General features: G+C 41.4%; 1 protein-coding gene and 2 long non-coding RNA genes across 4 annotated transcripts; 1 reads left to right on the plus strand and 2 right to left on the minus strand.

Moving 5' to 3' along the window:
* The first annotated feature begins 272 nt into the window (after positions 1–272).
* On the plus strand, positions 273–19,810 carry ZNF365 (zinc finger protein 365). The gene is made up of 5 exons (XM_004583410.2): positions 273–492; positions 2,144–2,896; positions 13,276–13,456; positions 18,624–18,661; positions 19,323–19,810. Exons 2-5 carry the CDS (start codon positions 2,157–2,159, stop codon positions 19,582–19,584), a joined length of 1,221 nt encoding a protein of 406 aa, XP_004583467.2. The 5' UTR covers positions 273–492; positions 2,144–2,156; the 3' UTR covers positions 19,585–19,810.
* LOC131481686 (uncharacterized) lies at positions 13,423–20,695 on the minus strand. Of its 2 annotated transcripts, none has more exons than XR_009246507.1 (3): positions 20,566–20,695; positions 15,958–16,046; positions 13,423–13,499 (listed from the first exon to the last, which is right to left on the minus strand). It is a non-coding gene; the product is annotated as an uncharacterized LOC131481686 (long non-coding RNA). The 2 variants fall into 2 exon arrangements; XR_009246508.1 differs by lacking the exon at positions 13,423–13,499 and adding an exon at positions 15,002–15,405.
* A 24,002-nt stretch (positions 20,696–44,697) lies between these two features.
* On the minus strand, positions 44,698–47,767 carry LOC131481704 (uncharacterized). Its single transcript, XR_009246525.1, has 3 exons — positions 47,464–47,767; positions 45,921–46,063; positions 44,698–44,836 (listed from the first exon to the last, which is right to left on the minus strand). It is a non-coding gene; the product is annotated as an uncharacterized LOC131481704 (long non-coding RNA).
* Positions 47,768–72,089: the final 24,322 nt, after the last annotated feature.

Consider the following 72,089-nt stretch of genomic DNA (forward strand, 5'->3'; position numbering starts at 1 on the left):
GCTGAGAGATCGTATGGATGCTCCGTCCTCCCACACCTACCACCACCCCCACCGAGGACCCCAATAACTGTTGGTGTGCAAGAAGCTACCGGAGCGCGCAGCGCCTGCGAGGCTGGCACGAGTCTCCCCATCCCTCCCCAGGGAGCGCTCCCAGCGTCTTCCCCTGTGATGTCAGCGGAATCCTGAGCCCGATCCCGCTCCCCTGCCTGCCGCCGGGGCCGACCGCGGCTGTCACCGTCGGCGCAGCGCCGCAACAGCTCCCGAGTTCGGACGCGCAGTGCCCCGGGGGCGGCCTCGAGCACCGCCCCCCGCCGGCTGCCCACGCCGCACTCCGCCCTGGACGCCGCCGGTCCCGGCGCAGGGGTGCGGCGGCGGGGAGGGTGCGAGCGGGCCCGGCTCAGCCTGATTTACGGCTCTGCTGAAAACCGCTTTGCTCCCGCAGCATCAGCACCGGGGGCGGCAGCGGCGGCGGTGGCTGCAGCAACAAGTCGGGTAAGCGGTGGCCGCCGGGCTTCAGCGACCACGGCCGGGCCTTGGGGAGGCGGCACGCCGGGCGGCCAGGTTGGGGAGGGGTCGTGTCTCCGCGGCCTGGTAAGGAGTTGAAAGAGCAGGCTTCTTGGCCCCACCTGCGGGAACCTGGCGGCGCACGCGTCTGCTCTGGTACCAGAGAGCAGAGACCCCAACCGCCTGGCATCCCTGCTCTGCCAGAGCGAGGGCTTTCCCGGTAATACCACCCATCCCCTCACCACCACCACCGGGACTGGAGTTTCAGCTGGGCTCCCAAAAGCCTGCGTGCCCCAGAGTTAGTGATGACCCATTCCCATGCCCAGGGATTCCCCCACCCTTTCCTAATGCCCGCTAGATTTCGGAATTCCTTCGTTTATCTCTTGCCAGTAACTTAGGGCAGGCTGAGAGCCAGGATTTGCTTCTCATCTCCAGAAAACCCACGGTTAAACACACCCATGGGTAGCACAGGAAGAGGTTCCCCTCTGAGGGCCAGTGGAGCCTGGGAGCTTTGCCTGCCTCTGTGTCTAAGGATGGTTAGCACCTTGGTTGTTGAAGAGGTTGGGAACCTAATGAGGACACTTTTCACCCCAGAACTCCGGGTGGACGCCTTTATTTTGGGACCCCTTGCTTGTTTCATTTACGCAGAGGCCATTCCTAACGGAAATAAATGTGCAATACTTGCAAAATTGGGTTGCCAGGGTGAAGATTTAAAAGAAAAATTGCTGCAAAGATCCAATAACTTCTTATTAAAAGAGTTCCGTGGGTACCCACCTGGTTCGACACTGGCCAGCTGTAGAGCTTGTCATGTTTGCACAGTATCCTAGGCAACGGCCATCCAAGCAGACAGACACACAGTCACCTTGGCATACTGGTCAGGGCGCTCTTCATGTCCAATGATAACTTGGTATGTTGGGTCCCCAACACTCAGTAGAGCTGGAGTGCAGGGAGCCTTAGTGAAATGGTGGGACAGCTGAACATCATCACAGCAGTCATTCGAAGGGAGACATTAAAAGCAAGATTGCAGGCTGAAGCTTGGGCAGCTGATTGTGTGCCAGCTCTGGTAACACCTTTCCTTTAGTTAAAGATCACTGATTTTGTCCTCTTTGGGACTGACTTTGACAGTTCATGTGAATTTTTCCTCATGCTTAATCCAGATTCTGTCTGTGAAATAGGGTGCACTTTTGCATTTGCTGTGTGTGAAACCTAGGAGGGCAGGAAGCTGGAATCCCACTTCTGGATTCTGGAAACCCACTTGTCACTGGCGCTTGGTTTCTTTACCTCCTCACTCCTGTTTTCTCATCGGTAAGGAGGAGCTGTTAGCCACCTGTTTTTATCCTCTACTTGGTTACAAACTTGGTCTGTAAAGGCTAACTAATAGACACTTTCAATTTTGCAGACTGTCTAATCACTTTTGGTGAGGGTAGTGCATAAGCCACCAAGAGTTCAGAAATATCTGCCTGTAGCTGGGTTTGGCTAACAGAGCTTATAGTTCTCAACCTTAGATCAACAGGAAATAGTGTCAGCAAAAATAACTTGAAATCCAGAAGCCGCTGCCCTCACGGATGTGAGAGGAGTCATCTTGGTAGCATTTCCCCTCCCCCACAGATGGGTGAACTTCTTTTCCCCCCTTCCCCAGGACTTTCAGAGTAATGCAACAGAAGGCTTTGGAGGAAAGCAGATATCCTTGGCAGGAGTCCTTTGAGAATGTTGCTGTTTGCCTGCCATTCCGCTGCCCGAGGTGTGGAGACCACACCAGATTTAGAAGCTTGTCGTCGCTGAGGGCCCATCTGGAATTCAGTCACAGTTACGAAGAGAGAACCCTCCTGACAAAATGCAGCTTCTTCCCACCTCTCAAAGACACAGACCTAGTCACTGCAGAACTCCTGAAACCCGGGAAACTGCAGAGCAGCGGCCCGGGGGCAAAGCAGAGACCAGGCTATGTTAACTTGTACAGCATTTCGCACGAACACTCCAAGGACCGGAAGCCGTTTGAGGTGGCGGCTGAGAGGCCTGTGTCCTACGTGCAGACCTACACCGCGGTGGACCTACGCACTGACTCAGTGGATGGGCTGCGGTCGAGTCCCGGGCTCCCCACTTCCGACACCAAAGCTTCTTTTGAGGCACACGTCAGAGAAAAATTCAATCGGATGGTCGAGGCCGTGGACAGGACCATCGAGAAGAGAATCGATAAACTCACCAAAGAGGTGGCCCAGAAAACTGCTGAACTGCTGGAAGTTCGGGCAGCTTTCGTGCAGCTGACTCAGAAGAAGCAGGAAGTTCAAAGACGAGAGCGGGCCCTGAACAGACAGGTGGATGTGGCCGTGGAAATGATCGCTGCGCTGAGGCAACGCCTAACGGAATCTGAGGAGGAGCTTCTAAAGAAAGAGGAGTAAGTGGTGCTGAAACACAGGACGCCAACCCCATTGCTGCAGACTCTGCGACCCTTCCCCACCAGTCCCCAACACATACAGTCACAGTCACAAGTGAAAGTTAAGCAAGGTTTGGTTTTCCGTATTTACAGGTAACTTGGCTGCGTTTCCAAACTGTACCAACAGGAAAAGGGCATTAATGTTTTTAACCTCTTTATGTGTGGTCTATAACTCAGCAATATTAGAGTAAAAATATGTAGCTCCTTGACTCCTTAGGCGCTGGAAATTGCAGGCAGCGTTTTTAGAGAGGAGTAGTGCCATCTGTCTAAGGAGGGCACCAAGGGCATGCTGGGAGAACCATCCTTGTCTCCATGATGTAACGTCAGGAACAAGAGATGCTGTCACAGTCCATGCTGTCTTATTCAAATGTAAAAACAAGCTTAGCTCCATCTACAAATTGTTTTGACTTATTTGCTATTTTGAATTGCCCATTTCTGCTAATTAAATGTTGATCACTGAGCACCCACTTAATTACAATGTGTGTTCAGAAGAAGCAGACGTTAAGAAATCTGGAGACAAGACATTCAGATAGCGTTGTATTTCTGTGATGTAGGTTTGATCATTTTTCACATGAAATGATGGGTGTTGCAAGCGGTAAGTCCTGCCCATGTGCAAAGGGTTGACACTGGTTCTCACAACTAAGTATGATAATAGAAGCTATCACTCGCAAAGTCATCTTACTTGGAGAAGCATTTTGAATTTAACCCAGTTCATAACAATTTAGTGTATTGTGCAAACGCAGATGGTCAGATTTCCTTCTAAATGGTGGCTCAGAATTCATGGACTCAAATGACCCGAAAATTGATAGAATGAAACCTCATGGGCTAAAACATCCTGCACAGCATGGTTCCACATCATTCCTGACCTCTTATAGAAAAGGCTTTAATGTCATCTTTTCCTTATCAAACTCCCTGGGAAATCACTTGCTGTCAGAAATGCCTTCATTCTAGCTGGAAGGAAGCCTGCTGTACTCAGATGAGGCCTAAAATTATGTATTTCAGGTGGATTTAAATCAGCCATTGATTTACTTTTCTCACAGATAAATCATCTCTAATGAAAGAAGGCTCTCCTGTGGCTTCTGATGTCCCTGGTGGACAGTTAGTATCTTGGGCAATTCAGGTCACCAAGGTGACCTGTACTGCTGGAGTAGCAGAAGACTGCGCTTTGTGCAGAGGAAAGGCTAAAATTAAAGTTATTATCTTTCTGTTTGCTTCAAGAGCAGCAAGTTTAGAAGTCAATGGAGTTAGTGTGTTGCATTTATTTATTTGATTAGTTGTATTTATTTCTTTGAAGATTGATAATGAATGTGGAATTGAAGTGTTGAAGACAGACAGGTGAAGGAGAGGATCCCGTGGTTAGATATAGGTTATCCTCAACATCAACATTTGGGCATTTTGGGTAGTGGGATCAAAGGTGCTTCATTGTTTAAAATAACTGATTCACGGAACAAAAGTGAATCATGTGTGAGTCAATAATGATAATATGTTGCAGTTAGCCCAAGACTGTCATCTAAGCACCATATAGAAAGCAAATACATACTTACTTTAAAAATATTTAACAACATAGTCTGCCTTACCCTCTGCATCCAGGTCTTCCCTGTTTGTGCACACTTATGAATTATTTATACACGCAGAGTTACTGTGTTCTTCCAAATGCAATTATGACTTGGCGTGGGGTTGTTTTTGTTGTAACATTGTATGTCTTAGCCATCTTTTGTGCACCTAATACTGGATTTGACCATTCTTTCTAACTATTGCATCGTATTCCATGGTCTGGTAGGGACATATAATGACTGATTTAGCCAGTTTGCTATTGATGTCAGTTTGCTATTGAATACATAATTTTGTTTCATTTTCTTAGTATCAACAGTAGTGCTTCAGTTAATACCCTCATACATCTTGTTTACATATTTTTAATATACCCGAGGGCACATTGTAAGTTGATTTTTAGTAAATCATTTTTGGACTAAAAAAAATTAGCAGTAATTAAAAAACTACAACTTTTAATAAAAATAAAATGAAACTGCTTTAAATTTTAAAACATAAAGTGTTTATTTTTAAGCCTTCATTTGGGACTGCCCCATCAGATTCTGTATTCAGCCCCAAATAAACACTCTCTGTGTGCATAGAATGGAACTGAAAGAGGCTTGTTTCCAAGAGAGATCCTGGGGCTGCTGGATTGAGAGAGCAGCTGTGGACAGGGTCAGCAGTGTCCACAGGGTCCAGCCTGTTTCCCCACCCCCATCTGAATGGGGATATAGCTGTCCATCTACCATATCACTTATGATTGATTTGACAGGTCAGCCTGGCTGGGCTGGTTTTTCCCCTCTTCTCCTCTCCCTTAGAGCACTGTACCCTCTACCAAAGAGGTGGCCTTGGGAAGGCCCTGTTTGGCCAAGGTTCGTGCTGGGAGCCGTGGTCCCCCAAGAGAAGATTCTGCATGAACTTCTGAGGTGCATTTGTGATGGAAGTGAGTCATTCCCACCCCACTTGAAATTGACTTGAATGCTGAGAATGCTTTGACACGTAGATGGTAGACTTGGCTGAAAAAAAAATAAAAAACAGGAAATATCTAGTTGCTGACATTCATGCAAATGTGCTTTATTTTTAAAATTTACAAAGCTTTCTCTCGACTTTAAAAATCCTTTATTTAAAACTGAAAGGGAAGTCTGCAGGGCTACTTCTGCCCTGAGGCCTCTATAGACTGAATCAACTTGGTCCATAGAAAAATAAATATAACTACATATACAGACTGTAGCAGAGAACATTGTTTGAACTGGCAATATTTTTGTACTGGAAGTCCCATTAGAACTCTGTAGAAAGGTATCTGTGTGTTTTGGGAGTACAAATCCCAAAAAGAAGCTGCTCACTGTCTTATAAAGTCTGTACAACTTTTCAAATCCTGTTGAGATAGGTGTTTACTTATTGAAGAGCATTCGGAGCTGTGGGTAGGTAGCACTGCCTATAATCAGGTAAATCAATCTGAAAACCTTGCAGTAAAGTAATCCCTTAACGAGAAAGTTGGACTTGGTTGCTTATCTTCTGGGGTTTGGAGAATTTGATTACAACAGCAATAACCCCATATACTCTTGCTATATAAAAGGTTGCAAAGTCTTGAGTGAGCATATTTAATGTGCCCAATGTGGTGCTTGGTGTTGTGTGAGGAACATACAGTTCTTGTTTGGCATTTTTCTCTAAGAGGAATGTATGCTATACATGGGAAGAAATGCATACTCATGAGCATGCCCATGTATTTTTAACAGGTGCTTAAATACAAGCCACAGTTTCAGGTTGATAAAACATTAGAGAACCGATTGTCCCACATGGAGGGAAGTGACGCTGGAGGAGCAGTTGCAGGGCATACTGGAGGAGATAGCCCCTGAGTGGACTGAGTGGTTTTTAACTTGAGAACTGGAAGATATCATCTGTCTGTTTCAGGGTAACACATTTTATAGACACAGAAAACAGGGCCCAGAGTAGTGGCTTTAGTTGCAAAGTGAGGCTGGAACCCAATTTGCTGTTTGACTGCTTTTTCCATTTATTCTCTGTGTCCCAGCCAGACTTCTGAAAATGTGATGTTTGCCCAAAGCCTAAAAGACTTATGTAATAGCAAATGTGGCCCACTTTGGAATGGGCTTGCTATTTTGAGAGGGCTGCCAAGGTGACATCATTTATTTTTCTGATGTGATGGAAGAAATGCCAACTGGCATCAAAGGTGTTCAGGAAGCTGGAAAATGGCAGTGTCCTAAGCATGGCGATGATGTGAAGCTTCCAGAGCATTTTAGCCCAAGGTTTCTAACTTCCATTGGGGATTTTTGGCTCTGTGTCCAAGCCCAGTTACTGTGAGGCCTTGGATGACAATGAGAATCCAATGTGTGATTCCATCTCTAACTTCCATCCTGCTCCCTAGGGAGCTAACAGAGCTGAAACTCCCCTCTCCCTTCATCATGTGTCTCATGCTCAGATTGGGGCTAGGCAGGAGACCAGTCTTCATGGAGTCCCTGATCAGTGGTACTGCTCTAGGTTCTCATCACACAGGAGCAAGCTAAGGGAACGCAGCTCCTGCCTTCATGTGGCTCTTGGTGGAGAACTGAAAATGGACATTAGGGCATGCCATTAAAGACATACGGGGGCAGCTGAGTCGGATAACTCCCACTTAGGTTTCCATCCAAACGTGCTGTGAAATGTTGACCTTTCCAATGCACGTTTGACATAGTCATTTGCTTTGCGTAAGTTAGCCCTCTTGCCTATGAATTAAGCCTTTCCCACATTAGCAAAGGCAGTCAGTGAACAGACAACAGTGAGAAGGCCAAGGAACAACATATTAAGTACAGAGTTCAGGGGTTTGTTGGCTTCACATGACTGATTCACCTCAACAGATGGGGTCTTCTCCTTTTAGGCTGTGCACCCTATAGACTTAGAAACACAGACAGAATCAACCAGATATTCCACAATTTCTTTTTCTATTGGTCTCAAGTTTCTCTGCACCATTCCAGCTACCCCTTGCCCTTCTTTCTGGGCTCAAGGGTCTAAAATTATAGTATGGATCCACTTAGAGCTGTTAGAATACTGTAATTTTCTCATTTAAGGTATTTTAAAAATTCTTATGGAGAAGTGTACTGGTGTATTCAAAGAAGTTGAAAAACAAAGACAGCCAACAAGAATAGAGATGGACCAGATCTGCAGCTGGTGCAGATGTGGGCCTGTGAGGAGCAAGGAGCTGGCTTTGGGCTCTGGTTTGCAGCCAGCTCCTGGTACTTGGAGACAGTCAAAGCCTGCTTCACAATTGGCCTCATAGCTGACATTACCATCTGTTTCACGGGCTCTGTGATCAATAACTAGACTATTTTTAGTTGGAGGTATTTTTATCATGTCATATACCTCTGAAGAAGTTCATGAATCAGTAATGCACAATGAAACTTAAATAACTTGGTGGAGGTTTGCCTTTGGGAAGACAAGCCCGTGCTAAAGTTGTTTAAGAATAAGGAGCTGTGTCAGTTTTAGATCTCACTGCCACCCCGGAGGAGATACTGATAAGTTATTTATTGGCTTTATGCAACAGTACTTATCTGGAAAAAGGAAATCTTAGGATATTTCTACTGGTTAATGATTCTTCAATCAGGAATATAGTGGCAGCCTGCATATGTTGAGCAGAAATTTGTTAAACCCCTGTTTTTGAGTCCCTGGCCCTATGCCCACTTATTTCATGGGGTAAGTGGCACATTAGTTCTTTGTGATGTGCCTTGTGATGAAATTTTAGGTTCTTCAGGAGAAAACAGCATCATCTCGTCTATACCTGGGTGGTTCTTAGCCAGAGAATATGAAGGGAAGGTTTTGGGAAGGGCAGGGGCAGCAACTCAGAGGCAACAGTATGTCCAAATATATGAGTCTGGCCTAGTGCAAGGATGAAGGGACTCCAAGGAGATGCAGGGTATGTTTGTGGAGAGTAGAAGGTCAGTGTGATAGGAACAGTTGGTTGTACTTTGTTTCCATGGCCTGTTTAGAATGAACGAATATAATGTACACCCCAGCGTATTAACCCATGTTTCCATTCGTCTCTACCCATGCTTTTGGGGTGTGTGGTCCCATAATAGTGTATCTTTGACTTTTATGAATTCACCCGTCTTTAACCCACTTTAGAAGAAGCAATTAAGAGGGTTTTAATATGTAAAACATGAAATATTACTTTGTTTCAGACCTCATGGATATACTGTAGAATGAATGCATGACTGAATTAATATTTTTCCAAACCAAATTTTTGATCATACATAAAGAACTTTTTCAGTTGGTTTCCAGTACTGCTCCACTCCTCCCCCAATCCTTCATCCTCTGTCTCTCCTCTCTTTCTTTCTTTCTTTTTTTTTTTTTTAATTGCCTTTCAGCCATAGAGAGTTTCCACTCACTGGTTCACCACCCAGCTATAGACAGTGGGTGGAGCTGGGCCACACTGAAACCAAATCTGGGAAGTGAGTCCAGGTAGACTGAGTGTTAGTAGGAGCCCAGCATTAGCCAGGAAGCTGGAGTCAGAAGCTGGAGCTGGAACTCAGGCCCATATATGCCAACACAGCATGCAGGCATCTTAGTCAGCACCTTAACTGCTACACTAAGTTCCTGCCCACTGTACTGGTTTCTGAATGCCTGCGAATTGGGATAATTGAAATTTCTAGGTCTGCCAGTTATTCTGCATAATTATGCAAAGTTCTTAGGGTCTTTTTCTTGCTTTAAAGTTCAATATTTTTAAACTAAGAAATGTTTCTACTAACACTTAAAACTTTGGATTTAATCATATCTAGCCTTGTTTTTCTTTAAACAAATGGTAGTCAAACCTGGAATCAAGTAGTTTTAATTTCCCGGAAGCTGGTCTTTACCCATCCCTGACTGAATTTCTCTCAACTTTGACTTTGTCTTTTTCCATTTTCTGACAAGACAGGATTAAGACCCTTACAGAAAACCCGATAAGTCTGACTGTTCAGTCTGATGGCATCAAAATATTTATCTTCTTAAGTCACATTCAGCTCAACTCTGTAACAAACTTGTGTCAGTGTTTGCTTTTTTTTCAAATGTCTGCCTCTCTCACTTCTAGACCCACTGCACATTAATGTAATCAGTATGTTTTAATTAAAAATTTATTTTTCCCAAAAACACTTGGTGAAAAGAATGGTGTTTCCTTAAGAGTTTTGCACATATTCATAGAAGGGAACCTAGACTTGAGGAGTGCTCATTCAGTCTGTTGTAGATTTATTAGTTTGGCTGAAGAAGATGAAGCCAATCTCACACAGATATGTAGTAAGAAAATAGAGGGATATTTGAAAAGTTTTGCAGATAATGGTAAATATGTTTGCATTGATATTATGCCAAAACGTAACAATAATTTATTACAGATTAATCGCAGTGTGGCATCTGAAACTATATGGTTGACCATTCTGTTCTCTCACTCATTGAAGTCCATTAGCCTGACTTGCACTTTGAATGGACATTTTACTATCAGAGTATAATAACTAAAGGGAAACAAGCTCAATGTGGTTAAACCTCCATGTTTTCCATTCATAAAGTTTCCAAGATTTTTTGGGAAAATAAGAGGTGATTCTGGGTCTTATTCCCCCAGACTGAACAAATGTGAAGGAAGGATCTGAAATGTGCCCACCTGTGATTCCCCTGGCTCTCATCCTGTTTCCTTCTGATCAGGATACCTTAGGCTGCCTCAGTGTGGTGAATTTCTCAAGCCTCTGCCTTGTGTGTTTTAAGTTCTCTTTTAAAACAAAACTCCCCTAAACCATTAAAGTTATTTTAACTGTCTTTTCCTTCTTTTCTAGTTGGTGTTATATATCTACAAACTGAAATTGCATTACCCTGAGTGCCAAATTGATTGAAAAAATACAAAGGATATAACTTCTCAACTTTAGGGACCAAGAGAAGTAGATGAGGAAGGTTAGCAAAACTTTCTACAACAAGGAATGTTAATATTATTTTTTAAAAAGTTTTGTATGGCACCAGTAGCAAAACATTATGTAATTTAAAATTACAAACATAGTGATAAGCCATGTTGCATTCCAATTTGTTCTTCTGCTTTTGAGATGTTATCCTGGGAGACTAAATTATTAAATATTGCTGTCTTCTCATATGCTAAACTATGCATCCCGAAAAGCAGATAGAAATGAATATTCACAAAGTAAAAAGAATGGAAAAGATATGCCAGGATGCTGAAAACTTAGTTTTTAGTGGTTGGGCAATGGATAATTTTTAGTGTTTTCCTGACCTTTGCAAACATTACTTAGCAAAAGTATTTATAATAGTATGCATTTTCAGACATTATTTTTAGTAATGAATGGGCTTAGAGCAAAGTACAAAAAAAAAAAAAAAAACTGGATTCAGCCCTTGCTCAGGAGGGTCCCACAACAGGTCATTTTTCTATTTCCCACAATAAATGTGAAATATTTCTGTAATAGAATGAATATGGTAACTATTATAAATGAGAATGAGTTGAAAACAAATGACCAGCTTCTTTTGTTTTCTTCTTGGTTGTGTTCCCTGTAAGTATAATTTGGAGACTGTTGCCTGATTCACCCTGGTAACCTGGGTAAGGACATGACTCCCTGTGAATTGGAGCCTTAGCGCCGAAGCAGGAAACTGTTTTGTGTGTTCCTACTTCCCTTATAGAATCTAAGCCAAACCTAGGGACCAGGAAAGCCTGGGCTTGGCACCTGGGCAGACTCTCAGTTCTTTTGCTACTGTGTAAGTTCTGTGGCTCACCAACCTAGCCCAAGTGACTAACAGGAGAGCTTGGAAAGAGCTTCTGTCCACAGCCTGAATGACCAGGGCCTTGGAAAGTGGGAGTCTTCTGTTGAGTGCTCAAACAGAAAGAAACATCTGGAAACAAACTTGAAACTGAATGACACAAAAAAGTTCTTCTGCAAAGAATACTCTCATTTGTCTAATGGGAATCTTTTTTGGCTACTGAAGGATAGTGGAACTATTAAGATATTAAGGTTTATGTTTCATTCTTAAAACAGGAAAAGGGGAGGTGTCTGGTATCAGGAACATTTTTTCAGTGAATCATTGCTAGAGGTAATCTGTGTATGATTATAAAGTTTTTCAGAGCTGTGTGACTATACAAGGTGACAGAAAAGTTTCAGTCTGGCCAAGTGTGAAGTAAATATTTGTGAAATGAAAATTATGACTAGTTGCCAAAGTGGCGCTGACTTTATATGCTGACTGATAGTACAGAAGAAAGCAGCTGGAGGCCACTGCCATCTCTTTTGCAAAGATCTTACATAAAACCCTAACTTCTGGATCCAGATTTCCTTGGATTTCTACTCTTGAGACTGTAGGAAGTTTGGTAGAAAATACAGATCCTGTGGAAGTTGGGATGGGACAGAGAAGACAATAAATGTAAGTGCCTGTCTAGAATGACTGAGGTTAGGTATGAAAATGAGGATTCACTAATGTAAGTTGAAAGAGGCCATAGAGAAAGTGGTTGAAGTCTTTATAACAGAGTCTTTGAGTGAGTTGAGCATGGCCAAAACAATGAAGTGCCCTTCTTCCATGAGAGAGATTTTGAAGACACGTCAGGGAAATGCTGCAGCATAACTATGGGATTTGTCTGCCCCAGTGGGGATGACAGATTATTCATGGGATTGCCTGAAAGAATATTCCTGAGTTCTCATTCAGTGAGAGCACGAAGGTGAGGGGCACCGGGACAGTGTGCCTCGTTTGGTAGAGCTGGTCATCTGGCGCTCGGCCTGGAAAGGGAGAGTTGCAGTGGAGGTTAGTTAAAGGGTAAGGAGAAAAGCTGTGTGTGGTAAGTGGAGATTGAGGGGAGCTAGGGCAGTGTCTTCCAAAAGAGATGTTCATGAGCATGGCTGCCAAAATGTTCATGGAAGCAGTCTCAAAATAATGCAGTTTCAGGTGCTATTTCATCGTTTATAATGTTAATCTGTTGTTTGCAGATTTTTTAATAAAGTGCCTGTGTATTTTATAAATCAGAAAGATATCACTTTCATACTTCTACTAAGAATAGAAGGGATAAGGTGATAATTAGATTTTTGTAGAATTATGAATCTATATAGAACTAGGTAGATGAGAGTTGAAGGAGTATTATTTGAAATAATTTGCTCAGTTACATACCTACCAGTTGCTTCTCCTGTGTTGAGTGCTTGAATAGCTTTCCCAGTGGATCCTAGGTGGTGTCTAAGCTGTTTTTTCTTAGCTCAAAAATATACTATGGGCAGTGTATTTTATTCTTATTTCATTCTTTGCAATACTTTGATATGAATGTGGCCTCTTGCCTCCATACTTTCCCTGTCAGGATTTTTTTTTAAAGCCCTAGCAGCTAGACCTCTCAAGAACCTCCAGTGGTTTCTCATTTCATATGTAATCTGAACAGGAATATTCATAGTGACATCAGAAGGCCTCCCTTGGCTGCCTTCCCCATGCAGGACTTGTTGCTTTGTCTCAGACTCATCTGAATGTCCCTGGTTTGTTTAGCTTTTTCTCTGAAGTATCTGCTTATTCTTCAGGGCTTCTCTTGTTCAGAAGTTGTGCGTGACTTCGTTTCCTAAGATATCACCCCTTTTGCCCCCTTGTTCACTCTGTGCCCTGGTACCCACTTTCAATTTCCTTAGCACTTACCACCCCCTGACCTACATTTTTATAGCGACTATCTCTCTCTGCTAAAATATAACCTCCTCATATAAATAACCAAGGTATCATTTTATTTCTCACGTGGTTGACTTGGCTGTACTGCCCAGAATGATGACACACGGCCGACACCCAATAAGAACGTGTTGAATAAATGGATGTCTCATGGATTTGTCTTGTGTTCTGACATTTCTGCCTTGCAGAGAAGTTGTCACATTCAACCATTTCCTGGAAGCAGCAGCTGAGAAGGAGGTGCAAGGCAAGGCTCGCCTCCAGGACTTCATCGAGAATCTGTTGCAGCGAGTAGAACTGGCCGAGAAGCAGTTACAGTACTATCAAAGCCAGCAGGCCTCCGGCTTTGGCCGTGACATCAGTGAGCACCTGGTGAGTCCTGCTGGTCCAGCCACCAGCGTGAATTCCTCGTGCTCTGGGAGAGTGGGTGGAGCACCTGAATCAGATAATCTAAAGTTGAGTTGTATCTTAGCTCTTTCATTCAATGTATTTATGTAAAATTACATAAGTGCATATGTTGGTACACATGTATGCATTAAGACACATGATACAGATAAGAACATTCACAGAATATGGAATCAAATTATGTTCATTTTGGTGCAAGAATTGTTGAAAATCCATGCATGTTTTTCATAATTGGTATCTTCCAGGAAATATTGAAGATTCACAGTCAGCATGGATTAAAACAATTTTTGCACCAAAGTAAACTCATGATTTTATTATATCTGCCACAAACTTTTTGATGTACTATCATACACGCAATATATGCACATGCATACAAATAGGGTGGGAGAGTAATAAACATTTGTATTTATACTTTCTGTTTCCTAAACGTGATGTCCTCTACCTTCAACAGACTTGCTGTACCTAAAGAAGAATAGACTAATTAAAGTGAAATAAAATGTCGTTAAGGTTAAGGTTGCAGAAAGGAATTCAGAAACGAGAGCTATGTGTGGTTAGGGCATGACTGGGCTATAATGACTGTTGAGGGAGAACAGTGCCAACTCAAGGACAGATTAGCAGGTGTATGCTTTCCAGATGTGGTTTCCCCTTGTGTTCCCATACAGTCACTTTTGGATTATAACATGTGATGCCATGAGAAAGTTTGCCAATGCCATAGACCCTCTTCTCACCATAGGCCCTGTTACTTGGTATGTTTTCTTTAAGATGAGGCACCATGTCTTTAATATAGTCAGAGAGCTAAGTCTGGCCTCCCTGGGTACCTCCTGTGAGTACACACACACACACACACACACACACAATAACTGGTGCTTTTTAAAAGGGAAACTATTGACTCCTCTAGTAACCTATTTGCCCCGGTGTGCTGAAGGCATAGGACAGCCAGAAACACAAGCTTCTGGAACCTCGGCTCACAGTTCCTTGCCCTGTATCCCCAGCATGAGCGGAATGTTCTACCCAACTGCCTTCCCTGGATACACATCTGCTCTCCCTTCTCAGGAACTGGCAGGCCGCCATCTCCAGCCCTGCTCCTACTGTCTCCACTAGGCCCTGCTGCGCAAAGTAGGAGTTTCTTACTCTCTGTTCTCAAATCCACTTCAGTTCCTTCCTTCAACCTTTCTGCCCTCTAATCCACTTCAGTTCCTTCCTTCAACCTTTCTGCCCTCTGCCCTCTTTTATGCCACCTTCTCCAGAGAGCATGAAATTCTCAGGTTGATATGTAATGTCTTTTTAAGATGACTCTATCCTTCAATGCCGTGGAAAAATCACCTCCCCTTCCTGCCTTTTGGAAGTACTGTCTTGGCATTTGTGTCTTTTTGGAATCCCCTTGAGCATTTGTGTTCTTTTTCACCTAGCTGATTTCTAAAAATACAGTATGCTTACTCAGGTGTTTTATCTTTCTGCTCTGGAAAGTACTGTTGAAATAGACACAAAGTGACCTCATATCTCATCTGCCAAAATCACTCAGGGAGATGCTCGAAAGGAAGGTCATGAAACAGCTTGGATAATCTTATTTTAAGCATTGCGTTTATTTCCTGCAGGTTGCTAAATGAGAGCAAGCAGTAATTCACTTAGCACATGTTTATTGGGATCACAGCATTTACTGGGTGCTGAGGAAGCTACTGTGAGCAAGATGGACAAGGTTCTTGCTCTCAGTGAGGAGGAGGACACATTACACAAGTGACTGAATGAGGGCCATTTCACATCGTGATAACTACCTAAAGACAGAAAGTCCAAAAGATGATAAGCTTAAGGTGTCCAGGGTTGGGGGAGCCACTTTAGATACAGCTCATTCAGGAAAAGTGTTAAGAGGTGATGTTTGTACTGTGACCTGAACCAGGAAGAAGTCACTCTGTGGAAAGCTAGGAAAGGAATGTTTCAGAATTAGGCAGTGCAGATGCCTTGGGAGAGAGTAAGTTGGCAGCGCTGCCTGGCAGATAATGGAGAGAGCCAGGAAGGATCCAGGCATGGGGCCTTTCTGCTTACATAAGATGTTTGGATCCATTTCCCAGCGCACAGAGAAGCTGTTGGAAGGTTTGTAGCTGTTGGAAGGTTTGTCTACATTTCAGCAAAAACTCATTCAGACTGCTGTGTGGGGAATAACCTCAGGCATGTAAAAATGAGAGGCTCTTGGGAAAGGTGGTGAGGGATGTGGCGGGGGTTAAAAAGAAGGAAGGAAGGAATGGTCCAGGGTGTGCTCTAGGGAGTGACAAGATCAGCGGACCTTGTTGAAGGATGAGATTTAGTGAATGAAGAGAAAAAAAGCAATCAAGGAGGAAGCAAGGCTTTGGCCTAAGCAGTGAGTGTGTACTGTTGCCATTTATACAAAGGGTAGGTGGGAGAAGACCCCAGGGTCCAATTCCTCAAGGCCACAGCTGCTTCAACCACCGTGTTTGTGGTTTAGAAGTACTTACTTTGTTGTTCCGTGCACGGTTACGTATGTTTTTCATATATGGGACCTTGATCAAAGAGTCTTCATTGCTGGCTTAGCATCCTCTTGTCCCTAGACAAGAAGAAGACAGAATCATTGGGTGAGAGACAATGGAGGTAGGTAGATGGACTAAGTCAGAAAACCTTTTCCATCTGCCTGGGTTCATGGCAGCCTCTGTGTGTGCAAGGAGGAGAGGATGGAACATTCTGTAATGACTGTGACAGCAGGCTTGGCCTCTACCCTGTGGACTTAGAGGGCTTGGGAGAAATTTTCATCTAGCTGTTGATTCCACTGAATGTATTGTGTGCATGCTCCTTTGCTCTTACATTTGTACATATAACACATGCTTTGAGGAGCAGTACAGAGAGGAGGCTTGGAGTCGGACACCTTGAGTTTGAAGCCCAGTCTTGACCTGGTGCATTGAGACTTTGAACTAGTTATTTCTTTTGCTGCCTTATCAGTGAGCTGGGAACGATAATGCCTACTTCCTAGGGCTATTTTGAGGGTTCACTGTACTTAACAAATTGTTGCCATCACCCCAGCGTTTGATAGAAAAATGTGCACCATTATGGAACTTGGATAGCCCTACATACAGCTCAGATCCTTCTGTATCCATGCTTATTCATGTGTTTTCCTTCTTATAAGACATCGTCAATTGTTCACATTTCTTGAGGTCCAGCTAGATCTGAAGCTAGGCACTTCTTCCAGGCTCCCATTTGGGTGCAGGGCCCCAAGGCTTTGGGCCACCCCCCTCTGGCTTCTCAGGCTAAAAGGAGGAAGCTGGATGGGAAGTGGAGCAGCAAGGACATGAACCAGCACTCACATGAGATCCTGACACTCTAAGGAGGAGGATTAGCCAATTAAACCATTGTGCTGGGCCCAACCTTTCAGTTCTTAAAATATTGATGTTGTTGAAGTTGGGGAACTCTTGTAGAAGATTTGATAACACTGTTGCTTTTTCCCCAAAGAAGAAAGCTTGTATGTATATATTTCTATTTCTCTCTGTCTGAGTATGTGTGTGTTTCTGCTTTTCTCTCAATTCAGCATAAAACTTTAAAGGATATAATGTATACATATAAAAACAATCATCCGGCCAAAAATTACATGAATATGAGGGGTCTTCTAAAAGTTCAGAATAAGTGCGTATTATAAAACAGCTAAGCATAAATTTTGAGTATTTTTGCTTCAGCTTAAATGCTATCTTCATCTTCCCATAAAGTCTTTGAAATGCCCTCATACATACAGTAAAATGACTGCATTTTGTTATACTCCAGTAAGAATAAGAATGACAGGGAAAAGATTTAAAGGAAGAATAACCATTTTTTATGGTTCCACATCCATTAATGTGCATGCAGCCCAGGTGAGAAACCCTTAATGCTGGTGGCCACGGGAAGGATGCGGTGGGGACAGTGCTGATGTCCCTGGGGATCCCCAGAAGCCATCAATCTGGCCTTGGCCCAAGCCACCTGCCTCACTTCTGATTACTGCTTAACTTCAGGAGCCTCATGGCACAATAATGCCTAATGCCTCTTGTGTTTGGTTGTCGGGGTTTTTTTTTTGTTTTTTTTTTGTTTGTTTGTTTGTTTTTTTTGTCGGTTGGTTTTTAATTCACTAATTTTGAACAGGATCAGAAATACTGTTGACTTTCAACTGTGTCCCAAGACAAGTACCAGGATTGCCCTCCTGCCTCCCTGAGGGCATGGCCCTTACCAGCCTTTGGGTCAACATTTCCTTTTGGCTTGCTCCTGTTTAAACCTGAAGCCGCATACAGTAGAACTGGAGCCATGATCCTGTTATGCTGAGCTCGGTTTTCTGGATTCTTGTAGCGCGTAGCAGGGTCACATGTGCCGCTCCTCGGCAGCCCAAACATGAAAACAGCCCATTCTCCCCGCCCCTGCATTCTCTGTCATATGTGATGCGACATCACTTCACCCAGTTACATCAGAGTTATATGAGCAAGTTAGGAACCGAAGGCTTGGGAGTGCACCGGATTTGCCTGAACATTGGGTGGTGACATCTGGATCACAAGATGGTAGCTCTTGATTTCTCCTGAAAACACAGACATCCTGAGCCCAGCCACACAGGTGCAGGCAGATCAGTTACAGGAATGGGAAGTATTACCAAGGCTGGGCAGCTTCAGAGGCAACTGGCGCCTCTGGGATGGTCTTCAGTCGCTCTTATTTCAGAAACTGTGTATTTTAGGTAGTAAACATTTTATGCCAATTTACTCTTGACTAAGATATTGTAACCAATCAGAGCTGTTGTCACTTTGCTGGAGATGCAACCTGATCAATCCACAATTAATGGCACATCATGCCAGTTTGTAAACATGTTTCTTCAAGCCTTGTTCTTTTGGTGCAGGGTGGCAGAGGGTTGGGGGCCTTTGATTTTTTGAGATTTTTGAGATCTGCTGGTACAGAGTTCTTGGGACCCTCAGAACACACAGCTGCTAAGGTGCCCAGAATAAGCAGAGGCTGGGACATACTTCTTCACTAGTGTGATGCATGGTGCCACTGGCAATGCTACTTACTGTGAGCAGTTACCCAGTCCCTCCATGTGAATGCAGTTGCTTCAAAAGAAAGATTTGAAACACCAATTCCAACATTCAAGCAAAGTAATGTGTTTTCTTTCTTATTTGTTTTCCTTCAGCTTACAGATATCTCCTCAAATAAGAAACCCAAATGCCTGTATGTATATCTTTTTAAACTTAGACAATTTAATAATATTTGTGTTACATGTGTATCTGTTGAATGTTACATGAGTAAGTCTATTGTGTAAGTGGGTTTGGAGGTTTAGGTGACAAATGTACCTGTATGTGTTCCTCACAGTGTAAAATGTAGAGGTGACTTTCAGGTGCATACAAAGCTGTGATACTCCTAGAGCAATAATCCCACAGTATTTTACAATGAAACTTGACCTTACTGAAGTATGCTGTAGTCATAATAGCTACAGGACTCTTAGTGTAGTATGCATGCTACATTATCTTTTGTAAATTTATACTGTTAGTTGCATATTTTATACAGATTTGAGTCCCCTGATGGTCTTTGGGAGTCCAAAATTCCCATCTCTGTAGAACAGTTTTCATTGACATGTCCTTGTCTCAATCTTATGACTGATAAACAAGCCTACTAATCTTTTTCCTTGGATTTAGTCTCATTCAGTCATTTCCTGGAGATCATGGGAATTTGGGGGAGAAAATCCCAACATATACCATTTGTGTTGGTGATAACATTATCACCACTGACCACAAGGGAATGATTGTGCTATGATTAATTACTATTCTTTCACAGCTTTAAGAAATCTTTCTTTCTGCTTATCTCCTCCCCAACTCCACTTCACTTTCTGTAGCAGCCGTGGGCACTCACATTCAGTGTGTAACCACCCAGATCTCAAGCCCCATTTCCACCCGAAGGGAAGAAGCTACCTGAAGAAAGTTAAGGATGACAGAGCCAGCATGCAGCCTGCCAAGTCCATGCATGAGCAGGCCGAGTCCTCAAGGGAACTCTGCAGACTGCCCAAGAAAGGCGAGTGTCTAGGCTTCAGCCGGAAAGGCAACATCCGGCCCAAGATGGCTAAGAAAAAGCCAACAGCAATTGTGAACATCATCTAAAAGGGTGGAGAGCTTTGGGCTACCGTCACCCGGCTTTGGGGAATGTAAACCCAGGGCCACTCCTGATATGATTGGACACATGCCATGGTGAGACACTGGGAAAGCCAAGGGCATCACCCAGGGTTGCAGAATGTAACAGATGGGAATCCCAGTGAACCGGAATTGTGTCACAAGTCTCTTCTAGAAACAAGAGGTGCATTACAGAAGGAGTTCTTAAAAAAAAAAAGAATGAGACATACTTCTTCTGATCCAAAAGTATTAGTGAAACAAAAGTCCAGCTTCTAAGAAAACTGGCAGGGGCTCCAGGCCTCCTATGCAGTGGTTGTTAATCCTCAGAGCCACAGATGACACCAGGCACGGGGGAGAATGCTTCTGTGCCCATGGCTCTCTACATTGGGAGGCAGATGGAAAAGTTCTGTTTATGGCAGTGAAATAAAAATATTTGGGTGGATTTCTTTCTAACCTTCTCCTCAGTTAATTTTCAAGTCTGGTTCATGGAGATTTTAATCTTCAGGTGGCTTAAGGGGCTTGCTCAGTCTAACTTCAGTTCTGATTTCAAGGGACTGTTTTTTAGTTTGTTTGCTTGATGCAGGATTTTGTGTCCCTGGATGCATGTTTATTCAGATGCTGGTATACTCTGCTGTCATCTCTGACTGAGCCTTCCGCTGCTCGCTGCTGCTACTACTACAGCCACGCCGTCAGCCTCTGTATGGCTGTGGTCGGGAAGATAAGCTCCCGTAATCAGCACCGGTCTTTGGTGCCCTGTCAGAGCAGCTGGAATGGCAGCTGATGGCTGCTGGGGGCGACTGCAGTCTCACTCAGCCCTGGTCTAGGACCTGCTACAGGGGCATGTTCGCAGCTTGCCCTGTTAGCCGTGGCATCGCCTTCTCTTTGCGAGCTAACTTGCCCACCGAGCAGCTTGCTTCATTGCCTGTTGCATCTGTACCCGTTCACAGCAGCAGAAGCAGGGTGTGTCCTTACCTTTCAGCTACGTGCCCGGAGCGTACGCTGGGCACTGCATCCTGAAGTAATTCCTGGAATAAACAATGCATGCAGGATTCAGATTTGCACTGTGTCCACCCTCTGTATTTTTACATTCTCCTGCTTTATCGTTTTCTCCAAAAATGAATTCTTTTTTTTTTAAATTAGCAATATCATCAGGTCTCATACAAAGTTTATAGATTCTGACACCCTGGAAACAAGAATATATTTGTCCACAAATACACACACACACACACACACACACACACATATATATATAAGTAAAATATATGTTAAGTATATTAATAATTTATTTTTAAATACAGAGCAAATGTGCATTAGTGATGGGTGGTTTTAAACTATATATGTTCATGTAAACTGAATTCTCTTACTTTAAAGCTGTAACCTAATTAACATTAATGGAATTATGATTGTTAATGCAATAAGCGTTCAACTAGCAGTATGTTTAAAAATAGATAGTAATAAGCAGTTACTCAAAATGCCAATAAATTGAAAGTGTAACTTATATAAACATTTTGAACCTATTGTAGTTAAAAAATGCTGATTTTTTTTTACTTTTGGCCTATGGGTGTGGACCCATCATGTGACGTATAGAAGGAACTGAATATTGCTGTGAATATTACTATTTAGGCTAACATTGTAAAAATTATAATGTTATATTTATTTGGAGAATTAACCTCCTCTAAAGTTATTTATTACTGATGCTTATACGATGATTGCACTTTAGTCTTTTGCATACTAAACAAATCATAATAAGGTTTGTTGTGCTGCATGCTCTTTGTCCTGTAACACATACATAATGGCGACATCTTGTTCTTTAAGATGGGATAACTGGATTTTTTTTCTGTTTTACTTAAAGTAGCTCACATTTTTTATTTTCATGTGACATATGCAGGGGACACGCCAGCCCTCTCGGACAGTGGTACCCAGTGTTCTTCAGGAAGCACCAGCATGTCTTATCTTCTGTAAACACAGGATGGAAGGTTTGGGGACTCATTTGTTACAGTAAATATTTCTGTATAAGGTTACAACTGCATTCTGTCCCTTTGCAAGAAAATGTCTTAGATACATTGTGCTTCCTGTGAGGCATGCCTTTAGTGCTGAAATACTGGAGCTAACTCACTTGGGAGGATATTTCATGCCACATGGCTCACGCTGGGTGCAGTGTCACAAATATGTCTTATTTTTAAGCACTTGCTTTGTCCCCATGCTAGTTGACTTTAGGGTTAGAGCAGTTGGTTTTTTGAAGAAGTTACCAGAGTGGGAAAATACATTCAAGGTTAAACCAGAGAGTAGACCTAATCTCATGATTTGTTTTGTAGGGGAGAGGTCTTCATTTGGACTGTTTTCTTTTTCTCAAGCTAGGTTACAGATGATCTGCAAAGTTAAGGTTGCCTAGACACTGGTTTTCAGTATTCTGCAGGGTCGGTCAGTAGTACAGATGTTGGAATATTCTATTCCAGAATTGAAAAAGAAGTTTTTAGATTATGAAATATTATAATAATAAAGCTATATTTCTGACTAATGCGTTGGCATATTTTGTCTGTTGAAATGTTTTAGGGGAGCCAGTTATGTTGGCTTATAAGCAGAATGGTCCTCCATGAATAGGTTGTTCATTTTATATATGATCGTGGTTTTACACACCTGTAAGCTTTTCTCCAGACTTAGCTTGATCATTTTTGTTCATCCTAACATCTGTATCTGAAAGTCTCTTCTCATTTGTTCACACTGAGGCGTCCTCATTAAAAGCCCATGTGGCACTCCCCCCATCTTCCTCCACAACTATCAGTAATTTTTCCTACACTATTTTTAAAAAAAGATTCATTTTATTTTTATTAGAAAACCAGATACACAGAGAGGAGGAGAGACAGAAAGGAAGATTTACATCTGGCGGTTCACTCCCCTAAGCAGCTGCAACAGCTAGAGCTGAGCTGATCTGAAGCCAGAAGCCTTGAGCCTCTTCTGGATCTCCCACATGGGTGCAGGGTCCCAAAGCTTTTGGCCGTCCTCAACTGCCTTCCCAGGCCATAAGCAGGGAGCTGGATGGGAAGTGGGGTGGCTGGGATTAGAACCGGTGCCCTTATGGGATCCCGGCATGTGCAAGGCGAGGACTTTAGCAGCTAGGCTACCGCGCCGGGTCTTTCTACGCTATTTTTAAACAATGCTCAGTAAAAGCCATGAGCAGATCCCACAGTTTATACTCCAGCTTATATGTGCTGTACCTGCTAGTTATTACAGGGGGCAGAGTATGATCCACATAGATTTAAAAAAAAAAAAAAGAGTGTAAAATTGGTAGAGTGACTCAGTCATTGACCTAACCATGGAGTCAGGAAAGTTGGAGAACTCCATTTGTTCACAAGCAGGAAGAAAGAGGTTTGCACTGTGGCATAGTTGGTAAAGTCGCTGCCTGTGGCACTGTAACCCCATGTGGGTGCTGTTTCAGTCCTGACTGCTCTGTTTCCAATCCATCTTCCTGCGAATGCACTTGAAAAACAGGAGAGGATGGTCCAAGTACTTGGGGCCCTGCATCCTTGTGGGAGACGAAGAGGATGCTTCTGGCTCCTGGCTTCAACTATCTGGTTGCAGCTCCTTGGGGAAGTGAACCAGCAGATGGAAGATTCATTCATTTTATTTTACTGACATGGACTTTGTCAAGTGACCTATCACTTCTATCCTTCTCCCACCCCTTCGAGGCAGGTTGGGGTGAGGAGAGATCATTGTCTTCTTGGAGCATGTGGAGAAACAGCCGTTGCAGAATGAGAGGCGTGCGCCTGGTGTTACGGTCAGTGTGGTGTGCTTCTGGGATTGCAGGTATCTCCCTGAGTGTGGCTTCCATGTTTAAAACGGAGGAACGTTTTTGTTGCCACATGGCTCCTGAAGACAAGCCAGTAGCTTCATCTGGTGTTTGGTTGGATTGACAGCAGTTCTGCCCAATACTAGGGGAGAAATTGACAGTGCTGGGCTTTGCCGTGGTGTGTAGCACATCAGAATCCAATATTCTGCCATCCTCAGACACTTACTGGGTACTTCCAATTCACTTTGCCTTTTTAATGAAAATATTTGGGAAGATGGCTCCATATTATTTTACTGTAAGTATGATGGTATGAAAGAATTGTCCAGGGTCGAGAAGCCCCATGACAGGGCCAGGATCAGAACCAGAACACTGTCCTACATCTCTGCCTCCTCACTGGCACAAGCTCCAGAAAGTTATCTTAAGTGTACCTGTTGATTACACAAAAGTTCTGAATGTCTCACGATTCAGCTTAGTTGTTATCAACTATTGCACCTGCTTAATGCAACCCCTGTAGTGTTCACCTCCACACCATTTGAAACAGAGCCACTCCAACCTGATAAGAATTCCATGGTCTCAGCTGGAAGTCTGTTAGTGCACACACCTTTGGACACTACACATGGTAGTTTGCTCACTGAGTGCAGGTCACTGCATTCACCGTGGTCAGGTGGATTCTAAACAGAAGGATGCTTTTAAAATTCAACCTATTATCTTTTAAATTCGCAGTTATTTGTTCAAAGAGGAGACTCCACATTCTCACTCTGTGGGACAGACTGCTTTGGCTTTTCCTTAAGTGTGCTGTAGCTTGACCTCTTATGTCACTGTTTTCATGTGATACTGAGCATAGCAGGCTGATAGAAGGAACCCAGATTCTCAAACACATGAAAGGGGCGGTTATTTGAAATGATGGTTAAGACGCAGATGCTTGTGTACTCTATCAGTGTGCCTTATTCAAGTTCTAGCTCCCATTTTTAATTAAGCTTCCTATTAATGTGCACCCTGGGAGGCAATGGATGATGATTCAGTTACTTGCCACCCCCATAGGAGACACCAGTTGAGTTCTAGGCTCATGGTTTCAGCCAGCTTCAGCCCTGGCTAGGATAGCCATTTGGAGAGTGACCCAAGATGGATAACATCTCTCTGCCTCTTTTCAAATGAAATGAAAATAAATAGCAATTTCTAAGGGGCATAGGGTGGGGTGGTGAAGATCATGGCAAATGAATAGAACATACCTAGCTGTTGGGATGGAGCTTTGTCAGGGTGCCCTGGCTGTGACCTGCCTATCCATTCCCCCTGGCCCTACACCTCTAACTTGCCCTTCTCAAACCACTGACTTCTTTACAGTACCAGATACTCTGTACTACGCCCACACTACTTTACACCTTGCTGTGCTTCTGCCTCGAAAGCTTTCCTCTCTTCACCTGGTTAGTTTCCACCAAGCCTTCAGGTTACAGGTCATCTGTCCCTTCTCCAACACAGCCTGTTAACTCTTGGAACACAATATGCTTTTTCCCTTGGGGACTGACCCCGCACACCTCTTTCTGTGTACTGGTGTGATCACTCAGCTCACATCTGCTGCCCTTAATAAGTGCCAAGGGCCAGCTGCAGACCACAGCACCTTAATGGTCCTCCTTCAGCATTCATGGAGGAACTGAACATCAGTGATATCAGCTACATTGAAGATGAAATTGCAGTGAGGAAGTGGGCATTCTTACAGCTGGGGAGGCCAGAAGAGAAGTTGCTTGGAGAACAAGAAAGATCTGGGGTGTCGAGAGAGAGAATAGTGCCATCTGAGCCAGGGTGTGGAGGTGGAGAGCACAGAACAGGTATGGCTGTGACCTGGGAAGTAACTTTACTTTCTTTTGCAAAGTCATTTGACCCTTCATCCAAAGATGGACTGCCTCAGGCCTGCATGTGTTCCGCAGTGCTGAAGTTCTGTGATGTTACTGTACGTACTGGAGGTCCCCAGCACGCCAGGCCTGCTGCTGTGCCCGAATCAAGACATACAATAAGAAAGAAACCATGAAGGTCAGGATCATATAGAGCCTAAGAGGAGGCTCGGCTTGCCAGCAAGGGACACAATACTCCAGCAGTAGGAGAGAATGACCACGGGGGCATGGAACTGGACAGAACCCCGAAGCACTCTCCTTTATCAGGGCTCATCGAGTCAAGACAGGAGCGCAGGTCCTGCCTCGTAGGGAGGTGTTGTGAAACTCTCCTAGCCTGTTTCTATGGGAGGATGATGTATTAATAATCAACCATAATTAATCTTTTCTGATGAACACAGGCATAGCTTCAGAGTCTTTCTTAACAGTTATGACCAGCTTTAGAAGCAAAATAATACTGCTCCTTACTGAAAATATGTTAGGCTCTATGGCAAAGGATAATCTAGGTTGCAGGTGAAGTTGAGATTTCTAATCAGCCAAGCTTAAAAGAAGAACTGATTTTACATTATCAAGGGCATCACAAGCATCCTCAGATGTGGAAGCCACATGTGCAAGTGTCAGATCAGAGTGATGTGATATGAAAAGGAGCACACCTGGCCTTCCTGGCTTTCGAGATGGATGGCGAGGGTTCGTGCCAAGGAATATGGACAGCCTGTGCCTGCTGCAAAGGCAGGGAAATGATTCTTTCCCAAATCTTCCCAGAGTGGACAAAAAGGAATGCAACATTACCCACACTTTGATTGTATCCAAGTGAAGCCTACATTTAACTTTACAGTTAAGTATAAGAGGTCTTCAGAAAGTTCATGAAGGAACAGGTAAATGGTATACAGAATCCAATCTGGTAATGGAAGAGGGTGAAGGCAGCAGCTCTTCCAGTTTTCTGAGGCATCAGCAATGCTGTTCTGCAGGCAGAATCCAGCATCCAGCGTGACTCAGGCCTGCATCTGATTGTGCAGCTGGCAGTGAGCCTCTGTTCTCACTGGGCCAGTTCACAGGCTTGATTCTGCTGGTGCTCCTGGCTCGGTAGCACCTCTACACTTGGTCTCTGCCCTTCACTGAGATCCTGTTCACTAATACAGCTATTTGAATAAAGTTATTTCCAGTAAAATCACAGACTCTGTTTCAGTTGCTTGCTGCTGGAAACCCCGATGAATACTGTATAGCCACCTCAAGCATTTTAGCAAGTGAGGAAGTGAGTCTGGTGTGAATTCCAGGTGGGCTCTAATAAAGTGTCACAATCCTAGGGCTTTTGTGTGTCCTTAATCAGTGCTTTCCTCGTGTGCTTCAGGGTCTGGATTAGGGTATCCTAAATCATTTGCCTTATCATTTCGGAAGGAGATACTAATCTAAATGAATGCTCGGTTTGGTCCAACAACTTAAATCTTGGGTTAAGTTCTCATCAGATGAGTCTTGTCAGAATCCATAGAAGTAACTACACACCCATCCATCCATATGTCCATTCAACCAACCAACTTAATATTCATCAGTGCTCATTTGGGGCTCTGTATGAGCCAGTGACAGTAGCAGATACGGGGTACATAGGTTGCCTCATAATCAGACACATTTTAGGAGCTTGTAAATCCTTAAGGTCAATCCCTGCCATGACTGGACTCCATCCACATCATCCAGTGTGGCCCTGCTGTTTTCGCAGCTTCTCAGGACTATAATATCTCATCAAAACCCCTGATGTAGTGGTTCCTGGCCCCATGACACTATGTATTTCCATGACAGAGCTGGTTACCCTCTGAAATTGTCTTACATAGTAGTTGACTTACTGATTATCTACCTGCTGTCACTGAATACGGATAAAATCCTGACTAATGAAGATATTTTCAATGAACCTGGAATCAAGCCTGATATTGTAAGGCAGTGGATTAAAACTGTCACTAATACACCAGTATCTCAAATTGGGCAGCCAAGATAAGCCCAGCTGCTCTGCTTCCCAAGCAAGTTCCTGTTCATATGTCTGAGAAGGCAACAGAAGATGGTCCAAGTACTGGGGAGACCTGGATTGAGTTCTGCATTCTAGCCCAGCCTTTTGTGTCCCTTTGGCAAGTGATCCAGTGGATGGAAGATCTCTCTCCCTGTCACTCTGCTTTCCAATTTCCCATGCAAATTCTTGTCTTGAGTTCTGATTTTGAGCAGAGTTAGTGATTGGCTACTGCTGACCAGAAGGTTACTGTGAAAAGAAAGGAGAAATCCTGCACTGCACAGAATTCATCGAGGAATCTACAAGGTGTCCCATTTAGTCTAAGTATCTTTTCTTAGATGAAGCCAGTTCATAGCTGACGCTGGCCCTCCAAGGGAGAGCTCGGCATGTTATCAGTTAGTCTTCCACGGGGAGAATGAGTTGGGAATAGAGAAGCCAGGGTACTAGACAACCCAACCTGCTTAGCAGGTAACAGAAACTCCTTTACAAGGATTCTGCAGCAGTGGATCGCAAACCCTGCTGGGTATCCCAAGCACCTGTCCATTTGTTGAAAATACTAAGGTATCATGTGTTCTCTGTTAGCTCTTCTGTTAATTCTGAAACACATCAACATTGGAAAACTACTGCTCATAATATAGGATACTAGTCCCTCAGAGTGTGTTACTAGTTAAATAAATGAATCATCAGGTTAGAAATGTTTTCCTACAACAGTCAATATAGCATTATGAAAATGTGCACTGTGAACTTTCCAGAGGGCAAGGAGTACAAAGATGCTTACCAAACTTAGTTGAGCAGTGTCTCTTCTAGTGGAAATGCATTTACATCTCTGTAGCCACAGCGGTTAAGAGCCCAGGCTCTATTTTAGCAAGAACGTCACAGGTGCAGTCACTGGACACTCCTCTGTTTCCTTACAGAAACTCTCTTCTTACGAACAGAACTGGAGAATTCTTTGTTACACAAACCCAGATCTTATGACCAATTCTAAGATTTTTTTTCTACTACAGACATTACTTCTTCTAAGCCCCTTTTTGCATTAAAAAAAAAAAAAACCTGTTTCTCTACAATATACATGCACTCCAGTGGTTACAGTTTTACAAAAATAAATAAATAAAAGCCATGCAGAAAACATCTATAATGACGAATGACAGCTATTCTCATTTCAAAACACTTGTCTTGCGTTGGTGGTATAGTGGTGAGCATAGCTGCCTTCCAAAACACTTGTCTTGGCAAGTCACCAGAGCCAAAGCAATAGATTAAATCACAAGAAATTGCCATTTTTGGCAAATATTAGTAATTTCATATAGACCTATCTTTTTTTTAGACCTTCTATCTTAAGGCAACCCAGTTAACAGCCATCATGACAAAATTCTAGGTGCTTTGCCGTCTACTGAGGACCCTGCTCTCTAAGTAGGTTCTGTACCTGTGGTATCCAGCGGCTTTGAAGTTCCTTAGAAATGCAGTATCCCAGGCCCCACCTCCCATCTATAAAATTATAATTTGCATTTTAATTGGATCTCCATGTGATTCATTTACACCCATTCAGAGATGATGTTCTTTACCAGAGCTCCAGAAATACTAGGAGAAGCCATTCCCTGTGTAATCACCCACTCTTCACCATTTCTGAAAGGTGAGGAAACCACAGATTTCCATGAGCTCAAAAACACATGAGCTACGTTCAGGGATCGCGTGGGCCTGGGGGGGAAAGGAATGATACAGACATGTTTCTAGCTACCATTCTCTGCGTCTGTGGAAAGAAAGGGCCTCCCTATTACCAGGCTTCCAAAGAGCTTGGAGAAGGGATACTGTCCCCAAGCCCCAGGGGAAGGAGGGGTAGCACATCTTGGGGAGGCGGACCCTGAATTGACATTGGGCTGATGGAACGTTGTAGGGGTTGGCGGGCTTCTTCCCTTGGACTCACTTCATCCAAGGTTGGGCTTCTGCCTGAGGGAGACAGGAATGGCAATCCTCACAGTTTGACCCAGGATACCCAACAAGGAGAAAATTCCTCCCGGGGTTTTTCTTAACCTATACATAACACAAATTAATTTAATGGACATTATAGAGAAGAAATTGGAATTGCAATTAATGAATCAGTTGCTTAGGGTTTTACTGTTTTTAGGCTGCTTGGCATGGTGAATTAAAAGCACAAGGTTATCTTTTGAAGCTCTAGCTCTCTGCCTATGTTTTGTCTGCCTATGTTTTCTCTGCCATTGCTGAAACAGTCGGCCAAGTGCACCACCCAGAGGATTGCTCAGGTAATCTGTTCTCTCTTTTTCTCTTCCTATTGGCCTTTCCAGTTTCCGTCCTGGTGCTGTAGGCCCTGTGTGTCTTCCTTGCCTTGTCTTGGGTTTTGAGAAGTTCGAGCATAATGTGTTCTAATGTGATTTGGTTTGTATCTGTGCTATTTATGATAGTTTATTGAATCTGAGGCATCATCTTCAAATATTTCTTCTATCTTTTATTTTTTTCTGGGGTACATATTATACGCTTGCTATGCTTTTTCTGCTGTGTTGCACATATCTCTTGTGCTCCTTAAAAAAATATTTCTATATTCTACTCTCTGTGCTTTGATTTGCATATTTTCAAAAATCTCTCTTCTAGTCTTTTTATGATACATTTTTGTAGTTATAGGGATTTCCACTTTTCCCTCCCCTTTCTCTGTTCCTGTTTTCCCCTCCCTTCATTACCCCTATATTATTACAGTAATCTAGTCCTTTAGTACAGTTACAATTTTAACAAGTACATCATGGAATTGCAGGTATAGACTAAGATGGAAAATCTAGTATCATATTGTCAAGGTATATCCAACAGTTTCCTTGGGAGTCCTCCTCTGATTAGGGAACAGAGATGCCTACTGCCACACATCTTCCCTTCCCGCTATGCTAGTCTGCATCATTAGTCTTATCTTCTCTGATGTCTAACCTCTATTAAACTCATAATTTCAGATACTATATGCTTAATTCTAAAATTTCCACTTTTTTTTTTTAGAGATTACATCCCCTGAGAAATTCTTCATTCAACAATCTTTTTTTCTGTTTTCTTAGACATACGATCAGAGCTACTGTCAAGCCTCATGTGTAGTTCCAATGCCTACATCACTTGTGGTTCTATTTCTACGCTGTTTTTTCTCTCTTTGTTTTTAGTGACATGGTCCTGACTAAAAGGTTTTTGAATCGAATGCTGGACATTTACATGAGAATGCTATAGCCTCCAGATGTCCTGTTTTTTCTCCACAATGTTCACTCCTTTCTCTGCTAAGCTGATGACACTGGGGCTTATTAACTCAACCACGACTTGAACTGAGTCGGCAGTGCTAAGGCTCAGGTTGCCTCTCATTTGTTCTGTTACTAGGGATATTCCATGATTTCCTGGGATGTCCCTTGGGCATCCTCCGCCTAGGAGGATTTCATCTTCATCTTCTCAGTATTATGAAGCAGCCAGTTCCTCTCTGGTTTCCCGAATTTGGGCTTTCAAGAGCCAAAGTTCACGCTTGCTTCTTCATTACTGTAAGCATGTAAAAGACATGCTACTTTCTGTTTCAGTCATTTTGTGCTTAATCTCTCAATCTCTTGCCCACACACCTTCAAAAACTCTGGCAAATATCGCTAAGGGACTGTGTATTTGGGCTGCCTCAATTATTTGATCACATCTTCATAGCTTCATAGCATAACATATTTTTTGTTTACCCTTTCTAACAGCAGTCTGGGAAGCTCTTTAGTTCTCTGTCTCTTAGAATTTGCAAATAGTGGATAAATGCTTGGCTATTGTTAACTCATCCCTCTGAGGAAGTTCTCTGCTTTTGAGAAACTTAGCCATTCTTGTACTCTTCGGTCCAGTGTCTAACTGATGTCTTCCAGCAAGTTAAGCTATATTTTAGACAATTTGCACAGTTGGTCTTGAAGGAAGCATTAGTGAGTCATGCAAATTACTCCATTCTACCAGAACTCTGTGCTTTTGTCCAGCTTTCTGGAGCAACACTTTGATCACCTAATTTACTAGGTTTTCATTTGGGTTCACTTCTGGATTCTGCTTCAAGGATCTCGCTTAGCTCTGAGTTGTGCAAATTCCTCCCCTACTGTAGGCCCCAACACAGGTCAACAGGTCAAGTCATCAGATTACATTTTACCAGAAAAAAAAAAAAAAGAATGAAACTGAAACTCTGTATAAACTGAACACAGAGAGAGCAGAGTGCAAGAAATGACTTTCAGTGGAAGAGGGATTACTTGTACTCAAGTTTATGTTCTAACAAAAGTATTTTGTACTCATCTCTGAAGAAGGCTTTCCATATGAAATGTTCCCAAGTTTTGATGTCTTAAAGGGAAAGCCCATTATTTCCAATTTCTTGATAATAGAAAATAGGAAAAATAATTGTTGGATTAAATATGTTTACATGGTGTTGTATTCTGAGAGCTGAGGTGGCACTTAGCAGCTCAAAACAAAGTTCTTCTGTTTATGTTGAAATCCTGAGGGTGGGGAAGAGTTGAGCAGACACGTAGCCGTAGAACATGAGGTTCTTGCTATAATCTAATGTGTTTTTCTAATCCAAATGCAAGAGTCCTTGAAGGCAAGTCCTTATAAAACTCAGTAACCAAGAGTATTTCAAATTATTTGAGTTCTAAACAGACCTATTTTGTTGGCATAAGGATGGCTAGAAATAATATTAAAATATGTATTCCTGTTCAAGAGCAGAAACCACAGTAAGTCTACTTCCTTTGTGGACCAAATGACCATTCTCTATTGCTCCTAAAAATGTTCAACATTTGCCCTCAACTACTTGAGTCTCCTTGTGCTCCACAGGCTATTCTTTCTCCCTGCTTTTGCGTCACTGTAATGTTCACTCCTACATCAGCCTAATACGGACCGTGCTTTTGCATCCTGTCTGAAGTGTTTGGAGTAGCCTATTTTAGTACTGTGTGCCTTCATAGTCATTTTTTAAAATATCACTAATGACCCCAGTGGATGAAACATTGAATAGTCTTTCATAAATAGATCCCACTATAAACACGGACAAAATGTTCATTCTTGTTGCTTTGCTAATGTAATGCCTGGTTCTGCTGAACTTCTTTCCTCCAGCCTTTCCTCTAAGCCACTGGCACAGAAAATACAAAATGAAAATCACGTCCTCTGCATAAAGACAGTGGTGACTTGCCAACATTCCTTGGATCTCTCTAACCCAAGCTTAGCATACTTCCATATCCCTGATTTCGATGTCAGTGCTTTATGCTGGCTCTGGAGATAGACAGGTCTCTGAGATTTTTAGTTTCCTTCCTTTTTTATATGGAGGAAGCCAAGATATGTTTAATTGCTTCTCATTCCAAGACTTCTCTAAACAGTAGCATTGGAACAACCAGACTCGAACCCTCTAATTTTCTTAAATTTGAATCTCCTTGAGAATAGATACATTGACTTTTCTTTTGTCAATTTCTATTTATTTTATTTATGTGAAGGTGAGAGAGAGACAGAGGCAAATGCCTCCCATCCATTGCCCACTCCCTAAATACCCACAAAAGCCAGGGCGGGGCCAGGGACTCAGTTTGGGTATCCCATGTGGGTGGGAGTCGTCATCTTTTGCTTCTCAGGGCACATATAAATAAGTGGATGGGATTGGTGGCACCTTTCAAATATAAAGTTTTTCTTTAAAAAATCCATTCATTTTTATTTGAAAGGCAGATTTTTTTACAGAGAGAGAAGGAAAGACAGAGAAAGAGATCTTCTTTTCTCTGTATCACTCCTCAAATGACCACAATAGTCAGGGCTGGATCACTCTGAAGCCAGGAGCCTGGAGCCTCTTCCTGGTCTCCTACGTGGGTACAGGATCATACTTCGCTACCCTCCCAGGTACAAGAGCAGCAAGCTGGATTGAAGGTGGAGAGGTGATGCTGGAACTGGTGCCCATATGGGATGTCAGCACTGCAGGTGGAGGCCACACCTAAAACGTACGGTGCCACCCCCACACCCCGAGATACATGTATTTAAGATATATATAAAATTTGTATATCATAATGACAATATATATAAGAACATAATGATATCGTCCTTCTTTCTTATTTTTCTTCTAATTTTTACAGTGACATGTTTTTAATTTACCTTGTAATCAAAAGCTTAACCCTGCACTCACTAAAGAAACAATTCAACATTTAGTGGATTATGTTCAATTATTTGATAATGTTAAATAAACCAAAATTCTTGGGAGAAATTCAGTTTGGTCATTATACATTTGTTTTTACATACTTTACTACTTTAGATTTAGATTGCAATCTTCCTTACTTGTATTGGCATTAGCTTATGTGGACATCAAAATTGGAAAGGATTTCCTGTCTCCAGAATAGTTTTTGTAAATCTGAAATTTCTTCATATCAAGAAATTGTTAGACATGCTTGTAAAGCTTCCTGGGATGTTTTTCTAAGATTTCAAAAAACTGATTCAATTTCTTGTTGTTTAAAGGGATATTTAGACTATTTTTCAGCTTTGATCAGTTGTGGCATGCTACATTTTAAAATTACTTTTCCATTCAATTCAGCGTTTTTGTGGATAGGAAATGAACAGATGATCTGTTTATAATTTCTAGAAAATATGTCTTTATCTCTTGATTTCCAATATCATTTTTGCCTTCTATTTTTTGTCTTTAATTATTGTTAGACACATTATTTATTTCAAAAGCATCAACTCTTTTCTTTGTTATGCCTACTATTATATAAATTACTATTATAATTTATCTTGTACTTTATTTAAATTCATTTTATTTTTTCTTTTTTTAAAGTCATAGTATTAACTCCTCCTTTTTGTCTTTCTCCTTTTCTGACATAAGCTTTAAAAGTTATAACTTTTCCTTTTTATTACCTCTTAGTTATCACCAACAATTTGCAGTGTAAAATGTTTGTATACATTTAATTCATAAGTATTTTATAGTTATGTTTCTTCTGTGACCTATAAATACTAGATCATGTATTTCTGACTTTTCAGTTCTATGCATTTTCCACTTATCTTTTGTAGCTAATTATAAATTTATTACATAATTCTAAGAGCTATGGCACCAGCCTTTTGGAATCTGTTGAAGTTAGCTTTGTGGTTGATTTATTTGATCAATTTTTATTTTGCTTAAAAAAACATAATGTCATTATGTTGGCTATTAAAATGTCATACCTATACGTGTCATAGGCACATCTTGATTTTATTCTGAATACTGCCTAAATCCCTTTTGTCTATGGTTCACCAACTATTGAGAAAACTGTGCTAAAATTTCTTTCTATGTGGTGGATTTATTACTTTTACTTACTGCTCCTGTCATGTCTGCTTTACATACATTTCAACTTATAGGACAAATACTATAAAGCATTTGGCATTTGTATACCTTTCTGAAGAAATCTTTAATTGCCATAGAATGCCCTTAAATATCCTTGTTAGTTTTCTGTCTTGAAGTTAATTTTCTCTTATGTTTAAATAGCTGCAGCAGCTAGTATTTGGTTGATATTTTTCTTTCTATCCTGTTACTTTTTGTCTTCCTCATCCTGTTTTCTGGTTTTTGGGTTTTTTTTTGTATGCTTTTAAAAATGGGATATATTTATTCACTAATTTGAAAGCCGGAGGTTGGGGAGAAAGAGAATGAGAGATCGAGTCTTTCATTTACTGGTTGCCATTCCAAATCGCAGCAGCTACCAGCTCTGGCCCTGGCTGAAGCTGGGAGCCAAGAACTCGCTGCTGCTCTTTCATATGTGTGGTAGGGACTCACACACTTGGGCCATTCCTGCTCCCTTACCAAGCACATTAGTAAGAACTTAAGTCAGAGTAGAATAGTAGGCCCAATGCAATGGTTCAATGGCTAAATGGCTAAATCCTCTCCTTGCATCCACCAAGATCCCCTATGGGCATCAGTTCATATCCTGGCTGCTCTACTTCCCTTCCCAGCTCCCTGCTTGTGGCCTGGGAAAGCAGCAGAGGATGAGTCAAACCCTTGGGACCCTGCACCCACATGTAAGACCTGGAAGAAACTCCTGGTTCCTGGCTTCAGGTCAGTTCAGCTCTGGTCACTGTGGCCACTTGGGGAGTAAACCAGTGGAAGGAAGATCTCTCTCTCTCTCTCTCTCTTTCTCCTTCACTCTGTAGATTTGCCTTCCCAAAATAAATAAATAAGTCTTAAAAAAAGAAAGAAAGACCTGGAATAGCTGGAGCTCCAAGAGCTCTGTGATAATGGGCTACTGGAATCACAAGCAGCAGCTTAACCCACTGCAGCACAGGCTAGTCCTGTCATTTCTGAGTTTTGGACATGTCTTTGGTAAATAATTTATGACCAATTTCCTGTCCTACAATTTTGCCTTGGTTTTTTTTTTTGAGATTTTGAGAGTATAATAACCGTAATTATTCATACCTTTGGACTTAATGCTGGTATCTTATTCTGCAGTTTTGTCTTTCTTTAACAATTTTCTCCTTTGGCCTTTTATTTTTAAATTGAGTCTTCATTTCTTATTCTTGGGCTCTGCTCTTGTTTAGAGGATACCTCAAAAATTTCATGGTAGTATGAAGAAACTTTGTATCAATTTTGACATTCTTTGCACCAAAATAAACATATTTTAATGGCATTTTAAAATACCATCATACACTCTATTTCCATTGTGTAGTAAGCTTGTTTTGTTTGCCTTGAATGTCTTTATTGTCTCTCTTTGTGAAAGAGGGAGTTATTGCATATAGAATACTAGATGACTCACATGGAAGATGTTTTTCCCTTCTCTTATTTTTTATGTTGCTGTTGTGGAGAAGTTGTAAGTCTAATTTGTCTTCCTATACAGGTACCTTTTTTTCTCCTCTCTGGATGTTTTTAAAATCTTTGTTTTTTGATACAGCATACAATATAATGGGCTTAGCTTACAATATAATGGTTTTTCTTCTGTTTCACCCTGATTTGGGACTTCTTTTGGTTTTTGGATTAGAGAACTGGGTGCTTTCGGCCATGGTGGGAAGAGCTCAGCCAGTGTTGTTTTGTAGATTGGCTCCTCTGCATCATCTCCTTGTGGAAGCGTGAGCAAATTTGTTGTACCTTTCTGTTAATATTCCTGGCATCTAACTTTTTCAGATAGTCCATATCTTTGTGCCTTTAAGTTGCATTTTGGATAAATTCAATGGCATCATTTTCTCATTCAATAGCAGTTCTTTTAGGTGTGTTTAATTGCTACTTAACCTATCTGTTGACTTCTACTTTTCCATTATTATTTTTTTAATTTTTATTATGTTTTAAAATTTCTTTATATTTTATTTTTTTGAAAATCCTTATTAAGAAAAATCCCTGTTTACCATTAATATCCATTTTCACATTTTTATCTTTGTACCTCTATTTTTATTAATATCAGCACCATTCTCACCCTGCCTCACTGTTATCCCACACAGCATGAACTAGAAGCCTTAAAACTACATTTTCCAGAACCCCTGCCAATGCCAACAGACACTCAGACACAAATTGGCAGACAGAGGGAAGCACAGGCTGTTACTCTACTTTTCACAACAGCAGGCAGATATATTAATTTAGTCATAGATGGAATTTTACTGCAATCTCCAGGTTCTCCGTAACCATATTACGTAACCATCATAGCTAGCTATGACAACTGGGATCTGTATTAGCATATATGGTTATTTTCCAGCAACTAACTAACCCTGATCTTGAAGTGACAACAAAACAAAGGCTTCTGTTTTTGTTTTATGTCTACCATAGAGTTTTCTGTTCCACAAGGTTATTCAGGAATCCAGACTAAGGGAGCTTCCAATATCTTCATGATGGCACAAACTGAAGCTTGTGTCATGGAAAGAAGAGACTAAAGAATTGCATTGAGAGTTCTACTGTCTTACCAAGGAAGGACACACACTTCTCTTATGGCTCCATGTAACACAAGGGACCTAAAAAATGAAGGAAAGCAGATAGAATACTTGGCAAACTTTTCTGCCTTCTGAGTTCTTCTCTGGACTCTACAAGTAGGCAGTGAATTTGAAAATGAATGCTAGCCTTTCCTGACCTTCTACCTTCCAGTCCTTCCAATGATGTTGAAAATACCTTATCCCTTCTAGCATGGTTTCTGTTTTTCTTACTGAACCCCAGACTGATAAAGGATTTTGTACCAGAAGAGTCTGGGGAAAAAAAGTAGGAATCTGGCCGACTTAGGCTTAATGGCACTGATTAATTGACAATGGTAGCTCAGTACTTACATTAGTAATATATATATATATATATATATATATATATATATATATATATATATATTTATACATATGTGTCTATTTTCATTCTCTTTTGCTTAAAATAAAATATTTATTAAGAGGAAATCTTTAAGAAACCAAGAAGCTGTTGAAATTGATTGCTACATTATTAATAATAAAAAATGAGGGGGCTATGGAGATTTCGAACTACATTTACAAGCTTAGGGTTTGACATGCATGGAATTAGGCTTGATTAAACAATTATGGTATAACTATTCTAAAATAATCTATTATTTATTGTAATTAAGGAATTATAGCTTAAAATAGTACTCAGAGTTTTATTATGTATAGAGCTGAATGACAATACAAGTATATATTTCTTTTAGTGAAAATGAAAGCACTGATTGAAGCTCTGTGAATTGTGTTGTGGGTTAAGCAGCTAATTCAAGGTCATGAGCTTGGAAACCACACCTTCCCCACCCACATAATCCTTTCTGCTCACCTATCATCACCTGCAGCCCAAGAGGGGGTGGTATTGCATGCTGCATAACCACACCTCTCGCAAGCCCCCATAAAGGCCCATGACATGGAGGGGCTTGCTCTCTTGGTCGCATGCTTCTGTCACTCTAGCACTCCGACTCTTGGCCTCCTCAGTACTGACTTGCTCTCTGGGTTTCTGTGGACAGACTCCAATGACAGGTACCCCAGAGCATGATGGCCATTCTAGGTTTGTTTGATTCAAACTAGGTAGTCACATACACTTGTCATTTGCTAATTTCTTTTTTTTCCCCAAAGATTAATTTATTTTCATTGCAAAGTCAGACATACAGAGAGAAGGAGAGACAGAGAGGAAGATTCCCTATCCCATGATTCACTCCCCTAGTGACCGTGATGGCCGGTGCTGCGCAGACCTGAAGCCAGGAGCCTGGAGCCCCCTCCAGGTCTCCCACATGGATGCAGGATCCCAAGGCCTTGGGCCATCCTCAGCTGTCTTTCCAGGTCACAAGCAGGGAGCTGGATGGAAAGCAGGGGTGGTGTTATTAGAACCGGCGCCCATATGGGATCCCAGAGCACTCAAGGTAAGGACTGTAGCCGCTAGACCACCACACTGGGCCAGTAATTTGCTAATTTCTCATGGGCCCTATTATCACCAAGCTTTGTTAACACATTCGAGACTTGTCTGGCATGATCTCTCTTGCGCTCCGCAACAATTGCAATGGGGACATTTGAGTGAATGAGAGCATATCCAATTTCCTCAAACCCTACTGAATCCTTTTTACCTAAAACTCTATTATGATTTTCTATGGCAATTGCTTCAAAAGTGGATACTGATTTCTCTTAAGATCCACCTCCATTCCACATTGTCTTCAGAATCATAACCACATAGGGAGAGGGAGATCTTCAACATATACCACAGGAACAATTACAATGTCTAACACAAGAGATATTCTATATCAAAGGAATTTCAAAATGTGGCTGATTTATAATGGCAGAAATGTGGAGTGTGCATGGGAATGGATTATAACTATATATACTGGAGGTATATTACAGTTTCTGGATTTTTCAGGTTAATTAGAGAAGTCACAGGTGATTTTACTATTTATTTAACTGACTGAAACTAGAGTCAGTTGAAAAGCTCAGGAGGCTAGAATTGCTGCAGTGGAGACATCGTGTTTGTCTTTTTCTGTGTCCTCTTTGAAGCAACCATTGGACACATTCATAAGGAAACCCTTGAGGAAAAATATTGCTAAATAGAGGATATATATTCTTGGAAAGCTCCGTAATGTTTGTAGTTCTCGGCAATTCAGAAATGATGGTGCAAAATTCTGTCACTGAAAAGGGATTCTGCAAATTTAAAGAATTAAAATTTAATTCTCAGAGAGAAATTAGGTACGGTTAATATCATGGATAACAGGACCAGAGAAGTAGTCACCATGATTTTACCCACAGACACCATTAGCAGCAAGTATTGATTATTATATCCCTAAGTGAAATTAATAGGTAGCTAGCTGTTCAATCTGATACGAGACATGGTAGGCATCAGCAATCAAGTCACCATCCTCAGCCTCCAACTTGATCCAGTAGGAACTTACGAGCAGTCTAGTGAACGTGATGAAGGATGCTATCAGACCAGCACAACTGTGTACTAGGAGTATGTTACTTAGCCTTTCCCAAAGGAATCTGTGGCCATTTACAAGTGTGAATCTGCAGTTGAGTGAAGTGAAATACCCAAACTTTCCAGGCAATACTTCTCAGTGGGCCTTGAGCTATGCAAATCCTTGAGATTCCCCAAAGATCCCAGTAGTCCATTAGTTAGAGACTTTGAAGTTTGATTGGTGAGTGGAATTTCAATCTGAATCTTTATCATCTCAACATAGGATATGTGCAAAACAACACTGCTAATCTCTGAAAGCATAGCTGAAATAGATTTAATTAGGTACTGACAACTCCCCATCCTGGCGTCCTCACCAGTGGAGTTAAAGCTTTTCTGATAGGAATGGCTAAGTGGAGGTTCTTGGAATAGTAAACAACAATTAATACTACATACCTGAGGTGATTACAAAGATCAGCATCTGAATCTTGAAAGCTAAAGGGCTTTCATGTCAACATTAACTCATCTGTTTGGTCTGTGCAGAATATAGGTGAGTCTGACGTACAGAGAGTTGGTTATTGCAATTACAGCTACAGATGTTACAGATGTGAACTGCTGGCTGGAACATTAGTTGGTACTCAGTTACTGAGCTGGATAAAGGTTTCATCCCTCTGTTCTGAATAACAAAAACCATCAGTTTGCTTTTCTGTGTCAGCAGCAGTAGTTTCCAAACGCACTTCTCATTTAGTTCAGAGTTATGTCAGCTTCTGGTTTGCGGCAATGATCTGGCCACAGACATCACAACTGTGTGTATTCTTACAGGACAGCATGCTAGTCCAACCTGTAGATAACTCATGCTGATTGGACTAGGGAAGGGAGCAAGAAGGAACTAATACTTTGGATGCCTTGACAACGTATGCATACCAGAAACAGGAGACGCACCCCGTGAAATGTAAGTGCATGTCAACTTTGTCATCTTGGTGAAATTTCTAGGGTTCAGTGTCCTGGGAACTGTGATATCTGATTGAAAAAACAAAACAAAACAAACAAACAAACAAACAAACAAACAAAAACCCAAAAAACCAGAATGGAGGTTGCCTGCCACATATCACACTCCTAAGAAGCCACAAGACTTTTGTGGACTCCTATGGATATAAAAGCAACACATTTGAGTGTACTTCTTTGACCCATTTATTTTGCCAGTTGTGAATGGGCCAAGAATCAGAGGCCCTGCAGCTGGTCCAAACCCTTGTAGAGACCCAGTAGACCCAATGGCACTTGACATGTCCATGGTAGCTAGAGGGGCTCTATGGAGCTTTGGGAAAGCCCAGCATGGAGAATCAGCACAGAGCTCTGGAATTTAAAAAAAGCCTTACTGTGTTCTGAAAATATTCATTTCTCTACTAATGAAATAGTTCTTAGCTTTCTCCTAGGACCTAGTAAAGGTGGAAAGCCTCTCATGCCAGGCAATCTAAGTAGCCCATCGGGAGTTAGGCATCACGGCATCTACCACACCATAACTGGATGTCCACACAGTGCCTCATGATAATCAAGGGGAAGAAAGAACTCTGTTGTTGAAAGTCAAGCTGAGCAGACCTTGAAGACTTTGAGTAAAGCTGTCTGAGTGCCTGGCATGGACTTCTATGGCATATCATTAGGCCGCATTCCACCGCCTCTCAGCCCAAACCACTGCTCTCTTAAGGAGTATCCCTGATTTGTCATTAGAGGAGCGCACTGGCTGAGAAGAGACTTGTCATCAAGTTAAATGAATTTATTGTGTAAACTAGAAATATCTATAATAGGTGATTCATAAGGATCAGGTCATCACAGCAATTTTCAAACCATGTTCTATTGCCTACCACTAAATCCTCAGAAAGATACTTAGAAACTACCCTGGTCTATTAAGTTTGAAGCATTTAAAAAGGAAACCAAACCTTTAAAAGTTGGGAGCTGGGATTGTGGCTTAATGGACAAAAGCACTGCCTATGGCCCTAGCGTCTCACACAGGCACTGGTCTACTCCAACTGCTCCATTTCTGATCAAGTTCCCTGGTAATGGCCTGGGAAATGCAGTAGAAGATGTTCCAAGTGTTTAGATTCCTGCCACACACACGGGAGACCTAGAAGAAGCTCCTGGCTCCTGGCCGTTGGAGCCGTCTGGCAAGTGAACCAGCAGATGAAAGAGCAGTCTTGCTCTCTTTGTCCTTCTCTCCCCTTTCATCTGTAAATTTGACTTTCAAACAAATAAATCAATGTTTTAAAAAAGTTTCAGTATCTCTGAAAGAGTTAATATATGAAAATATATTTTAAATTTTAACATTTTGCATTTAAGATCTCTTCTTTATTGAGTATTCCATAAGATTCATGATTGTATAATGTACCCTAGAAATTTTTAGACTCAGACTGTGATAGAATATTACTTTCAGCGGCCAGAAATGAAAGTGTTAAATTTTTATGTAACTCTAATTGCGATGTAAGATATGCTCATCTTGGTTACCCTAAATAAATGGAATTCTTAGTTCAAAAAGAAATTTTAATGAAAAATCCTTGCTATGAGAGTAATGTAGGTGACATGGCCCAAAAGGAGTTTGTAAATCAAATTTAATGATGATTTTTCCATGTTATAACAGGGATTAGGGTTACAAGGAGATCACTACTCTGTGAATCCAATTAGTAGATAATGAAATGCATGCTTTGAGCTTACAAACCAATTGATTTGGAGAGAGAGAAATAATTATAATAATAAGCATGATATTTGGCATTATGATTACATATTAGGTTATTCAGATTATTAAAATTATTCTTACTTTCAACCATTGCAAGCAGTTAGTTTTTCACAATGCACTGAAGTTCATGGAAGGTAAAGTGTATTACATTTCCCTTTGAGATACTGGTAAAAGGAAAAAATTGTAAACATGATAAGGGTATCAGGTTAGCATTAAAAATAGATCTTATTACAAATGACTTTATTATTAATGAGATATTATAAAAGATCACAGCAAATATTATTATCTCCAGGAAGAAAAGAAAATGATCAGACCAAATTTCTCAGAATTTTATTAATTGGAGAAACCTACTAGTGAGTGTGCCAATCCAGTAAAGCTTAGTTTAGTTTTAAAAAATTATTTTAATGTTTTGTAAGGAAATGAGATAAAGACATGATAAAGTATAAGTTTTATGTGCTCTAAAGCTAGGACCCCTGGAGCTGACACTGTGTGTAACAGGTGCAGCTGCCATGTTGGCATCCAGCATGGGTACTAGCTCCTGTCTCAGACACCCCACTTTCAATCCAGCTGCATGCTAACAGCCTGAGAAATCAGGGAAATATGACTCCGGCGCTTACGCAACAGCCCTGCAAATGGGAGATCCAGATAATGTTCTGGCTTCCTGTTTGGCCAGGCTCAGCCCTGGCCACTGCAGCTGCTTGGGGAGCGAATTAGCACATGGAAGATTCTTTCTCTCTCTCTTTCTCTCCCAATGTGTCTGTAACTCTGACTCTCAAATGACGAATAAACCTTTTAAAGAAAAAAAAAGGGGGGGGGTGGTTAAGAACCTGGGGAATAAAAACAGGGAATTCTAGTTTGGTGACAACTATGAATTCATCATTCATCAGCAAACTGCACACTGATAACAAACAGGAAAGACTCTGGCAATGTTTCTACATCTATGCAAATGCTGTTAGCCTGGGTAGCTTGTTGGGTGGAATTTCTTTGGTTATTTTTCTTTCTGCTGAAGCACCAAGGAGAAAGATACCTCACAAACTAGATGTAATATGACAAACAAGGTGTGGCCTTAGGTGCATTCCTGAATGAGTGGCTGTCACACCCAGCTTTGAAAGAGGTGGTAATCAGGATTAAGAGTCTAATTCTACCATTTTGCTATTGTTTTTATTTGTCATGTAGAGTGTAATTATAACGTTTCCCTTTTGAATGGCTCTTAATATGTTTGGCCAAAGGGGAAAACCAAAGCAGTTTGAGAAGTCAAGCGCTTCCCTATCAATCTCTAACTCATTTCCTTCCACGCAGTTCCAGAGGCCCTGCATGAAAAGACCAATTTCTCACACATAGGTCAAGTCTGTTTATTCTGGCCAACAGCCCATGATTTAGGAAAACACAATGGCTCCCTCCAACCTGTTCCTTATTTATGAAATTATTATCAGGCCATAAAGCTAAATAAAAATAGCACTTCTTGGTACCCTTTCAGAACTTCCAGAAACAAAGGTATATGTATGCATATGAACAACTGGAACAAGCACCCTGTCTTGGGGTCATCCTATATATTGGTCTTATTGATTTTGTAATGTATCCTGAATGTTTCTGCTTATTTCAACAGATCTTTCCTGTTTGCTGAACAATATAGTCTTCCTACATCTCTATTGCTGTTTCCTTTTATCAATCTTTTACTGATGGTTCTGCTCTATTTTTGCTATATTTAATCAATGCCATAATATAGCTCCTGTATGTTTATGGGAGTGTATGCTTATGATTAATCTGTAGTAAAAATGGCATGTTCAATAAAAATAATCTGTACCTGGTAAGGACAGAGCAATAGAGAGGACTAACTCTTGACTATAAGAATGCAATGAGAGAAAAAAAAAAAAAACAGCAACAACAAAAAAATAACAAGAAGAAGGGAATGAGAATATGTGGTGTTTTAATAACGATTTTATGGACAGAACCATCTTGCATCTTTTTCATCCTGCCATTTGACTAGAGAGGTTTAAATAACATTTGTTCTTTTCTTGTGTGTTTGCTCTTCGTTTAAGTACCCAGTATAAACAGACTCCAACAGTGATAGTGTTAAAAAGCTTTGGTATACCAGACCAAACAGGAGACCTATGGTCATATGATCATTGGTCATCAATACTCACTGTGATCTTCAGCAAATCACATCCAGAGATGTCAGTCTGCTCTTACAGAAAAACAAAGCAGTCACAGCTCTTCCATCTGTCTGCTCTCCTGTGATCTGATGCACACTTGGTGTGGGAAGTAGTATTGTTCCTGAGTGGATGCTGGTTCAATGTGCAGACCAGGGTGCTATGAGTACAGACTCTGCTTGCAAGGATTCAGCTTGTGGGCAAACACTGTCGGGAGCTGAAGGAGGGATAATTCAGGACATTTTCCATGTCTTCCTTATTGCCCCTGCCATTTGGCCCCATCTGGCATTTACCCATCTGTTCCAGCAAGAATTTGAGTCAATACCTCATTGAGCCAACTTTCAGATCTTCCATACTACATTGTGGTCTTGGGGATGACAGCAGTGTCTGGCTTGCTTCTTTGGCTTGAGTGATGTTGATGTTTTCAGTCTTACAGCCTGTTTTCCAGGCAAAGAGAAATTGACAATTGACATTTTCTGAGGTGCTAAGCCCTTTACTTAAACAAGGAACATTTTATAATCCCTTAAAAGACCACCACCATTTAAGATGATTGTGAATAAATTGGTACCTCTATGATTTCAATTTTGCTCAATGTATGGTAAAATGTAAATGTTCAATCAATGATAGTGACTATTACCACTGTATTAAAATAATGACAGGTGAGAATATGCAAGTACCAATTAAAATAACATTAAAGACCTAACAGACTTTCAAATATTTCCATAAGGTTGAAGAGACTTGAAAACAACTTCTTGTATCTCAAGTTTAAATTTTCCATCCCCAGAATAGTCTAAAACCGAAAACTTACGAAGTTCTCTCCCAGGAAACCCAAGCTGGGCATTTTCTCCCTCCTCACTTTTCACTCATCGTGATGCTTAGCAACCCTAAGAATCTGTCATGTCACACTTTAGGTATGTGACACATTAGGCCACATTTTTTTGATGGCCCCTGAAAGATGGCCCCAGATCAGCAGTGAAATAAAACCAAAGTGAAGTGCAAGTTTAGCCTAGATTACACAGTGTTCTTTATGGGACCTATTGTTTGATACCTCTAAGTTCAACTTGGATTTCTTCAAAGAGGAATAAAAACAGAGGGTGCAAGAAAGGGCTGGGATAACTCATACAACTACGTTACTAATGAGTTTAATGAGCTTGTGGAGGCCCCTGGAAATTGGGTTCCTGAGATGAATTCCCTCAGAGAGTAGACATATGACTCACCAACTTTGGCCATCAAAGCAATGTGAGTCATCTAAAGTCAGTTGAATCACCTGCTTTTCAGTGCTGCTTTATGAGAACTGGGGCTGGCTGGATATTTCTGTCTCTCTGATTGCAAGTACTAAGCATTTAAATATATGGAGAATATGATGTCCCTCTCAGGCAGAGTCACACCAATTGCTCATGCACAGATGGACTGCATTAGTGAAAACAGATTAGTAATTGTTTTTAGTTCCCGGTGCTGGAATTAAAAAAAAAAAAAAAAAAAACTGCTCTAAACACCTACCTTGCTAAATTCTTTACTCACCAGATAATGCAAGCGATACTTGGTGAGGATCCAGATTCAGGTTGGAAGAGGCAGGAGGCCAATTCCACAGAGCAGTCAGGCATGGCCAAAGAGCATCCTGAGATGTCATCTGTAGAGGTGGCTTTTGAAGCTTGGACATGAATCTAGGCCACATGTACAATGTGAGTATTGTTGAAGAAAGATGTGTCACAATGAGAGAATATTGGAAGATGCCAAATAATATTTTCATTGGAAATACTGAGGAAGTGGCAGCATTTTGGGGGTTGCTCAGTTCCCTTGTTGTGTGTGTTCACACAGTTCCCTCACCCCCAACAGGATGGAGATTTAGTGAACGCAGATTTCCATAGGGGGAAAAAAATCCAAGTCACAGAACTGAAGATTCTTAGTGACTTGTGTGACCCAGATGTATACCCGGGCTTTGCTAAAGGCTCAGTTTCTGCATTTGATAAAAACAAGGGTTGAGTTAGACTGATGTTACCTAAACATACAAATTAACTGGGCCATTTGTTAAACACAAATACATTGGGTCTCACCCAAGCCTGTTGAATCCAGATCATCAGGGTGAGGCCTGAGAAGTGATATTTTAACCAGCACCTTGGGCTATTCTTACATTCAAATGAGTTTGGAAACACTGGATTAGATAATCAGTTGAGATAGATACCTTTCAGCTATAAGATTGCTTAATAGTCCTACAACACACTAAGCCTATTTGTTTACCTTCGTAATTCTCCAGACTGAAGAAGTAGGAATGAAATGGGAAACAAAGAAATTTAGGTTATAGGTTGGGAGACGTTGGTGGGGCTGGTATTAAACTAAATCATAATGCATGTGAAGCTTGCTTTGGGTGAGGCTGCTCAAGCTTGGATGCTCACAGGCTAGATGTTGTCACTGCTCTGTGAAATGCTTCCTCTTTTTCCTAAAATGTATTCATTTCACTCATCTTGGAGTTTTCTGTGTGGCATAGTCAGAGCATCTGGAGCCAATGGTATGGAGACATCAGGGATATCAAGGAACAGGACAAGCACTGGATCAGGTCATGACCTTGCTTACTCAGAAAACTGCAGTGAGCTCTGTCCTGTGAAGGAGGAGAGTCACCCTCAGTTCAGAAGCAATGGAACAAAATATTCATCCTTAAGTAAGGGGGTAGCCTAGAAATCCAGCCAAGATCGGTGCCACCGGGGCCACCACTCTATGGAGGAGCTCTGGTTAGTCTGTCCTTGAGAAGTTCTAATTTCTTCTCACAAACTCTTCTGCTTCCAGAGAACACTGGAACAGTGTTTTTCAGAAGAGTGAACACCTCATGAACTAAACACTCATTCTCACATGTGTTCAATATTATTCGGATAACTCACTTGTTCATGGGTTCAACCTTGCTTCTTGAGTCCTCCCAGGGGTCGCACCCTGTCCTAGACCCTCAGAAGGCAGCAGTGAACAACACACGTTGCTGACTGCTTGGAGTCTGTATTCCTCCAGTGGAGGTAGACAGTTAATAAGTGAGCAAACACAAAGGACCATTGTGGAGGATGGCAAGGCATGGGCTTACCGAGTGAAGGGTGGAGAGAGCTTATTCTACAGGCCCTACTAAGGAGACTAGGGAAGGATGACCAACCGGGCCATGGCTGTCTTCACTTAAAAACAAATGTGTTCCTGAACCTGGTGGATGAAATAACTTAGGCGTACAGAGCACAAAGAACTTATCCAGGAAGTGGTGAGACTCCTACTATTTGGAGGTAAATTTTCTCTGATAAACAGAACCTTCTGGATGACACACCCAATGAAGAGGTTCTGTTTTTGTTTCGTGAATGCCTTAGAGATGTTTATTGCAGTCTTCTAGCATTCTTCATGAGCCAGGGGTTAGGCTAGAAAAGAGGCATAGAGGTCTAAAGCACAGTAGGCACATTTCTAAATACTAACTATTAAGGGCCATTAGAGCCTGCTTTCCAGAAACTGACAAAGTGTAGCCAGTAACAGTGAGGCACTGCGAGGTCTACAGTGGTCTGATGACCAAAAATGAAATGTCAGTCCCAATTCTCCTCCATTTTTCTAACTGACATGAAAGTAACTTTTTAGGATGAACCTTTACAGGTGCAATCCATCCAGACTCTTCATCATCTCTAAGCTTTCCAATGACAAGAAAACTTATTTTTTAAATTTAGTCTATTTTTTTCAGGCTCCCTAAAAGCAAAGTGAATGAAAGGCAAGCTGAAGTATAGTGTAATTTTTGAAATATTTAACAAAAGATTAGTTTTATCCAAATGCTTTAAAGAAAAATAAAAACACTGGTAGAAATCAAGCAGCCGTCTTTCTGGCCAGGTGCTTCCGTTGCTCTGGCACCTCGACTCTTGGCTGACCCAGGACAGGTAATCCCCTGAGCATGGTCCCTGTGTACTGCTTAGATGTGACAATGGATATAGTAATGTTGTTTCTGGTTTGTGTGCTGTCAGGAGTTCCAGGAGGGGTGAGGCCTAGTGGTGGAATGTGGGCAGAGAAGCCAGGGAAGGGTGAATGCAGCTTTCTAAGTGTGTCCGGGTTATTCGTTGCATGTCTCTTAGGATAGCTTATATTGTTGGGGAAGCTGGGACATAGGTCTTCAGCTTAATGGATGGACTTAAGGGTAATGACCATTTTTTCCTCTTTGGATTATGTTTGGTTGGATTATGACTGGTTGCATTGCCATATGGACTTGCGATTGGCTATTTCTAGTATGCTCCATTATCACCAAGCTTGGTTAATAAAGACTCCTTAATAAACCTTAAAAAAAAAAAAAAAAGAAAAAAGAAATCAAGCTGCCATTTTGACATTTCTTTGTCTTGATTTTTTTTCCCCTGATGCTTCCTATGTAGAAAGGTAGGATCTTACACCTCATCAAACTTTTTACCTTGGGTATTTTGCTTCTAGACTGTAATACTTTAAGACTGTCTACTTCCTTTCCTTACCCAACCTGACTGATGCACTGGCCTAACCATTGTTGCGAGGGCCACTCACTGGCAATTAAAGGAGCACCTCTGTCATCTGTGTTACACTGTTACTACATCTTGTGTACCAGAGGATACTAGTGTGTAATTACCAATCCAACCAGGATGCACCCAGTTTTTCAGACCATAGAAACTTCATTCTAGATAGAGGGAAAAATTCTAATGAGTATACAAATTAAACAGAATAAAATGATGGCTAACTGGTGCTAAAGTAATTAAAATCCTTAATGAATTAAAAATGCTTTCAGGGCCCGGCGGCGTGGCCTAGCGGCAAAAGTCCTCACCTTGAAAGCCCCAGGATCCCATATGGGCGCCGGTTCTAATCCCGGCAGCTCCACTTCCCATCCAGCTCCCTGCTTGTGGCCTGGGAAAGCAGTCGAGGATGGCCCAAAGCCTTGGGACTCTGCACCCGTGTGGGAGACCTGGAAGAAGCTCCTGGCTCCTGGCTTCGGATCGGAATAGCATCGGCCTTTGCGGTCACTTGGGGAGTGAATCATCGGATGGAAGATCTTTCTCACTGTCTCTCCTCCTCTCTGTATATCTGACTTTCCAATAAAAATTTAAAAAATTTAAAAAAATGCTTTCAGTGGTTGAACATAGGGTACAGGATACAATTCTTTGTATTTAGTAGAAAAGGGACCACTGGGGAATAGTGAGCAATGATTGGTATTTAGTTATATAATAAAATTATTCCCACATTACCTTAATAGCACATAAAAAAGCAAAGGTAAAAATAATAAACCCTAATTAATAACTTAGAATTATTGTTATAATTTTACTAAGAAGTTTTTATTTAGCAGGAGGTAACTATTTCCTGAAGCCTTTTGAATCTTGCCAGTATCCTTGGTGACTGATGTCATAGCGCTTATAAAGGTCCTGCTTTTTGTTGCATGGAAACAATTAACCGAACATGGCAATGCTAAGTGGACAGCCTATTGGAATTTAATATGACACAGCCCCTCAGTTGGTAACCTTGTGCCAAGAATTTAATATTTCTGACCAAATACATCTGTAACTGGAGATGTTAACAGTGTCTCTTTGATTAGGAAGGTTCAATGCTCAGTTCAATGCATGGGGCAAAATTGGTGCTCCAATCTGTTGCTGGTACAGCATATATCAAACATTCCAGTAAGTTCTATAAGCAGATGGACTTCTCAATATACGTGCCCTTACAGGCTCATTATAAACTCTGTCTACCTAACCAATGCCTAATTTAAATCAACATAGGAGAAAATGTATTCTCTCGTCTTGGTGATTTCAGAATTAGAGATTATTCAGGATGGTTTATTTTAGGATGCCTTCCTCAATCTATACTCACAGATATGAATACGTCTGTGTGGGGGTGTTTTAGGGGGCAGGATTGGGTGGAGGCAGGGAAATGTCATTGAATTCATTTAAGCAACTGGTTGTTTTTCTAATTAATGTTTTTGTAACAAAGTGATAGTTTGGCTGAATTTAACTGATTAAAAAATGAAGTTTACCAAATTTTGTCTAAAAAAGGTTCATCTACATTGAGCTTTATGGTTACTTCATCATAGTTTTCTTGCTTTCTGGAAATTGCATGCATGTCATTAAGTGAATGCCAAATTCAAGTAAGAAATCAATGTTATCTGAGTCTTTGAGAATAGGCATTTTAACGCTTTTTAGGAAAAAAATTGAAGTATTAAGCATGCTGTTTTCGTCCTGGACTCTGTTTTAAATAAGCTAACAAACATCAGGATCCTTAAAGTAAATTCTCTTTTTAAAAAGTTTTTATTTGAAAGATAGATAAATATAGATAGACAGAGACAGATAGTGAACCATTCACTGTTCATTGCCCAAATGAAATGCCTACAACATCTAGGGCTAGGCCAGACTGCAGCCAGGAGTCAGAAACGTCATCCAGGTCTCCCACGTTGTAAGTGGCACGCGTACTCTGCTGCTTCAGGGGAGCACTGGCAGAAAACAAAAGCAAACCGAAGAGGCAAGGAGTCAAGCCAGGCACTCCGATATGCCCAAGAGGCAGTTTAACTTGCCTCCTTTTAAGATCTACTTCTTAAATCTCTTTTTCTTACAAATATACATGTATATGTGCATGTATTTGTGTGTGTGTGTGTGTGTGTTTAGTGTATGTACTTCAAATGCATTCAAGATTGGTAGCAAACATGCTTTTCTGTTAAAGTCTCTTGTTTCTTTAACCAGAAATGTGGCTTGGTATACCTGACTTGTATATTGTTTACCACTAGGGGGTGACAGTTGACAATGAATCAGCTTCTCTGCGTAAATCTGTAAACACTGGGATCTTCTCTTGACTGCCTGAGTCTTGCTTTGATTCACTTTATTTGCTGAACATGTTCCACACCTGACATCAGTCTTGTTGCGACACGCAGTATGTGCCTGATGGAAGGACAGTTAGTGCTGGACAGCTTTGCAGATTTCAAGAAACTCTTTCCAAAAAACACATTAACAGGTGGTTAGTTAATTAGCTAACTTTTTTTTCCCCACTAGTGCATTAATTTCCTAAATGTTGCTTGTGCCAGACAGTGAGAATACCACAAGGAATAAGAGCATGATATCTGTCTGTGTAGAATTTATTGAAGGGGTGCAGATTACAGAAGCCAGGTTAAAAAAGGCATAAATAAAATGATGAGTGTTAACAAGATAACGAACAGAAACACAAGGGTAATATAGAGAACAACTGGAATTAGGGAAGAGACTAAATTAGATCAAGCAATTGCCTCATATCTAAGTTTTGTTGTTATCTATCTGAATGGCAGATTTCAGATACAATCTTGCCTTATTTCTGCTCCTCTCTACTTGCAAGAACTCTGGCAAAATTCTCATAACCCAGCGTGCTGTGCCCCCGTGACGTGGCGCATCACGAACGGGTGGGCTCTAGCACCTGCACCTGCCTCCAGCCCGCACCCCAGGCAAGCCTCAGCAAGCCTCAGCAAGGTGGCCTGTGACATGCATGCTCCGTGCTCAGGCTGCTGAGCCTCGGAGAATACAGGGCCTTAGAGAGCAGAGCTTTTTCTCTTTCATCTTTACATTCACGACTGCTTTCAGTAGATGGGGGAGAAAGGCGAGAAGAAAGCAGAGGGCAGAAAAATGCATCTAGCTACTCTCTGGGTAGCAGCAAGATCATTAGAAATCCCTTGCAGCAGAGATTTTGCCTGATTCAGCTTTGTATTTTCTAGATCAGTCTTTCTGAAAGCATAGTCTGATCATTCGGAATCAGCATGACTGTGCTAACATCATATGCCAAGGCTTCCTCTCAAAATGTTTGGGAACAAGATCTCCGCCAGCAGGCCTGGAATCCATGATAGTGCCGACCGATGCACAGCTGCCTCAGTGCTTGGCCGAGTGCTTCCCATGTACTGCCTGTCCTGCAGATGATGCAATGAGTGATCATGGTCTCAAGCCATTCCTTTAAAAGCCAACGTGTATTACCTGATGAGGCAAGCTATTTAAGAAATAGAAAAGGTTCTCTCTCAAGGGGAAAATAATTCTTTTTGAAAATCAGGAAGATAAAACTATTTAAATGAATCCCTTGTCTCAATTATGAATGAAACCAAGAATAAAGTTTCTTTGAAAATACTTGGGCAAGAGGCATCAGTGATAGCTTACCTGGCCATTCCTCACCTGCAAGCACCAGCATCGTATATGGTCACCGGATTGTGTCCCAGCTGCTCCACTTCCCATCCAGCTCCCTGCTCGATCTTTCTACCTCTCCTTTTCTGTGTAAACCTAGCTTTCTAACAAAAATAAATAAATCTTTGGGCCAGGCACAATAACCTAGTGGCTAAAATCCTCACCTTGCATCCACTAGGATCCTATACTGGCGTCAGTTCTAATCCCAGCTGCTTCACTTCCCATCCAGCTCCCTGCTTGTGGCCTGGGAAAGCAGTCAAGGACGGCTGAAAGCCTTGGGACCCTGCACCCACATGGGAGACCCGGAAAAAGCTCCTGGCTTCTGGCTTCGAATCAGCTCAGCTCGGGCCATTGCAGCCACTTGGGGTATGAACCAACCGATGAAAGATCTTTCTTTCTGTATCTCCTTCTCTATAAAACCTGCCTTTGAATCCTCGTAGCAACTCCAAGAAGTACATATTATTACAACCCTCCTGGTAGGTAAGATTGGATAACCCAACAGGGTAAACTGCCTGGCTAAGGTCATTCAGTCAGTGCAGCAGAACTGAGATTCACATCCAAGGCTGTGAGGTTCTGAAGTGCATGCTTGGAGCCACTGCAGCTTTACTTCTCCAAAATCTCACTGTCCTTGAGGGCCTTTCTGACATTTTACATAATTTGCCATCTCAGTCTAAGGCACACACATTGGTACTTTAAATAGCAAAATCCTAGTGTTGGGAAAAGAACCTCAGAAGCTTTATTTTACAGGCAAGAAAACGGAGGTTCTGAGATGGTGTTCTTGTTGGAGTTCATGCAGAACCGAGACATGCGCACACGGCAGAGCATTACTGATCCTTGGGATGCTGCGAGAGTTCCTGTGTCCGTGAGGGAGGGACTATGGTCTGAGAATGTCTGCTTAAAAACAGCCCAAGTTGGGAACCATTAGTATTTGTATCATTTGGCATTTTATCTGTCTGTGTTGTTTTCTCTCTCGAATTTTACTCTGCTGAGATCTCATGTTATACTTTGGTGCTCTCCTAGTGTCTAACCAACGGCCAGATGTATTTTGTGTCCAATAAGTTTGTGACTTGAATTGAAGCATGTTTTTAAATACTTATTATTTGGGCAGTGCCAGGGAAATGGATTAAGGCAATTTAGTCCAAGGCCACATGAGAGCAAATACTCCAGGTGGGAGGCAAAAACAGATAATTAAAAGATTTGACTGGTCTCATTTGCTTCACTTCCAGTCAGCCAGAGAATCCACATAGTTGATTTCTGATTTGTCTGTCTCTTCCCAACCTGGGGCACACGTTAGCATCCTTGATCCCCAGGCGCTTGGGAGGTGTCTGGCACTGTTAGAAGCACCTGGAACCAAGTCTTAGCTACACTCCTACCTTGGAGTGGCAGGGCCTTAAATGGAAATAGAGTGTACTTTGTGCTTTGCTGAGGGATCTTTAAATAGCAGGGAACAGCAACTCAAAGCTTTCCAAAGAGCTACTTAAAGTTATTTTTCTCCATGACAACAGTCTGCCAATAAGGATAAAATTTAAAGAGCTAGGACCCCAAGTAGAAAGAAAAAAGGAAATTTTCCCTGCTAAACTGAACTCTCAAAGATGAGCCAAAGCCAGAGTGTAAATTCCATATATTGACTCACAACTATAGAACAGATGAGATGAGCAATCAAGCTGCATTCTTTAATTAACTGCATGCAAAATCAAGAGGATATTTAAGGTGCTCACTTGGTGGCTGGGGTGGATGGAGACACGCACGGGCATATGCTGTGATTGCTGGTGCTGGAAATGATGGATCCCTTCTCTTGCTTTTTACCATTAGAACTTCAGAGGGGGTGGGTTCTGTGGGGGTTAAAGATCAACTTCTAATTAATTATCTTGGCCTTCTTGTTTCTGCACCTAACAGAAATACCTTTCGCCCTGCCTCATGAAATTGGAATCCCAGGAACAGGTTGCAGAGGATTCAACAGTTGATTTTTTCTTTCCCACCAAGTGAAGATATTCAGTTTCTGTCCCACTGACTTCTTTTTGTGATCTTTATTGTACCTTTACCTACCACACTAGAGGGGAATTTAAAACAATTTACCTCAACTCTAAATTGTCTCCTGGAGTAAGGATGGATTTGTCCTGATAACCCTCCTTACCTTCTACCCCGACCAACAGAGCCCCAGCCCAACTGAGCAGCACTAGCCTCTGATCAGTCCCAGAAAGAGAGAAGATTCAATTTTCCATTTGCTATAGGGATGTACTCCTCAGTGGTCCCAATGAGTGCTCAACCAGACGGTAAACTCTAGGACAGTGTTGATGCCAAATTTAATGACAAGTAGTTCTCCAGCTTGCCAGTGGCAAATTTCAGCACTGGCAAGTGCCAATGATCACCATTCATTTGACAAGTGTTATTGAGTTAGGCACCGAGACAGGGAGTGAATCATACAATTTGCAACTTTTTATGTCTGATATGGAAGTGATTTCCCTGTGACGGTTGGTTCTGGTTCTGTTATTTGAAGCTCTGCATACACATAGCCACTCCATTCCTTCAGAAATGTGAAGACAATGATCAGCTCCCGTGACTGCCCATTCAGTCTGATGACCCCATCTTTTGGATGTGCTCCATCTGTTGTGTGAACCTTTCAAAGGAGACTGCTCATAATTCTATCTTATTGCGTAACCCCACCAGTCTTGCATTCAGACTCTCAGGGCACAGCCACGTGAAATCTGTGTAATTGTATTACTCCACCTATTTCCAGAATCTAGAGGTACACACTTGCATATGGATATGTCTCTTGGGGAGAAGGAGTTAAATACATTAACTTCAACCTGGGGAGTTGTTTTTCTTTTCTTGCTCTTTAACCAGAAAATACATGCAATTGTAGCTTTGAAAATGGAAATGCTAGCTTTTAAACAACTTGCAAATAATAGAGCTTAAGATGTGAAGGGGAAAGTGGGCTCCATAAAACTTTTGTGATCAGAACCCCTACATTGTCCATTTAGTTTTAAATTGAGAATAAATAGTAACAAGAAAGTAACCGCTTTTAACAGTACTTTGCTGAGAACTAAATCTCTCTGACCAGTCAATAATGTTAACTTGAGAAAAATTTCAGCCAGTCTTCTCCACTGTGACAGCTTAAAGAGGCAATCATTATAGTCCTTAGATGTTGGGCCCTGTGGAGTGCGGCTTGTCTTTCAAAGAAGGGTTACATTCTTTGGTTACACTAAGGCAAACTCAATACCACTTGTGACATGGGGTTTTAACTGATCTTACCAAGCATTAGGCAATCCTTTCGTTCCTAGCCTGACTTCTGTGGTTAAGAAGCATCAGGCTGACCCCAACAACATTCAACTACTTCCTTTCATTTCAGAGTTTGGAAGGATTCATCTAGTTCTAATTGTTTGTTCCCTGCCACCATTTCTCATCTTACCCGGCTTCCCAGATGCATTCTCTGTCCTTCTTCATGCCTTAGGAGGCTGATTCCCACACATGCCTATCTCAGTTTGCCACTGGGTTCCAGTTGAGTTTGATCAAGCAGACTGGAAGCTGAAAAGAGAGAGGGGTCAGTGTGCATCTTCTAAGCCCCCTGGCTCTGTGTGGTATTCAGGGAAATGGCTGTGCCCAATGACCCAAATTACAGTTTTGCCAAGTAGTCCCCACACCTATGGTTACAAATCTGTGTAGGTTCTCCCATACTATAGCTTCCCTTAGGCCCATGGTAATAGCTTTCAATTGTTGTCTATCTCTGGATGCCTCAGTCACTCTCACTTTTCCTGAAGCCTCACTTCTGCACTGTTGTTGCCACCTCTCCATTTGAATCAGCTGAAATGAATTCTTTCTTGCCGGGGCCATGATAGATAACTCTTGAGATATTTGAATTTCTTTCTGTATATCATGCAATGCCATATCATCCACATAAGAAAAGCTTCGTTACCTTATTCAGGAAGATCAAGTCCCCAATCTTAGACCCAGAGGGAAGGCAGTCCTAACCTGGTAACCCATCAGAACCACCTGGAGAGCTATGACACAGTGCAGGGACACCAGCAACCAAATGAGACCCCCCCCTTGGGACATGGATCTACAATTTTTTAAGTAATCCAAGGAAGAAAATTAAAAAATGGCAACAGCTGTCCAAGTTACATGCTGAAAACATGAGACTTGTTATATCATTTTCTCTACTTGTGTAGATCTTTGAAAAAATGTAAACACAAAATGGAATCAACTATGTAAGGTTATTAATGGTGAACCACTGATTCAAAGTCAATGACTAAATGACTACTGCCTCTTTGGTTCATCTCATTGTTTTCTATGTCCACTGGATTTGGCTAGACCTTAGTAGGGGTTTCGTGTTAGTAAACCATTGGAAGGGGGCAAAGAGATGCAGCATCTCTCATTCACTGTAGTGTTATACACTGGAGACCCAGGAACTCCAGTCCCCACATCACAAGACACTTTATAGACTGTAGTTGAGTTGATTTGGCCATGTCTCTTAGTCTTCTTTCAAGCAATTTGTGATCACAAAAACACAGTTCGTGATCTGTAGCCAAATCTTGTCAGTTGCCTCAAATTGGAAAACTTCTGGTATGATTCTCTCTTCCATCCCTTCTTGGTGGGAAATTTCCCACTCTTATTCCCACTCAGAGTTTCAAGTAGCAGAAACAGTCTTCCCTGCCCCTGTGTGATGTAGGACAAACACTCTCACGATGTCTTCGGTTTCAAAGCCTTGTAGTTCAAAGCACTTTCTGAACTCTCAGAGTTGGAGCAAGGAAAATGCTCAACTTCTTAATTTTTTTCATTTATAAAATACAAATAGTAGTAGTAATCACATCACTAAATTGTTGGAAGATTGATTCAGCTACTGCACATAAATTAAGTAGCAATGTGGCTGGTGTACAATAAGATCCAGATAGGTGTTACCAGGCTACTTTCATTATTGTTATTTAACTTTGTAAGTTTGGAAGACAAGACAGAAAGAACCAGCAAGAATATCAGATATAGGGCTCCCAGGACTTAAAAAAAATAATAATTGACAACTATTGCTGTAGGTCTTGCAGAAGTAAATGTCTAGAAAATCTGGAGGAAAAAAAATTCACTCAGAAAAGTCTGTGTGGCTACCTTTTGCATTGCTTGTCATTCGGGGTGGTTGTGAGCTTCAGCTCCAGGCAGAGAGAAGGGCCGGCTGAACCTGGAACTGCTCTTTCTGTGTTCTGGCTTGGAATTGAGATGAGCAGCCCAAGTGGCTGGGTTTGATGTGTGGGAGGTGGTAGGGCAGGAACAAAGAGAGGAGCTCCAAATCAAATTGAGAAAGACAGAAGGCCAAGATGCCCTTGGCTTGCATGTCTTGATTCTCAGCCAATTTGAGGACACGTGGCTTCATTTAGCAAACCTGACCTCATGTTCCTGTCAATTAAAAACTATGCAAATATGTTTTGAATTTTCTAGGCAAGGATGTATTGCTTCCTAATGTTGATGATAAATTCAAATCCCCAAGAAATTGGGAAAGGAGCGGGGGGAACAAATGGGGAGAGAGGGGGAGAAAGAGAGAAAAAGGGAAGAGGAGAAAGATGGAATTAAAAAAAAAAAAAATATATATATATATATATATATAAGAAATATATATATATATATAAAGCGAGAGAGAGAGAGAGAGAGAGAGAGAGAGAGAGAGAGAGAGAGAGAGTTGCCCTTAGTATCTGTGGAGGATTTGTTCCAACACTCCCATGGGTACCCAAATCTGAGGATGCTCAGCAGTGTAGCATTTTCATACAACTAACACACATCCTCGAGTAATCTTTAACTCATCTCTAGACTACTCATAGTATTCAACACAATGTAAAGCTGTGCAGTTGTTACATTCCATTGTTTGGTAAATTAAAAGAGTCTGTCCATGTCAGTTAAGAAGCATTTTTACGGGCCCAGCACAATAGCCCAGTGGCTAAAGTTCTCACCTTGCATGCACCAGGATCCCATATGGGCACACGTTGATGTCTCTGCAGCCACACTTCTCATCCAGCTCCCTGCTTGTGCCCTGGGAAGGCAGTCAAGGATGGCCCAAAGCCTTGGGACCCTGCACCCGTGTGGGAGACCCGGAGGAGGCGCCAGGCTCCTAGCTTTGGATGGGCTCAGCTCTTGGGGAGTGAATCAGCAGATAGAAGCTCTTCCTCTCTGTCTCTTCTCTCTGTATATTTGACTTTGCAATAAAAAAATAAATCTTTTAAAAAGGATGCATTTTACTATTTTTGATCCATGGTTGGTTGAACCCCTGGTTGAGGACTCAGCAGATACATACAGAACTGAGTGTACTATACTATACACATAATTCTACGCCAAGGAACAGCTGCTTAGATTTCATCTCTGCCTTCCTACCCCCATGATTGGGAGGCAACTGCTAATCCTTTTGCTTCATCTGTAAGCTAACCTAACCTCAACCAGGCAATACTTGTGTACTTTAAAACAAAATTTCTCATTTAAATATTCTTGTTTTTCTTCTAATATAGAATCTGGGCTTTTCAGGGGCCAGATGCCTAAGAAGGACTCTTAAGTAGAGTCCTTCCTCAGGATTAATTTCTGCATTCACGCTAATTATGAAAAAGATCTAACATGTAACAAAGCTGAAAGAATTTAGTGAACACCAGTCACCTAAATGCTTATTAGTCTTTAACATTCTATTACATTTGCTTTATCACATAGCTACCAATCTCTCCAGCTATGAATCCCAATTAATTTTGTTAAACTTCACAGTAAATCAGTAACTAGGAGAGAGGATTTTGAATGTTTCCAATACAAAGAAATTATGAATGTCTGAGTTGATGGATATGCCAATTATCTTGATCTGATCAGTATAAATTGATTTGGATACTTGAACTGAAATGTCACATTGTATTCATAAATATGTACAATTAGTATGTGTCAATTAAAAGATAAATACATACCTATAAAACAAAAAACAAAGATTACTGATGTAAGTATGCATATCCATAAACATTTCAGCTTCAATTTGTTAAATAAGTCTCAATACATCTTTAAAGTGGGTTTTCTTTTTGATATAGCTATTGTACACAACAAAAAGTGCATATATTGCAAGTGTGTTCTTGCAGAGTTCTGGAAACTACTCAAGATTTATTTTCATCAGAAAGTTATGCTTAAAAATTATGAGCCCAGACAAGGACAGCTAAGACTAAAAGCAGAAGCAGTATGTTATCACTGTTAGAGGTAAAATCAGTTGCAAAAATGCTGAATAGCAATTTAGAAAATGTTCAGCAGATATGTGAGAGAAGGGAAGAGAGAAGATGGCTTTTAATCACTTGGCGAGGGGGGATAGTGGGGGGGTGGTAAAGATAGCCTTGTAAAACCCAGGAGAAATCTGTTTTGGAGTTAGGTTCTTGCGTATCATAGTATTATTGATTGTTTTACTTTGGTAGTTATATGATCAGAGTTAATGTCTTTTTGTCTCAAACCCCAAACCCATTCTCCTCCTTGGTAATCTGCATAAACGCTGGGGTCATGGTTATTGCTGGGGGAAGAAAAGGCTCATGGATAGCATGAGTCCTCCCGCTCTGCGTGTTCAATTTCTGTTTTCGGAGCCATGGTCTTTACAAGAATGTTTACACTTGTATTTCACTTTGCATTCAAGTTGTTGAGTTGCAATTTTTGTGTTTTACATTTTATGTTAACAGGAAACCTGAACCAAATGGATAAAGATGCTAATGTTTAATAAAGCTGTTGGGTAGGTACATTATTAGTGTTTATATTGTTGAATCCTATATTCTGTATTATCAGGATATTTCATGAGAGTATTTTTAATTGAAAAATAATTCTTAATCTTCTGCTCTCTTTGAAAAAACAGAATGTTTATGTAGACTTCCATTTCCGAGACCTTGTCCAAGTGACGGTAAGTAATAGTTGCCTCGAAGTTGTCACTAGTTCTTTTTCCTGGGCAGTTTCCTATCAAGTTGATTTTTTACCCACCAAATCTAGTTCCCTGACATTTTTGCATGAGTCTTAGCCTGGTTCATTTCATAGGGAACATCTGACATCTACCACACAGTTTTACAGGTTCATTTTAGATTTGATCTTACTAGATCTACTTTTTGCCAAAATGGATAGGGATAATCACTTGAATAATATATGTTAAAGCTTTCTAGTGCAGGAAATCCAAAGCCAAGAGGCCTTTCCTAATTATGGTCCCACCTCATTTAATCATTCTACAACACTGTGAGATAAGTTCTGTTACTTCCCTTAGTTTATTATTTTTTAAAGATTCATTTAATCATCTGAAAGTCATAGAGAAAGAGGAAGGGAGGAAGGGAAGAAGCGAGAGAGAGAGAAAGACATTAGCTCACTCCTCAGATGACCAGAATGGACCAGGCTGAAGCCAGGATCCTCATCTGGATCCCTTACATGGGAAGTGGGGCTACAAATCCTTAGGCCATCTGTTGTTGCTGTTCCCAAGCCATCAGCAGGGAGCTGGATTGGAAGTAGAGCAGCTGGGACATGAACCAGCACCCATATGGAATATAGGCATTGCATGTGGCAGGTTTAGCCACTATGCCACAACACAGGCCTCTGCTACTGCCCTCAGAGATTTAAAAGGCTCAAGTTTGTGAGAGTGAGATTCTTACGTCATGCAGTTAGCATGCTACAACATAGGCATGAGCCCTGGTCATCAAACAGGGAACCATGTTCAACATACACCTGCTGCAATGCTCTCGTCACCATCTTGATATTCTTAATGATATTTGAACATGGAACCCTTCATTTTCCTTTTCAATTTGGTAGGACAAATGATACTTATGTAGTAGAGTCAGGCCTCAAACTCCAGAGGTGAGCTTCATACCTCTCTAAATGAAGCTAGAGCAAAAACACACATGTGTGTATATGCACACACAAAAAACAATAAAAACAAACAAACACCCCAAACAAACGAACAAGAACACACTAGAGCAACAGCTGGCCAGCTGATACAACATGGGCATATAAGTTAAGACAGCAAGAAAATAGTCTTGGAAGAATAATTTTTAAAATGTGTGACTTTTGCTAAAATTAACACTTCCTGGATATTATTCTTGGTAAATGAAATTAATATTGGAGACAGTCTCCCTAGGAAAAGCAGATACACCTGAACATAAAGTATTTCTACACTCATTATACTTGGTCAAGGCAAGAGTGCCTTTCCTGAAATTGTTACCGGGGTTACCTGGGAGTCACATTGGGGTGAACCCTGGGCACGATCTGTATGAGTTTGTTGTTTTTCTCAGCTGGAGAGAGCTTCTCACAGTGCAACTTTCAGGTCTGCGAGCCCATCACCCTTACTCTAAATGACACCACGCTGCGGGAAGCACCTGGAACAGACTACAGTTGACTGAGAGCTCACCTTTGAGCGCATTCCCACACACCTGAGATCTAAAGGAAGGTTGTGGCCCCTTTTTTGTCCCTAACACCTGTATTTTCCACTTTTCTACTTTGCATCTTTTTTTCTGCTTCTTTTTTTCCTGCTTTGCATCTTGATGCTCCTCTTCCCTCTGGTTATTTTGGTGGCTATTTTCCATCATCTCATATTTGGTTTGGTTTGGTTTGATTATGGGCCCTTGTTTTCCTTGTGGTCTGTGCCCATGCTTGCTTCTGCTTCAAGTTGCTCAATTTGAACTGCGAGTGAATAGCTTGTCTGATTTGGCCTCAAGGGTCCTCATCACCTGGCACGGGGATAAAGCTTGGCTCTTGCTCTTCCCTGGTACGACTTGCTGAGTGGAGAAGGCGATGGGTAGAGCTGGTGGCAACAAAAGATGGACCTGGGCGCAGATGTTCCAGCTTGCATTGTCTACAACCCATGAAGCATCTACCACCTGCCACTGGAGAGCTTTGAGGCTTTGGAGCTCAGACATCTTAAAACTTTTAGCTTTAGTAGTACATCTTAATTGGAAAATAATCACAGGAGAAAAAGCTCTTCTTGCCATGTAGGTTCGTTGGGAGTTCCCGACATTCCTATCCTGGTCCCACCCAGCTCAACAATACCCACCATTGTTTCCCCAGGGTTTCACCTGTGCCTGGCAAGAACTTGCACAGGCAGCTCCACAGCAGCACCCAGCTGAGGGTGCAGTCTTCTCAGATCAGACATTCCACACTGAAGGCTTGTCATAGGCATTACAATGAGTGCGTGCTTCACTTTGGGTTAAATTTGGATATTAGGCACTACAAATAATGTCCATCCCTAGCCCCAAGGTTAATTTTTTTAAAGATTTATTCATTTTTATTACAGCCAGATATACACAGAGGAGGAGAGACAGAGAGGAAGATCTTCCGTCCAATGATTCACTCCCCAAGTGAGCCGCAATGGGCTGATGCACGCCGATCCGAAGCCGGGAACCAGGAACCTCTTCCGGGTCTCCCACGCGGGTGCAGTGTCCCAAAGCCTTGGGCCGTCCTCAACTGCTTTCCCAGGCCACAAGCAGGGAGCTGGATGGGAAGTGGAGCTGCCGGGATTAGAACTGGCGCCCATATGGGATCCCGGGGCTTTCAAGGCGAGGACTTTAGCCGCTAGACCACGCCGCCGGGCCCCCCAAGGTTAATTTATATGATATCCACTACATCCTTGTCAGGTAGGCAGGAGAGGAGCCTTCTTCATCTTTTGCTTATACAGAAAAACAATTTCAAGAAAGTTGTGATTAGTTAAGGTCTACCTAGAAACTGAGCCTAGATCATTCTATGACAAGATTGGTGTTTGTCCACTACTGCATTATATTTTCTATGCCATGAGACAGATTCAGGTAGAAAGAACAAAGTTTAAGAAATCTGGGTGTTGCTTTCAGGGTGAAAGCAGAAACAGTATTGCTATTAGTGATTCTAACACACATACACACACACACACACACACACACACACACACACACAGAGGCTATCTACATATTAATTCCTTAAATGTGTGCAATAGGTAGGACTGGGCGAGTCTGAAGCCAGGAGCCAACAACTCTATCTGGGTCTCCCATGTGAGTGGCAATGACCCAAGTACTTGAGCCATCACTTCTGTTTTTCCAGAATGCAAATTAGCAGGAAGCTGGAATCAGGAACAGTGCTGAGAATGGAACCCAGTCAGGTTGATATGGGATGCAGGAGTTCCCAGTGATGTCGTGACTGTGTTACCAAACACCTGCCCTATAAGTATTGTGTCATTAACATAAACATGTTCAATTTCATTAAACTTCAAGCAGGGTATACAACATAACAATAAGCTAAAGCATTTTCTTGATATATTGGCAATTATTATTTTTAAAAAATAATAATGAAAACTCTCACTACTTTTAAGGATAAGAAAAAACAAAAATAGGAACATGTCCAATTTATCTGGTGGAACACTCAGTAACACACGAAAAAAACCTTGGAGCTTGTGCATTACTTCTTGATTAACTAATTCTATTTCTAGAAATTTTCCCCGAAGGAAGTAAATGTGAAAACATGTAATTAAAAAGGCAGTGAAAACTTGAAAATACAGAAAATTTCAGACAATTTATAAGTCTACTGTTTGGTATTTGGTTAAATAATTTATCTTTATAATAGCATGCCATTGTGTCTTCGTTGTCCCACTAAAGGATGTTTTGAATGTTAAAAGGTATTAGCATGGGATAATTAAGACTAATGATCCCAGAATCTGATTTCTGGGTTCACAGGCTGACTTATTGTTAGACATGGTACATTTGTAAAGTTTCTTAAATTCTCAGTGCCTGTTCCCTAATGAATTTGATGAGATAGTACTATACCTTCCTCCTAAGGAACTCACTAGGATCTTAGCAAATGTTAGCTTCGTTAGATGTAAGCGGCTTTTACTGAGAGGGAACATTATTTGTTTCTTCTTATTACACAGAAATGGGATCCATAAAAATTTTACAGGACAACAATTATATTTTATTTTTAAAGATGCTTTTAGACAGACTAGTCAGACTCTAAACATTGTGCCAAGGCAAAGTGGGCCACTCCAGTGAGTTTGTAAAACCACGGTTACCTCCCTTCCTAGGATATTCTAAGGTTTCCTGGGGAACACATGATATCTTGGACACAAGGCATTCAGTACCATTGTTTGGATCAAACTACAAAATAAACATGATGGTGGTGGGGTGCTGTAAATCCAACTGTGCTTGTATATCAGGTCATTAAATATTACTGAGAGGTGGAACAACAGGTGCTTTCCGTAGTCTGCTTTTGATTTCTCTCAACTTTCTACTGTTCTCTTTGGTGAACTTAATATTTTAATAGGATGAAAATTACTTCAAAATTATTTCTTCCTAAATTTATTAACGCAACAATAATTAACTGAACACTATTTGGAGTCAGTCTCAGGAAGACAATGTTGCCACACTCCCAAGGAACCTGGCATGGAGGATGGGTCAGGAACGTAGACAAGTCATTGCTGTCGGGTAGCACAGGCGCTGAGACAGGGACGCTGGCCTGAGTGGCAACTCCTGAGTTTTGCTTTGGGGAACTAGAGCAATGTTAGGCGGGTCGTGCAGAATAAGTGGGTGCCTGCAGTTGGAAATAACAGAAAGATATTTTTCCTCACAGCCTATGAGCAAATGCTTGAATGCACATGGGGTAGGGGGTTAGGAGACTGGGATGGCAGTCAAAGTCAGAATGGGAAGATACTGGTGAATCACGCTTGCCACTGAGGACTTCATTTGTAAAGAATGCACAAGCATGGACGAGTGTTAACAGGACAGTGCTCTAAGTGCTGTACTTTGGAAGGATTCCTGGCAGCCCAGGGGACACAGCACTGGGCGACTGGGGGAGGGGTCATCCGGAAGGGTTTTGTAATAGTCCAGTGAAGAGGTCATGAAGCCCCAGTTGGCCAAGAGCAGAGATGATATAACAGGCCCCTGTGGATCAAATCAGCAAAAACAAATGATCCAGATGTGGCACCTCATTCATCTCAAAACATGTTGGTGTCTTTTGAAAATAAGAACTTCTCTCTCTCTCTCTTTTTTATGGACAATAAATGAGACAATTTTTACAATAAGAACTTCTCTTTTTTACTGGACAATAAAATGAGACAATAAATCAGACAATAAATGATCAGAACACAGTTTTGAAAATTATAGAAATGTATAAAGGAGAAGGTGAAAGCGTTTATAATCCCAAGAACTAGACTTGAGATTTGTATGTTATCAATACATAAATAGGACATGTACAACACTAACCATTACATATGATTTATTAATGCTGGTATATAAATCTCACATATACAGTTACATGATTATTTTTAATTATATGCATATGGTTTAAAAAAAGGGTCTAACTTACAAAAGACTAGAAAATAAAAAGCAATCATTACTGAGGGCTTACCATTTGCTAGACACTATTAGAAGCCCAAAACATCTAATGACTTACTGTATACATTAGCTATCTTTGTCCTCACAACTAACTGTGAGACGGATCTGGGCACATCCTGCCACTTTACAGATAAGTGAGTTGAAGTTCAGAAAGATCGATGATTTGCCTAAGATTTCTCAACGTGTTACCTGTTATTGCTGGGATTTGAAGCTATGCAGTTTATCTCCTGGGGCTTTTATCATTCAGCTCCCTCTGTGCAATTTTAAGAGATTTTTAAAGTTCTGTCGTTTGATCCATTGCCTTACACCTTGACTCCTGGGAACATTATCTAAGGAAACTTTCACTATGGTGGAAATATCCTGTGTCTGCTTTGTCCCATACGGTAGCCTTTAGAGATGAAGCCAGCTAGTCAGCACCACAAATGCCACACTGTAAACAGAGGTTGATTTTTAAACTTTAATTAGCTTAATGAATTCTAATTTAAATTTGAATGATAAACTTTGGCTAGTAGTTGCTCACCACTGAACAGTACACATTTACATAAGATAGAAATTATACATTTCTTATCTGTCACTTCCTTCGTCCCAGCAGGTAACTAAACACCATTATTTCTTTAAAAAAAGAGTTATTGTATTTTATGTGAAAGGCAGGGGAGGGGGAGAGGGAAGAAGGAAGGAAGGAAGGAAGAAAGGAAAGCAAGCAGGCAGGAAGAGAAAGAAAGAAAAGAAAGAGAAAGGAAGGAAAGAAAAGATAGATTTTCTACTTACTGTTTCACTCCCCAAATTATGTTAGCAGCTTGGGCTAGACCAGGTCAAAGCCAAGAGCCTGAACTCCATCCAGGTCTCCCTCGTGGGTGGCATCTTCTGCTGCTCTGCCAGGTGCATCAACCAGGAGCTGGATCTGAAAAGCAGCAGTCAGGGCTAAAGCCTCACTACAATATAGGAGACGGGCATTTCAGTGCACAGCTTAACTCACTGCTGTCACAATGCCAGCCCTGACACCATTATTTCTGATTTCAGTTGTTTCCCATGATTATCCTTTTCACAACCATAAGGCAAGGTTATATTTGTATTTCTTGATTTATTTCCTTTAAACATTGGCTATCTATGCCATGCAAGATGAGAAATTCATTTTTGTGCTTTTTAAAAAATATTTATTTTTAAAATTTTTATTACAAAGTCAAATATACAGAGAGGAGGAGAGACAGAGAGGAAGATCTTCCATCCAGGTGAGCGCAATGGTCGGTGCTATGCCAATCCGAAGCCAGGATCCAGGAACTTCTCCCAGGTCTCCCACATGGGTGCAGAGTCCCATGGCTTTGGGCCGTCCTCGACTGCTTTCCCAGGCCACAAGCAGGGAGCTGGATGGGAAGTGGAGCGGCCGGGATTAGAACTGGCGCCCATATGGGATCCCGGGACGTTCAAGGCGAGGACTTTAGCCACTAGGCCATGGCAGTGGGCCCTTTTTTGTGTTTTTAAAAATATGCCTCTTCCCTTCCAATTTTGGTTAATTTAGTTGTTCCATTCATTGTTCCATTCGTTACTTCATATTTGCTATCAGCTAAGAATCTGATTGCAAGTGGGAAAAACAAAAGCCAGATTGATCTGAGTTGAGCAACCACAGGGAATTTTGACTCATAAAAAACAAGAAAAGCAGAGGCAGAACTGACATTAGACAAGGTCAAAATCAGAGCTCAGTGTGAGCAGGACTTGATTTCAGATCAGCTGTCCTCAATCTGCAAATTTAACGTTCAGATTTTATGTGTTAATCATAGCGTCCAGTAATTCTAGCTTTCCATCCTGCTAGATTCCAGACTAGCAGGAACAAAGCACACATCTCCCCTGCTCTGTTACTTAACAATGCTATCATAAAGCTGGGCTAAAATATGAGCACACATGCACACACACAATCCTAGATGTGTACAGCAATAAACACATATTTCTCTCATACGCCTATGAGCTTGCTGGGGTCAGTTGAGCTAGGTTGGTCTTGGCTTAGTGGCTCTGCTGATTTTCTCTGGGACTGCTGCTCTGAAGATTAGCTGGGAGGTCAGCTAATCTAGGCTGGTCTCGTCTGTAGAGATCTGCTGCACTTGGTTGGATTGACTTGGACTTTTGGTCTAGTGCACCTCAGCTACGCTCCAACGTGCCTTTCCTCCTCCTACTGGGACCAGTGACCTATCCCAGTCATATTCTAATGGTGATGACAGAGGTACAGGTATGGCTTCACAAACACATTAACTATGCTGTGTCATTCTGCGAACATCCCGCCAACCAAAGAAATAATCATGAATATACCCCAAAATATACTCCTCCCAGTGAAGTGAGAAACAGGGAGGGAGTATTTCTGGACAATGCTTTTCTGTACCGCTAAGCATATGGGCTTGGTTTGAGCACTTCAAAACTGGTGATTAAGGCTAAGGACGTTGCATATTTTGATCTATGCTTGGAACCATATTCTATTCTGTGTGTGAATGTTGCATCCAGATTTCCCCAAAGCAGGGGAAATCAAGATCAGTTTTCTGTTGGTCACATTAAGAGGACATGGATGTAAGATGGCAAGCCACACAATGGTAACGGTCCCTTTCAATAATTCACTTGGGTTTTTGTTTCTTGAACCTTTGACTTTAGAAAGGATGCACGAACACCATACTCATAACTCTCCTCTTTCCTCCTCCACTCCTTTCTCCTATCAACTTAAGCCTTGTAAATCATTGTATATGAATGAAGGACAGAGAGCTATTAACAGAAGGTGTGGGATGCCTATTTCTGTCACTGGGCATGTATGTTTCCACATTAGGCATATATGCATGGCTGTGCACATGCATGTCGACTGAAAATCTATTCTTATAGTACAAGCCTAGGGAGCAATTCAGATGACCTTTCCCCTTAAAAAGTCTGAAAACAGAGTTTCATGTAGGAAGTCATATCCCAAAGAAAAACCTCATTTCTTTCATGGAGAAGCCTTATTTTCTTAATATCTTAGGGAAGCGGTGAAGGGTTCTGAATCCTGTCTGGCTGTTCCATTTGCATGCAATGGGGAAAGGTGAAGAGGGATGAGAGAGGCCAGATGATGCAACCATTCTCTGGAAAATCTGCAGTCAAACACCTTGATTCTGGCTCCTCTTTTTAAGTCTTGAGCTCAGAGTGTGTTCATGCCTAAATGTGGAAATTCCCCAAAATTTCCATAGAAAGAAAATTTCCACCCTTCCCAACAGACTGCTGATTATAACTGGGATGCTGCTGCCTCAGCGCTGCTTCAAGCACTGATACTATTTTTTCCTTCCCATCTTACAGAAAATTACCAAATCTCTGTTGGATTTTTCTTCAGGATCATTATGAAAATTTATGCCATTTACTGACTTCTTGGAAGAAATTCGAGAGTCATGCGCTTAAGCAATCATCATGAATACATGTACACATATATAAATACTGTGTATGTGTGTATTGTACAGGTAGGCACATATATTCTTTCTGGAATAATATCACACTTTGTTAATTATATTTTTGCTACAACGTTAACTGGATGACCTACTGACTGGAAGAATTTTGAAAGTTCTTTTTTTTTTAGTAACATTACCTAAGTGGCAAAAAAATTATTTCAGCTTCAGGAATGATATGATCTATCACTCAGAGAGTCATTTAATTACACTTAAGAACAGTAGAACATACATGTGAAAATTAATTGATTCTAACCTCTGATGGCTATTTTGTTTTGTTTGCTGTTTGTTTTCAATCTGAAACAATTCTATACTATACATTCTTATCAAAACCATGGTGTTTGATTCAAATACTGAGGTTAGCTGGTTAGGAAGAAAAAGGGCCTGGAATAAGAGTGGGTAAATGACCCATGAAGGAAATGACTCCCTGATGCTGGATCTTAACCCTAACTAGTAAATATTTATCTGCCACTGCTAGTACCACATACACATCTACTCTGTTCAAAGTCCACAGCTCCACTGAGAATGGCGAGGAACCACCTAGACTGAGGTCGAGTTTCAGTTTGGTGGGATCCAGGCTGAAAAGATCCATGGCATTCAGATAGACACTTTCCAGGAGAAAAACGATGACTCACCCCAGGATGACTTGCATGGCATCTGGTTTCCATCTCCTTTGTTCCTCCTCTTGGACGCCATTCAGAGGCACTTCCTTCCAGCTGGAGCTTTTAATGGCATAATGTGAAGGCAAGAGTCACAGAAGTGGGTTTAGAGGAAGGACTTGAAGGAGAAAATGGAGCTCAACAGAGGGAGACCAAGAAAAATTATACCCAGATGGAAGTGTGCACATGCAGACCAAGGAAGTGCAGAGAGGGGTAGGGCTTTCGATATGTAGTCACAAACATTTAAACTGAATAAGAAGACAATGTAATACGGCCCCGTTTATGATCAGTGCATTGATGCAATTTCTGTCAGTAGACTGAAAAAAATGGATCACTCTTTTTTTTTTGTAAAACGATATCATAAAAATACAAGCAGAGTTTTGTGTTTTGTTTTGAGATTTCATTTGCTTATTTAAATGGGAGAGTTATAGAGAGAAGGGGAGACAGAGAGATCTTTCATTTGCTGGTTTACTCCCTTATTGCTCTCAACAGTCAGGGATGAACCAGGCCAAATACAGCAGCTAGGAACTTCATCCAAGTCTCCCACTTGGGTAGGGGAAGCCCAAGTTGTTGAGCCATCCTCTATTGCCTCCAAGGTACATTAGCAGGAAGCGTGGAGCAGCCGGGACTCAAACCAGTCACTTCCAGTATAAGATGTTGGTATCCAAAGCAGTAGTTATACCACAATATGTACCCTGACTACTGGTGGCATTCTAGGATTTATTCATTCTATACATTGGCTTCATTTATCATGATGATACCCTTCTTTCCATTTCAGAGTTAAAAATACAGCCTGGTGTCCCCAAAAGATCCAGGTACACTGGATTGGGCCCTGTTGTAATAGTTGGTAGTCCATCAGACAGAGGCCATAGAGAGAGAATGGAAGGAGTGGAACGACTACTCGGTGTCTGTACATGAACGCCCTTGCCCACATTCCTCTCTGCTCAATCCATCAGCAGTTAGGAGGAAGCCCATTTAACTAGAACTCATTCTTATATGATGCTCCTTTCAACCAGGTATCATTAGATTCAAGTGTTCTGTCTCTGATGTTATTCTCCTCTTTACCCACAAAACTTTTGAGAGAGGCTACATCTCCAGACGGAAGTGGTGACAGCAAGGTAGGATTTGTCCCTGGTATGCAGGGATGGCTTAATATTCACAAATCAATACATGTGATTCACCACATCAAAAACAGGAAAATAAAAACCATGTGATCATCACAATATATGCAGAGAAGGCATTTGATAAAAGCCAACACCACTTCATGCTAAAAACCTTAAGCAAGATAGGCATAGAAGGAACATTCTATAACACAATCAAAGCAATATATGAAAAACCCAATGCCAGCATTATACTAAATGGGGAAAGATTAGAAGCTTTTCCACTAAGAACTGGAACTAGATAAGGATGTTCACTTTCACCACTGCTATTCAAGATAGCATTGGAAGTCCTTGCCAGAGCTATTAGGCAAGAAAAACAAATTAAAGGAATTCATATTGGAACTGAAGAATTAAAATTATTCTTGCTTGTGGATGACATGATTTTCTATATAAGTGAACCAAAAGGTTCAATCAAGAGACTATTGGAACCCATAGGAGAATTTAGCAGTGTAGCAGGATACAAAATTGATGACCATATATCGATGACACTAGTATACACAAATAACTCCATGCCTGAGAAAGAAATTGTAAGTACAGTCCCCTTTAAAATAGCAGAGAGGCAGGAATCTCAAATACCTTGAAATTAACCTAACAAAAGATTTGGGAGACCTCTATAATGAAAACTACAAAGCATTAAAAAATATAGAAGACAGAAACTTATCATGTTCCTGGATCAGCAGGATCAGCAATTTGATCAAAATGTACTATTGCCATAAGTAATATACCGATTCAATGCTATCCCAATCAAAATCCCAACAACATTTTACTAAGAAATAAAAAAGATGATACAAGAGTTCATCTGGAAATGTGAGAAACCACAAATCGCCAAAGTTGTCTTGAAGAATAAAAAGCTAACTGGAGATATCCCAATTCCAGACTCAAGACAATACTACAGAGCAGTGGTCATTAAAACAGTCTGGTACTGGTACAGAAACAGAGAAGAAGATCAGTGGAACAGATTACAAACCCCAGAAGGGAGCCCACACATGTACAGCCATATAATCTTGACAAGA

The sequence above is a fragment of the Ochotona princeps genome, chromosome 13 (assembly GCF_030435755.1).
Source record: "Ochotona princeps isolate mOchPri1 chromosome 13, mOchPri1.hap1, whole genome shotgun sequence".
Classification (NCBI taxonomy): Eukaryota; Metazoa; Chordata; class Mammalia; order Lagomorpha; family Ochotonidae; genus Ochotona; species Ochotona princeps.

Coding starts and splice junctions, on each gene's coding strand:
- ZNF365 (XM_004583410.2), top strand. CDS start 2,157: ATGCAACAGAAGGCTTTGGAGGAAAGCAGATATCCTTGGCAGGAGTCC. Junction 13,457..18,623: donor GTGACATCAGTGAGCACCTG/GTGAGTCCTGCT, acceptor GTTTTCCTTCAG/CTTACAGATATCTCCTCAAA. Junction 18,662..19,322: donor AATAAGAAACCCAAATGCCT/GTATGTATATCT, acceptor CACTTTCTGTAG/CAGCCGTGGGCACTCACATT.